Genomic DNA, 72,089 nt, shown 5'->3' with positions numbered 1-72,089 from the left:
CACACACACACACACACACACTTCCCCTCCATCACTCTATCATCTCGTGTGTGTGTGTGTGTGTGTGTGTGTGTGTGTGTGTGTGTGTGTGTAGTTAACAATAGAGAATGATTCACAACCAACACACACAACCATTCTTCAATAAACTACCACGCTTTATGGTCATAGTTTTGTGACGTCATATGGCCATTCGAGAGTTAGAGGTCGTTAGTGATGAACAGCTATTGAACTACTGACCAATAACATGACAGGTGTAGTGTTGGAGGTGATATATGGTATTAGTACAGGTGTGTGAATGACAGATATGTGTTCGGTCAGATGGGATGGGGTGGGGTAGGTGGGTGGTGCAGGGGTGGAGGGTGTGGTGGGTGGGTGGGTGGTATTGGGGCGTCGTGCCAAAAGACGCCAAGTGTTGAATTTCACTTAGATATTAATTGTGTATATTGATATGTGTGTGTGTGTGTATAGGTGTGTGTGTGTGTGTGTATGTGTGTGTGTGTGTGTGTGTGTAGATTACCTGAGACTTACATGTACAAATCTCCCGAGAAGTTATGTGTGACCAGAGGAAGTCAATCACAGAGACCATTCTATCATATATTTCCATCCTGGTATTTAATATAACCAGGACCTAATATACCATACCTGTAATATACCTGAGTACACCAACTTCTATAATGACATATTGGGGATATTATTCATTCCTTCAACATGCACTCACTCCATATCCAAGTTAATTAGACTATTAATGAATAAACAAAATCAGAAATAATAAATTCGGTAAATATAAACAATAAACAATAACTGAAATATTATCAGTTCATATCTATTGTCTTTTTTACATAGGGGAGGGTCTTGACAGCGGGGTACCAGTGAGTGCACGATAAAGCACTCCGGGATATCTCACTTCTTCAGGAGGATCACCAGAGGGGTATCGAACCTGGTGACTGCCTGTACCCACACACACATAGTGCTCTTCAGTGTAGGAAAGGGATCCCCTCACTCTCTTGTTTCATGCGTCTACAGCTCAATGAATGTCTGACTGAATAAATGACTGGCTGACTGACTGACTGTTTATCTGAGGGCTTTAAACAGGCCACCTAAACAGCAAACCAGGTAGAGCAAGTATCGAGAGTATTGTCCAATCACCATCAGACCAACAGCCAATCACCAATATACTATACTATATAGTATATAAAACACACTCACACACACACACACACACAAACACACACACACACACACACACATGTACACCCACACACACACATGTACACCACACACACACACACACACACACACACACACACATGTACACCCACACACACACACACACACACACACACACACACACACATGTACACACACACACACACACACACACACACACACACACACACACACACACACACACACACACACACACACATGTACACCCACACACACACACATGTACACCCACACACACACACACACACACACACACATGTACACCCACACACACACACACACACACACACACACACACCACACCCACACCCACACCCACACCCACACACACACACACACACACACACACACACACACACACACACACACACACACACACACACACACACACACACACACACACAGGTAAATCAAGACTACTGACCCATTCCTTAACATAAATACCACGTTGAACAATCTATGACCTGACCTAAGTAAAGAGGTCACAGACGCCTGGGTCACTAACAGCTGAACTACTGCCTATAATAACCTCACTTAACCTTGATTGTGTAAGTGTTGGGTCAGGGAGTTAGTAAATGTTGGGGTTTCTTTATATATACAAGAGTTTTCATTTGTTTTACCTCTACCTAACTATGTATGTTTCTGAGTCAGTATTTCTCTATGTGTTATGTATCTTGGCTGAGGTGATATATGTATATAATGTACATCAATAAAAGCTCCAAGGTTTCCTCAATATTAAGTCTTTATTAACAATTCCCTGTCGCCATCTTGCATCAGCTGATTTGTGTAAATATTATGAGGAAAATTTGCATTCATAAACAACAAAATCAAAATAATATCCATAACACCGTGAGTTTAACATCCACAATGATGTCTTTATAATGTTTGTGTGTACGGCCGTCAGCTTCAGGTCAAATATGCAACTCGCATGATGACGCTTGAAGGAAACTTACATTTAATCAAAATTCCTTCCTCTTGTACAAGTTATTCCTTTAGAGGTAAAGAGTGGATGGTTAGCTGCTGTTTAAAGCGTAATTCAAGTTAAATTCAACTATTGGGAATGCCGCGGTTTATTGGCTAGCGTGCAGGGGACACCACCAGCCAGCGTGTCTTGCATACTTGTTCCACGTTACTGGTGATGGTATGTTGGGGTGAGCCATCCCTCCCTCCCTCACCCCTCTATCACATCATGTCGGGTCCTGTAGGTGGGTCCTGTGTGTGGGTCCTGTAGGTGGGTACTGTGTGTGGGTCCTGTAGGTGGGTCCTGTGTGTGGGTCCTGTAGGTGGGTCCTGTGGGTGGGTCCTGTAGGTGGGTCCTGTAGGTGGGTCCTGTAGGTGGGTCCTGTGGGTGGATCCTGTAGGTGGGTCCTGTAGGTGGAGTCCTGTGGGTGGGTACTGTGTGTGGGTCCTGTAGGTGGGTCCTGTGGGTGGGTCCTGTGGGGTGGGTCCTGTGGAAGTGGAGTACTGTGTGTGGGTCCTGTAGGTGGTCCTGTGGGGTGGGTCCTGTGGGTGGGTCCTGTGGGTGGGTCCTGTGGAGTGGGTACTGTGTGTGGGTCCTGTGGGGGTGGGGTCCTGTGGGTGGGTCCTGTGGGTGGAGTCCTGTGGGTGGAGTCCTGTGGGTGGGTCCTGTGGGTGGAGTGCTGTGTGGGTCCTGTAGAGTGGGTCCTGTAGGTGGTCCTGTGGGTGGGTCCTGTGGGTGAGTCCTGTGGAAATTGGGTACTGTGTGTGGGTCCTGTAGGTGGGTCCTGTGGGTGGGTCCTGTGATTCTGTAGGTGGGTCCTGTGGGTGGGTCCCCAGGTGGGTCCTGTGGAGGTGGGTCTGGGTGGGTCCTGGAGTAGGTCTGTGGGTGGGTCCCTATGGGTGGAGTCCTGTAGGTGGGTCTGTAAATTGGAGTCCTATGGGGTGGGTCCACTGTGGTGGAGTCTGTGGGTAGGTCCTGTGGGTGAGTTCCTGTGGACGGGTTTGTTGTTGATAGTGGACTGATTTCACCGTCAGAGATATCGTAGATCAAGACCTTCGTGTGGCAACGTCCTGTCTGTCACCACATACCGTGTCACACCATGCCGTGTCACCATATACCGTGTCACACCATATTCCGTGTCACCATACACCGTCACCACACCACATACCGTGTCACACCCGCCATACCGTATCTTTCCCTTTACCACCGTGTCACACCATACACCGTGCCACACCATACACACTACGGTTCACTCACAATACGCCACCTGAAGGTACACACAACACCTTCCATTTCTCCTCGTTGGTCTTGGTAGTCAAGCCGAACAGAAGTCAAGACATAGACGGCAAGTTATGTCCCAAGAGGTGACAGATAACAGACGAGTTGTGACAGTAGGACCCACGAGTCTCAGTCTAACTCTACCGTCACCGATCTTAGACAGGTAAAGAGACGGTAGACAGATATTTATCAAGTCTCTCTCTCTCTCTCTCTCTCTCTCTCTCTCTCTCTCTCTCTCTCTCTCTCTCTCTCTCTCTCTCCCTCTCCCTCTCTCTCTCTCTCTCCTAATGTCCCCCGTGTTTGACCCTGAGCGCAATATTTACCACCAACCAATAGTTCATCACAGTGTTATACCACCAAGGGGCATTAGAGCGAAAATCATATACGTATCATTAGTGAGTGAGCCACTAACAACACACGCGTTAGTTATCCTTAATAATTATAGCTTCGATACTTCATATTTTCAGGACCACCGTGTGACAGAATATGCTAACCCACAATATTCATAAGGTCGACTTTTCTGTACTTATGGCTGCTGTAAATAGCTCTTATGATATACGTAAACTAATATACCTTTCTATATAAATATTCTTCTCATTAGAGCCATATATAGGAGGTTTACAGGTAAGAAACAATTAGGGTTCAAGTTTTGTTGATGTTATTTTAGAAAAACGGCTTTATAGTCGATTGTGGAGTGGTAGTTTCTTGCCCCCGTGAGCCTTAAACTTTAGTTGTTGGTCAATGATTTCCGTTAACACTATCAGGACGATGACAACCCGGCCAGGATAATGAATTAGTCCATTGATTAAGATATTTTAACCCCTTGAATACGAAGACTTAACCCCCAGTGTATGATAATTTAACCCCTCGAGTACGATAACTTAACCTCTTGAGTACGATAACATAATCCCCAATTATACTGAATAACTTGTTGTTCACCTGTATTCAAATTTTTCCCCACTACGGTAAAAAGTTTCCCTCCACCCTAAACTTTCCCTCCACCCTAAACTTTCCCTCCACCCTAAACTTTTCCTCCACCCTAAACTTTCCCTCCACCCTAGACTTTCCCTCCACCCTAGACTTTCCCTCCACCCTAGACTTTCCCTCCACCCTAAACTTTCCCTCCACCCTAGACTTTCCCTCCACCCTAAACTTTCCCTCCACCCTAAACTTTTCCTCCACCCTAAACTTTCCCTCCACCCTAGACTTTCCCTCCACCCTAGACTTTCCCTCCACCCTAGACTTTCCCTCCACCCTAAACTTTCCCTCCACCCTAGACTTTCCCTCCACCCTAAACTTTCCCTCCACCCTAAACTTTCCCTCTAAAACCACAAGTCATGAAACATTCTTGGTCTGATCTCTGCAACATCACCATCAATCAGTAAAAATCTTTGCAATGTTGATCACAGTTCGTTGCATACAAGTTTCTTTGGGTGACGTCATTTGCAACATGCACACACACCCTCAGGATATTGGATTCTCTAAAGATAATCAGTTGCGTCAGGCAGCTATATGAATGCTAATCCTCACCGACTGACTGACAGATATATTCACTGATGATCTGACTTATAGACTGATTCACGGATAGACTAATTGACTGATGTACTGACTAGCCTAATGACTCGCTGATTAACTGACTTGACTGACTCACTCACTCACTGACGGAATATTATCGTTGTCATCACCCTGTATATGGTCATGGCGATAGAGTTCACACGCGAGGACCAGTTAATTATTTTTTGCCTAGTTAAACCACGCATAGTCTCTCTCTCTCTCTCTCTCTCTCTCTCTCTCTCTCTCTCTCTCTCTCTCTCTCTCTCTCTCTCTCTCTCTCTCACACACTTCTCACACTCTTCTCTCTTCTAACTCTCTCTCCAGAATGAGGTTCATTATGTCTTCTTCCACCACATAGATCGTCAGTGTTAAGCAAGGAGAGGTGAGGGAATGGAGGGGAGGTGGAGAGGGGAAGAGGAGAAGGAGTATGTGGAAGGGAGAGAAGGGAAGGGAAGGAGAGAAGGAAGGAAGGGAGGAGGAGGGGAAGGGGAGAGGGAAGGGAGAAGGAGAGGGAAGAAGAGGAGGAGGAAGGAAGGAGAAAGAGGAAGGGAGAGGGGAAGGGAGAAGGAGAGGGAAGGAGAGGAGGAGGGGAAGGAAGAGAGGGAGGGAGGGAAGGAAGGAGGAGGGAAGGGATAGGGAAGGGAGAAGGAGGGAAGGAAGGAGAGAAGGAGGGAAGGGGAGAGGGGAAGGGAGAAACAGGAGGTGAATAAAGTAAGGGGGGGGGAGAAGGGGATAGATAAAGAGAAGGAGAAGGGAAGGGCTGGGAAATAAAGAAAAAGAAGAAGGAAAGGAAAGAGGAAGAAAGGAAGGGGTGGTGTCTTACAGTCTGCGTTTCTGTCTGTTTGTCTTCATGTATGTTTATCTGTCTATGTCCGTCTCTCTGTCCCTCTGCCCTTTCCTGTCTGTCTTTCTGTCTGTTTACCTGTCTAATTATTCCACCTGATAGTCACTGCTTGTCAACACACCAATCGATTCTCGGATAACATGTTCAATAACTGGCTATGAGCAGGAACAGATGCGACTGACAGATATAAACAGAGAGACAGAGAGACAGACAGAGAGAGAGAGAGACAGACAGAGAGAGAAAGACAGAGACAGAGAGAGAGAGAGAAAGACAGAGAGAGACATAGAGACAGAGAGAGAGAGAGAATTATAAATGATAATCCACAAGAAAATCATAAAAAAAAAACCTGAAGAAGTCTTACAACCGCTAACAACTCACTCCGTCTCTGTGGTGTAATCAAACGAGACGTCATAAGGTTAATATATTTGTAGTGAAAGGAACTAAACATGATTCATGGACTTGTCAACATTGCACGAAATATTGCAGCAGTATTTTACGTGACGTCATGCACAGCTGCACCAACAGTTGCCAAGTATGGAAATTTCCCTCCTTCCTCCTCCTCTCCCGCACGCAATGATGAATAGTTCCACTTAACGTAATGTACTGTTTTCAGGTAGTTTTATGCTAAAATATGGACCAAGAAAGTATACGTCTCTCTTCTTTAATTCGTATGTTTATCATCAAGGTAAATTATGATTGATGAATGGTTTATTATTAAGTAATTGTTGACTTACTGGGTATATAACTTATCGTACTCGGCCAAGTTGTGTCGGAGTTGTTGCTGTTTTAGAGTAAGTTATCGTACATGTCGTGACAAAATTGACGTGTTTTGTTTAATCGCGTGTGTTTTGTTATTATCTCTCTCTCTTTATTTCTGTTCTTGTTATTGCTTTATTTATTGTTACTTTTATATGTGCTAAGGTTACAATAGGTAGAATATAAGATCAAAGAAAACGTAGCTACAGTAAGAGTTCTCAGAAGGCTTGGAGAGATTGAGAAGAGATTATACACAATATCTCTCTTTCTTAGAACATGAGAGAGAGAGAGAGATTTTTAAGCACTGTCTCTCTGCTTTATGTGGCTGAGAGATACCTTGACCATATAGAGAGAGACGTAACCTAAGGGAGAGACTTTACTCGAGGGTAAAATAATAACACAAATAAGACGATTGTTGTGTTACAAGAGATGATCGATTTTAGTACTCGTTTGGTGTTACTCAGTCACTCTTAAAGCAACCCAAACAGTCACTCAAAGACATGTTCACTCAAAGTCGCTCTCGTTCTCTCGTCACTCTCGTCACTCACTTTCTTGCCACTCTCACTCTCACAGTCACTCTCACAATAGCCTTTACACAGTCCGGAATAACATAGACTACCTGGCGGGGTGACTCAAGGAACACTCTGACAAATTCATATCAAGAACACGACATCGAATCCCTGCAGCCATGTTGGGTTGAGGATGCAGAGGGTGGGGAGTCGTAGGTAGCTGGTGGAGAGGGGGTGGGGAGGGTAGTGGGGAGGGTGAGTGGGGAGGTAGTGGGAGAAAGTGTGGGAGGAAATGGGGGAGGGTGATGGGGAGTGGTGAAAGTGAGGTGGGAGGGTGATGGTGAGTGAGGGGTGGGAGGGTGATGGGAGTAGTGAGAATTGGGAGGGTGATGGGGTGTGAGTGAGGGGGTGGGAGGGTGATGGGGTGGTGAGGGTGGGAGGGTGATGGGTAGTGAGGGGTTGGGAGGGTGATGGGGTGAGTGAGGGGTGGGAGGGTGATGGGGTGGTGAGGGGGTGGAAGGCTGATGGGGTGGTGAGGGGGTGGGGGAGAGAGATGGTGGGTGGGTGGGGAGATGGGGGAGGGGTAGGGAGGGAGAAGAGGGCAAATGTGGGAGGAGAAGAAGGGGGGGTGAGGGGAGGGATGTGGTAGAATGGAGAGAGAATGGAGAATTAGAAGAAATTGAGGATAAAGGAAGGAAGAAGGACATAGAGAGAAGAGGAGAGGGGTGAGATAGAGATGGGGATGAGGGGCAAGGAATGAGTGAGGAGGGAGGGGAGGGAAACATGCAGTGTTATGATATGGGGAAGAGATGTGGCAACGCTGTAGGGCAGTATATGACATTGTGTGAGGCATGGCATCACCGAATGACACTCACCATAAACCTGACACTCACCATACACCTGACACTCACCATACACCTGACACTCACCTATACATACACCTAACTCTCATACACCTGACACTCAGCTATATATAGAGAAGGTGTGTTGGGCCGCTAGTTAAAGATTTAACGCATCCAGCTTTAAAATCTCGGGAGAATGATGCTGGCCAGAGAGAGCAGAACCAGCAGGTAGGTAGACACACGTGCACGGAAGCAGGGAGGTAGACAAACGTGCACGGGAAGCAGGGAAGTGGTGCACGTGCGGAAGGGAGCAAACGTGCACGGAAGGGGGAGTGAACAAACGTGCACGGAAGGTAGACAAACGTGCACGGAAGAGTGAACAAACGTGCACGGAAGGAGGTGAACACACGTGCACGGAAGCAGGTATGGACAAAAGTGCGGAAGGAGGGAGGTAGACAAACGTGCACGGAAGGAGAGTGAACAAACGTGCGAAGGGGGAGGTAGACAAAGCAGCGGAAGGGAGTAGACAAACGTGCACGGAAGGAGAGGTAGACACGTGCACGAAGCAGGGAAGGTAGACAAACGTGCACGGAAGGAGGGAGGTGAACAAACGTGCACGGAAGGGGAAGTGAACAAACGTGCACGGAAGGGGGGAGGTAGACAAACGTGCACGGAAGGAGGAGGTAGACAAACGTGCACGGAAGGGGGTGAGCCAATGCACGGAAGCAGGGAGGTAGACACATGTGCACGGAAGCAGGGAGGTAGACACATGTGCAGGAAGCAGGGGAGGTGGACACACGTGCACGGAGCAGGGAGGTAGACACATGCAGGCAGGAGGTAGACATGTGCACGGAAGCAGGGAGGTAGACACACGTGCACGGAAGCAGGGAGGTGGACACATGTGCACGGAAGCAGGGGGTGAACACATGTGGAAGCAGGAGGTAGACAAACGTGCACGGAAGCAGGAGTGAACAAACGTGCAGGAAGCAGGAGGTAGACACATGTGCACGGAAGCAGGGAGGTAGACACACGTGCACGGAAGCAGGGAGGTAGACAAACGTGCACGGAAGCAGGGAGGTAGACACATGTGCACGGAAGCAGGGAGGTAGACACACGTGCACGGAAGCAGGCAGGAACACATATGTGCAGGCAGGTAGGCAGGCAGGTAGGTTCTGATGACTGTCAAAACAGTTATTAATATTTCGTAAGAGTCAACCTGAGGACGGAAGAGCAACACACACCAACAAGCTGCACAAGGCTCACTTAGTTTACACATGGAATGAGCTTTTCCTGCATACATGAACTAACTATTCTCTATTTTGTATTCTTTCCCTTACTTGTTTGATTCGGATCTTTTCTTTTTTTAGTTTAGTTTACGGTAGATAGAACTGGGACTATTTTGGGTATGATTCCGGTCGGGTTGTGGAGCTGACCTTTTGGTGTTACCATTCTGGGCAGGTGAGGGAGAGGGGAGGAGGAGAGGAGGGTGGGTGAGGGGGGAGGAAGGGAAGGAGGGTGAGGAGGAGGAGGGAGGAAGGGTGAGGAGGAGGGAGGAGGAGGAGGGAGAGGGAGAGGGAGGGTGGGTGAGGGGGAGGAAGGGAAGGAGGGTGAGGAGGAGGAAGGGAGGTGAGGAGGGGGGAGGAGGAAGAGGGTGAGGAGGAGGAGGAGGAGGAGGGAGAGGGAGGTGGGTGAGGGAGGAAGGGAAGGAGGGTGAGGAGGAGGAAGGGAGGGTGAGGAGGAGGAGGAGGAGGAGGGGGAGTGGAGGAGGCAGAGGGATGGCAAGTGTGATGATTTTATTTTGCTTCAGATAATAAGGAAAGACTTATTAATAATTCCTTATAAAACAAAAAATAAATAGACCAGTTTGATTTTATTTAATCCCACTAACAGTATCAAAAAAAATATATATGAATAGAAATCAGGAAGATCGACTTAATATTGTGCTTTGAATTCTTATTTGTTCACCCCCAGACCAGAGAACAAGAGGGGGGACCCAGTATCACTCATAACAATAACTTCTTAATAATACAACACTAACTTATATTATCCTTCCTGAGATAAATAGTGGCATCGACCCCCACCCCATGGTTCCTTCCTCCCCACATATTATCCCCATCAACCCCCCCACCCCCCACCCATAGTAAAAAATAATGATAATATTGCATTAATCAGTTATAGAAGAATTCACTCACTTGATTTAACACATTACACGGTGGAAAAATTAGAGTACTTACACAACACACACACACACACACACACACACACACATTATTATATAACTCTCACTGAGCATGGTCTCAACTCTGGCCGGATGATGGCACTGGTGGTGGCACTGGTAGTGGCACTGGTGGCACTGGTGGTGGTGCCAAATTCCAGACTTTTCGACTTTAACCTGTAACCTTTGCCTCCAGACCATAACAGCTTTAAGGGATAACATGGTGAATGTAGACCTACATATGCCAAGTAGGGGAGGAGCAACTGTTTCCTTTATAGAGTTAGGTTAGTTAGTCCCTTTAAACCATTCTGTCTCTCTGTTACCTTCTCTACAACACTCACTTCACACACCTGTCAAACACTCACTTCACACACCTGTCAAACACTCACTTCACACACCTGTCAAACACTCACTTCACACACCTGTCAAAACACACACTTCACACACCTGTCAAAACACACACTTCACACACCTGTCAAACACTCACTTCACACACCTGTCAAAACAGCACGTGTCCCAACAGGTAAAATACTAAAGTCGATCCTCTGTTTCTCCCTCTGTCTGCCGTTGACGTAACAGATGTACCACCCAGCTGTAACAGAGGCCCTTGACAACACTACCCTGACACACCGTGGGAGAGAGTGAGATAGAGAGATAGTGAGGGCGTGAGAGTGAACGAGTGGGGGATTAAGAGAGTGAGTGAGATAATGTGAGAGAGAGAGAGAGTGAAAGTGCTAGATGATGAGAGATTGAGAGAGTGAGAAAGTGATATAGTGATAAATTGAAGGAGTGAAGGAATAAAATAAAGAAAGTGAGATAGTGAGAAAATGAGGGCTTGGGAGAGTGAGATAGTAAAAACACCAGAAGCAAAAATATGGAAAAGTGATGAATGGGAAGATGGAGGAAGGAAGAATCATAAGAAGAAGAATTGATGAAATAGAAATATACAAACCCAAGAATAATTATCGAAAGATGAAAAAGGAAAGCCGGATGTCTGAATGTCTGTATGTTGATCAGCCATTAGAGGGAAGAGATTTAACACATACCATTAAGCACATCCTATCCGTCTCTATCACCGTGCACACACACACACACACACACACACACACACTCCCCTCCTTCCCAAGACCTCAGATCCTCTCTCTCTCTCTCTCAGCTCCACCAAGACAAGGGCTCTAGGTCGAGGCAGCCTTTCATCCGCCAGTGTAATTCTACTGAAGATTTTTTTGTTTGAGACAGAGTTTGCCGACCTTTTGGTGTGGTCTGGCGGAAACATTTGGTCAACAGATATGGGAAAAAACTTGTTATCTTTGTCTCTCTGGTCTGGTCTGTCTGTCTGTCTCTGTCTGTCTGTCTGTCTCTGTCTGTCTGTCTTTTTCCCTAGACTTAAGAGGAAAATTGACCTATTTGTCCTAAGCTTTGGGGAATTTACTGCCATTTTTTTCCCTGTTCCCTCGCGTGACCTCAGTACATCTCTCAGTGCTCACTCAAAGCGTAGTTACGAGTCAAACCACGTTGGTGCTTAAGCCTTTGTTGTGTCGCACCTGCCGGCCACTATTGTCCTGATAACAAGGTTGTCTGAGTCTTGTTGTTGTTGCTGTTAGTGTATGACGTCACTTCCTGTTCTTATTTATTGATGTTAGTGGTAGTTATTTAATAATGGTTTGAGGGTCGGGTCGGGTCTGGTCGCGTTGGGTTAAGTCAAGTTGGGTTAAGTCAAGTCAGGTTAGGTTAGGTTAGGTGAGGTTCCGGTGGAGGATTAGTATTCTTTCCCCGCTTTACATCACTCTATTGTCCTCATGTTATTACACAGTATCAACAGCGGTTTTTATCAGTCACCGTGAGAACAGAAGCAGGAGGGGAGGCGGCCTTTCTCTCATCCTGGGCTCTTCTCTGTCAACGACCTGATGAAACGGCTTCCGCACTGAGTAAGAGAGAGAGAGAGAGAGAGAGAGAAGAAGAGAAAGAAGAGAGAGAGAGAGAGAGAGAGAGAGAGAGAGAGAGAGAGAGAGAGAGTTAAGTTTCTCTCATCTCATTTTGCAGTTATAAACAAACCATCTCCCTCGCTGACCCTCTTGACCCGCTAGCAATGCCACTCTTTCTAAAAATGGCACCCACCCACCCCACCCTCCCCATTAAGGCACCACCGAGGCTGTTACTGTCTTTAGTGCCACCATTCTGCTCCTATATCTTGCTTTATGGTGGCATTCATGTCCTAGGTGGGGGTCAATAGTGCCATTTTATTATTATAACTGTGTGGCAATTGGTTGTATTCCTGGTGTATGTGGCACCCTGCTTCTGATCAGGATTCGTGGTGGTGGTGGCACTGGTGAGTATTTGCTGCCGCTCATTCTAACATGTTAAATGGTAACGGAAATATTTATAGAATAGTCACTTTGTCCATTACACCATTATTTGTTATCGTTTGCTACCAAGTGTTACCATTGTTACATAAATATTGGTCAATAATGGTATCAAAATGGTTATTATTATCAAGTTAACTACCACTGTTAATATTTACGGCCATCTCGTCTTTAATGTAAGTAAATAATAATTATATAAAACAGGTTATCAATTATAATCTGATATCAGGGGACGAGTTTGTAGTCCTTCCGGAGTGCCTTTACTCTCACGCCATCTCTTGAGTATAGTGTTCTGAGCTCCTCCTCGCATAACCTAACCTAACCTTACTTAACCTAACCTAACCTAACCTAACCTAACCTAACTTAACTTAACCTAACCTAGCTCTAGGACGTCACAATTCCCCATCTTGTCACTGAAGAAGACAGAAATAAAGTGCCCTGAGCTCCTCCTTGATATATGGCAGCACTATCTAGTTCTGCCGTCACTGAATATAGTTTTGTTTTGTTTATGACGTAAATAAATCTATATTTTGTTCTATCATTCACCCACAAGTCTGCCACCTCCCACCGATGACGTCACGGTGGCCACCAATCGTTGCCTCGGACAAATGGGGCAACTCTATTATTTCGTCGATATATAATAAATCTACTTTCTGTGCTTTTACCTGATGTGAGTTTTCAAGCGATTTTATCATCCAGATCCGATAATAGAGGTGATGACTTATCTTACTACAGTGGGAGTTCCATACGTGGCACTCCTGCTGTCAAAGGGTTAGGCACCATGGCACTGTCAGTTAGCACCATGGCACTCCTGTCAGGGTTAGCACCATGGCACTCCTGTTGTCAAGGGTTAGGCACCATGGCACCTGTTAAGGGTTAGGCACCATGGCACTCCTGCTGTCAGGGTTAGGCACCATGGCACCCCTGCGTCAAGGGTTAGGCACCATGGCACTCCTGTTGTCAGGTTAAGCACATGGGCACTCCTGTTGTCAAGGTTAGGCACCATGGCACTCCTGTTGTCAAGGTTAGGCACCATGGCACTCCTGTTGTCAGGGTTAGGCACCATGGCACTCCTGTTGTCAGGGTTAGGCACCATGGCACCCCTGTCAAGGGTTAGGCACCATGGCACCCTGTTGTCAAAGTGGCACCATGGCACTCCTGCTGTCAAGGGGTTAGCACCATGGCACTCCTGCTGTCAAGGGTTAGGCACCATGGCACTTGCTGTCAAGGTTAGGCACCATGGCACTCCTGTGTCAAAGGTGAGCACCATGGCACTTGTTGTCAGGGTGGCACCATGGCACTTGCTGTCAAAGGGTTAGGCACCATGGCACTCCTGTTGTCAAGGGTTAGGCACCATGGCACTCCTGTTGTCAAGGGTGAAGGCACCATGGCACCCCTGTCGCTGGGTTAGGCACCATGGCACTCCTGTTGTCAAGGGTTAGGCACCATGGCACTCCTGTTGTCAAGGTTAGCACCATGGCACTCCTGTTGTCAAAGGGTTAGGCACCATGGCACTGCTGTCAAATGGTTAGGCACCATGGCACTCCTGTTGTCAAGGTTAGGCACCATGGCACCCTGCTGTCGGTTAGCACCATGGCACCCTGCGTCAAAGGGTTAGGCACCATGGCACTCCCGCGTCAAAGGGTTAGGCACCATGGCACTCCTGCTGTCAAAGGGTTAGGCACCATGGCACCTGCTGTCAAGGGTTAGCACCATGGCACTTCTGCTGTCAAGTTAGGCACCATGGCACTTCTGCGTCAAGGTTAGGCACCATAGCACCTCTGCTGTCAAGGGTTAGGGCACCATGGCACTTGCTGTCAAGGGTTAGGCACCATGGCACTCCTGCTGTCAGCGGTTAGGCACCATGGCACTCCTGCTGTCAGGGTTAGCACCATGGCACTTGCTGTCGAGGTTAGGCACCATGGCACTTGTCAAGGGTTAGGGCACCATGGCACCCTGCTGTCAAGGGTTAGGCACCATGGCACTCCTGGTCAAGGGTTAGGCACCATGGCACCCTGCTGTCAGGGGTTAGCACCATGGCACTCCTGCTGTCAGGGTTAGCACCATGGCACTCCTGTTGTCAAGGGTTAGGCACCATGGCACTTCCGTCAAAGGGTTAGGCACCATGGCACTCCTGTTGTCAAAGGTTAGCAACCATGGCACCCCTGCTGTCAAGGGTTAGCACCATGGCACTCCTGCTGTCAACGGTTAGGCACCATGGCACCCTGTTGTCAAAGGTTAGGCACCATGGCACTCCTGCTGTCAAAGGGTTAGGCACCATGGCACTCCTGCTGTCAACGGTTAGGCACCATGGCACTCCTGTTGTCAAAGTTAGGGCACCATGGCACTCGCTGTCAAGGTTAGGCACCATGGCACTCCTGTCAGGGTTAGCACCATGGCACCCTGTTGTCAAGGGTTAGGCACCATGGCACTCCTGCTTAAAGGTTAGGCACCATAACTCCTCTGTCAAGGGTTAGCACCATGGCACTCCTGCTGTCAAGGGTTAGGCACCATGGCACTCCTGCTGTCAAAGGGTTAGGGCACCATGGCACTCCTGCTGTCAAGGGTTAGCACCATGGCACTCCTGCTGTCAGGGTTAGCACCATGGCACTCCTGTTGTCAAGGGTTAGCACCATGGCACTCCTGCTGTCAAGGGTTAGGCACCATGGCACTCCTGCTGTCAAGCGGTTAGCACCATGGCACTCCTGTTGTCAACGGTTAGCACCATGGCACTTCCGCTGTCAGAGGTTAGGCACCATGGCACTCCTGTTGTCAAGGGTTAGCACCATGGCACTTGTTGTCAAAGGGTTAGGCACCATGGCACTCCTGTTGTCGCGTTAGGCACCATGGCACTCTGCTGTCAAAGGTTAGGCACCATGGCACTCCTGTTGTCAAAGTGGTTAGCACCATGGCACTCCTGTTGTCAAGGGTTAGGCACCATGGCACTCCTGTTGTCAAAGGTTAGGCACCATGGCACCTGTTGTCAACGGTTAGGCACCATGGCACCCTGTTGTCAGGGTTAGGCACCATGCACTCTGCTGTCAAGGGTTAGGCACCATGGCACCCTGTCAAGGGTTAGCACCATGGCACTCCTGTTGTCAAAGGGAGAGCACTGCACTCCTGTTGTCAAGGGTTAGGCACCATGGCACTCCTGTTGTCGGGTTAGGCACCATGGCACTTCTGCTGTCAAGGGTTAGGCACCATGGCACTCCTGTTGTCAAGGGTTAGGCACCATGGCACTCCCGTCAAGGGTTAGGCACCATGGACTCCTGTTGTCAAAGGGGTTGTTAGGCACCATGGCACTCCTGTTGTCAGGTTAGGCACCATAACTCCTGTTGTCAAAGGTTAGAGCACCATGGCACTTCTGCTGTCAAGGGTTAGGCACCATAGCACTCCTGTTGTCAAAAGGTTGAGGCACCATGGCACTCCTGCTGTCAAAGGGTTAGGCACCATGGCACTCCTGTTGTCAAAGGTTAGGCACCATGGCACTCCTGTTGTCAGGTTAGGCACCATGGCACTCTGCTGTCAAGGGTTGAGCACCATGGCACTCCTGCTGTCAAGGGTTGAGCACCATGGCACTCCTGTTGTCAAGGGTTAGGCACCATGGCACTCCTGCTGTCAAGGGTTAGGCACCATGGCACTCCTGCTGTCAAAGGTTAGGCACCATGGCACTCCTGTTGTCAAGGTTAGGCACCATGGCACTCCTGTTGTCAAGGGTTAGGCACCATGGCACTCCCCTGTCATCAAGGGTTAGGCACCATGGCACTCCTGTTGTCAAAGGGTTGGCACCATGGCACTCCTGTTGTCCTTGTCAAAGGGTTAGGCACCATGGCACTCCTGTTGTTGTCAAGGGTTAGGCACCATGGCACTCCTGCTGTCAAAGGGTTAGGCACCATGGCACTCTGTTGTTGTCAAGGTTAGGCACCATGGCACTCCTGTTGTCAAGGTTAGGCACCATGGCACTTCCGCTGTCAAGGGTTGAGCTCCATGGCACTCCTGTTGTCAAAGGGTTAGGCACCATGGCACTTCGCTGTCAAGGGTTAGGCACCATGGCACTCCTGTTGTCAAGGTTAGGCACCATGGCACTCCTGTTGTCAAGGGTTAGGCACCATGGCACTTCCTGTTGTCAAGGGTTAGGCACCATGGCACTCCTGTTGTCAAGGGTTAGGCACCATGGCACTCCTGTTTGTCAAGGGTTGGCACCATGGCACTCCTGCTGTCAAAGGTTGAGCACCATGGCACTTCCGCTGTCAAGGTTAGGCACCATGGCACTCCTGTTGTCAAAGGGTTAGGCACCATGGCACTCCTGTTGTCAAGGTTAGGCACCATGCCCTTCGCTGTCAAGGTTAGGACCATGGCACTCCTGTTGTCAAGGTTAGGCACCATGCACTTCTGCTGTCAGGTTAGGCACCATGGCACTCCTGTTGTCAAAGTTGAGCACCATGGCACTCCTGTTGTCAAGGTTAGGCACCATGGCACTCCTGTTGTCCAAGGTTGAGCACCATGGCACTTCCGCTGTCAAGGGTAAGCACCAGCACTCTTGTTGTCAAAGAGTTAGCATAGCACTCCTGTTGTCAAAGGTTAAGCACCATGGCACTCCTGTTGTCAAGTTAGGCACCATGGCACTTCCTGTGTCAAGGGTTAGGCACCATGGCACTCCTGTTGTCAAAGGTTAGGCACCATGGCACTCCTGTTGTCAAGGTTAGGCACCATGGCACTCCTGTTGTCAAGGGTTGGCACCATGGCCTCCTGTTGTCAAGGTTAGGCTCCATGGCACTCCTGTTGTCAAGAGTTGATCCATAGCACTCCTGTTGTCAAGGTTGAGCACCATGGCACTCCTGTTGTGTCAAGGTTAGGGTCCATGGCACTCCTGTTGTCAAGGTTAGGCTCATGGCCTCCTGTTGTCAGGTTAGGCACCATGGCACTCCTGTTGTCAAGGTTAGGCACCATGGCACTCCTGTTGTCAAAGGAGGTTGGGCACCATGGCACTCCTGTTGTGCAAGTTAGGCTCCATGGCACTCCTGTTGTCAAAGTTAGGCACCATGGCACTCCTGTTGTCAGGTTGGCACCCTCCTGTTGTCAAGGGTTAGGCACCATAGCCTCCTGTTTCAAGGTTAGGCACCATGGCACTCCTGTTGTCAAAGGGTTAGGCACCGTGCCTCCTGTTGTCAAGGTTAGGCACCATGGCCTCCTGTTGTCAGGTTAGGCACCATGGCACTCCTGTTGTCAAGGTTGGCTTCCTTAGCACTCCTGTTGTCAAGGGTTAGGCTCCATGGCACTCCTGTTGTCAAGAGTTAGGCTCCATGGCACTCCTGTTGTCAAGGTTGGTCCATGCTCCTGTGCAAGGGTTAGAGCACCATGGCACTCCTGTTGTCAAGAGTTAAGCACCATGGCACTCCTGCTGTCAAGTTAGCACTCCTGTTGTCAAGGTGGCACCATGGCACTTCCGCTGTCAAAGGTTGGCACCTGCCTCCTGTTGTTCAAGTTAGGCACCATGGCTCCTGCTGTCAAGTTAGGCACCACCTCCTACTATCAGGGTTATCCTGTTGTCAAGGTTAGGCACCATGGCACTTCGCTGTCAAGGTTAGGCACCATGGCACTCCTGTTGTCAAAGTTGGCCCATGGCACTCCTGTTGTCAAGGGTTAGGGTCCATGGCACTCCTGTTCAAGGTTAGGCACCATGGCACTCCTGCTTTTAAAAGGAACAGGAGTGACTGGCTGCCTCGTGTCTCTTGTCAGACAAAGTTTCGTGTGTATGTTGCAGGAACTCGAAAAACACTAATGCAGTTTGATCGTGCAACAGAGAAACAATTGCTAGAGGGACAGGGGACGGTGGATGGAGGTTAGGGAAAGAGAGGTGAGGAGGATGATAGGGGCGTAGGGCAGTAGATGAGGAAGATAGGGCAGTAGATGAGGAAGATAGAGCAGTAGATGAGAGATAGGGTAAGTAAGGCGTAGATGAGGAAGATATGGTGTAGGGCAGTGGATGAAGGAGAATGGGAAGTAGGGCAGGTAGAAAAGTTAAAAGATAGGGAAATGAATTAAATGGATAGAGGGAAGATGAATGACTATTTGTTTTAGAGACAAAATAGTTCAGCGTTCAACACCGCACACTGGCGTTGAACCCACACACTGGCGTTGAACCCACACACTGGCGTTGAACCCACACACTGGCGTTGAATCCACACTGGCGTTGAACCCACACACTGGCGTTGAACCACACACTGGCGTTGAACCCACACACTGGCGTTGAACCCACACTGGCGTTGAACCCACACACTGGCGTTGAACCCACACATTGGCGTTGAACCCACTGGCGTTGAACACGAAGCGAAACAGAGTTGCAAGTGAATGTTACAAACGTTGGTGGTACAGCTTGCATGTTTGTGTGGCGTATCAGCGACTGAGTTAACACAGGCGGAGTTGTTCTGGTGGCAAAGAGGATGGGATAGAGACAGAGAGAGAGAGACAGAGAGGGCAGAGAGAGAGAGAGAGAGAGAGAGAGAGACAGAGGGAGAGAGAGAGAGAGAGACACAGATGGGATGAGAGAGAGAGAGAGACACAGATGGGATAGAGACAGAGAGAGAGAGACAGAGGAGAGAGACACAGATAGGATGAGAGAGAGAGAGAGAGGAGAGAGAGAGAGAGAGAGAGAGAGATCCTTAACTACTCAAAGTTACATAAAATGTCAACACTTAAGCTTCTCTCTTCATGCGTTTATCGATCACTTTCCCGCGTTCACCTGTGTTCACCCTGTTCACCTATGTTCATCTGTGTTTATCTGTTGTGTTCATCGCGTTCAACTGCGTTCACCCCATAACTTTGCCATCATTGATCTTATTGTTCACGTGTTTCCTCCTCATTCTTTGTCACTATGTTTGTTCATTTGTTCAATACGTTACTCTCTTGTGTTCACCATGTTCCCTAGTTCATCATGTTTGTTATCTTCTGTTCCCCTTTAATTCCTGTTCTCCGTATTTCCTCTTTCATTACGCTCTTCACATTTGTTCATCAAAAACCTCGTGTTCACCCCTCCCCATCAGTGAACATAGTAAACATCGTTCGTTTTGTTCTCTTTTGATCACCCGATAAATTTTGTTCATCAAATCGTTCACCTGTTCACCAACCACCACCACAAGTCCCCCTACCCGCCACCACCCACCACCCCATCCCCCCACCACTACCCCCCACCTACCACCTACCATGACCACCACCACCATTATCACCAGCCACCACTACCACCACCCTACCACATCACCCACCACCACCACTACCACCATATCTTACCACGACCACCACCATAACTATCACCACCACCAACACCTCCCCTACCAACACCTCCCCTACCACCAACACCCCCACCCACCACCACCACCCACCACCACACCCACCGTATCACCAACCACCATCACCACCCACCACCACCACAACCACCACCACCTCCCAAGCTACACATCAACATAATCAGTCATTAACACGCTATATAACAGGTCTAATCCTCATTGTTGATATTCTCATTAATCTGGCAACAACTTTTTAACCAACAATAATCTAAAGACCATTATGTACACATATATATCATCCAATGGCAACAGATCTCTACAGGACGAGTCGGCAATAAACGCCAGAAATTATCTATATATTTTATACCGGTGTTTATTGACTTACTTATTGCAGTGTGTGCAATTGATTCTCCATAGCACCAGTTTACGGTAGCCCGACCCCCAAAATGTAAACTGTATATAGTATACGTGTTACCCGGTACAGGCAGTAAACTCCGGCAAAATCCAATCCCAATCAAAATATCTTGCTGGCAATAAACACAACTCGACAATAAAGAGAACAGCGATATCGAGGTTACAACAAACAGATAGCGACACCTGTCGATGATAGCATGGCGGACGTGGAGTAGGGGGTGGTGGTGAAGAGGTGTGTGTGTTAAGCTAGGCTATGTCGAGTGGAGGGAGGGAGGGGCGAGGGAGAGAGAGAGGAGGGAGGTGTGGTGGAAGAGAGAGGAGGGAGGTGTGGTGAGGGAGGAGAGAAGGAGGGAGGTGTGGTGAGGAGAGAGAGAGAGGGAGGGAGGTGTGGTGAGGGGAAGGAGAGAGAGGAGGGAGGTGTGGTGAGGAGGGAGGAGAGAGGGTGGTGAGGAGAAGGGAGGAGGTGTGGTGAGGAGGAGGGAGGGAGGAGGTGTGGTGAGGAGGGAGGGAGGGAGGAGGTGTGGTGAGGGAGGGAGGGAGAGGTAGGCCCTGGGTGAGCTTAGGGAGGGGAGGGGGGAGCGTTGACCTGCCAGGTAGCAAGGCAACGGACGGGTGTCGCCAGTGTTGGGAGAGAGCGGGGACGGACCTGTTGGGTGTGGCGGGCCGGACGGATGGCTGGCAGGGGATAGCCTACCTATCTCCTCCCTTCCTAGTGTTGCTGCAATTGTCGCGTAGTGTTCACTGTGACGACGCACCTGCCTCCCTCCCACCTGCCTCTACTCTCTGCCATCCGGATTTCTAAGTTAACCTCCTTTTCTTGGTAACTTCCATAGCGATTAGTGAACAAGGGATCACTAGAGTGAGGACTGGAGGAGAAGTGATATGGATCTAGAGGAGGTGTGAGTGAGCGTCGCTAGTCCAGGACTCATGGAGGCTGCTGGTAGCCACGAAGGGAGCTGCTGTGTAGGAATTCTCATCGAACAGGTGAGCAGACAGACACACACACACACACACACATGCCTTCACTCAGGACGCCGGACAAGGCCTCCTCAATAATGCCCCGACACAACAAGTACAACAGAGAGGATCCCAGAGCCTTGTGAAGATGAGACTGAGTGAGCGTGTGGTCGGGGTTCCTGCAAGGGTAATTTGGGACAGCAGCAGGTCAGTGGCGGGACTATCACACGGGCCAGAGTTTACACCGTGTACAACTGAGACGCGTAGTGCTTGTGTGAGAGAGAGAGAGGGGGCTGGGAGACGCATAGTGTGTGCGTGTATGTTAGAGAATGGGAGACGCATAGTGTGTGTTATAGAATGGGAGACGCATAGTGTGTGTGATAATAGGAGACGCATAATGTGTGAGAGAATGTTAGAGTGAGCGAGAGTCACACCTCGTATGTGAAATAATAACTTAACGAGACTTCCCAAACATTTTAGTCCTGTGATTTACTTAAACTAAATATAAAACTATGTTATATTCTTCCCTTTAACCCATTGTTGTATAGGATGTTTCAAAGGTCAACAAAAGCAAAATATGTACAAAACAACAGAAACAAAGACGAGTGTAGAAAAATGACATAAAAGTTAAAATTAAAATGAGGTGAATAATGATCAATGGACTAATCTTATTTTTTTGTAATTTTGTTTTCTAATTAGTCTGTTTTTTTGACACTTTGAGCCATTTATTTCCTCTCTATAACTCGGATGGAAGTGAAGGAAATAAGTAAGTAAATATACACTGATATTATTCACTTTTGTGGGGAAATTTAAATCGATTATAGACTCTCCTAACCAACCTAGCCAAACCCTCCTTACTATACTCTACAATGAAGTGACTATCCTAGCTACAGTTATTTATCTCAGCAACTATAACTATTAACTATCCCAACAGCAGCTAACTATCCTGGAAACAATAACTATCGCAGCTACAGCTAACTATCCCAGCAACAATAACTATCCCAGCTACAGCTAACTATCCCAGACGTACTCCCAAACTATCCCTCTTAAGTCCGTGTGTATAGCTCAGTCACTCACTTAACGTGGGGGATAAAAGTTAAAAGGAGTTTCTAAACTTGTGTAAAGTGGTGAGTGTTAAGTGGTGAGTGTTAAGTGGTGAGTGGTGAGTGTTAAGTGGTGAGTGTTAAGTGGTGAGTATTAAGTGCTAAGCGTAAAGTGTTAAGTGGTGAGTGTAAATTGTTAAGTGGTGAGTGTTAAGTGGTAAGTGTAAAGTTTTAAGTGGTGAGTGTAAATTGTTAAGTGGTGAGTATTAAGTGCTAAGCGTAAAGTGTTAAGTGGTGAGTATTAAGTGCTAGGCGTAAAGTGTTAAGTGGTGAGTGTTAAGTGGTAAGTGTAAAGTTTTAAGTGGTAAGTGTTAAGTGTCGAGTGCTAAGTGTAATGTGTTAAAGTGTTAAGTATTTACCCTCAAGTTAAGTGTTCAAGTAAGGCAAGGAATCAAGTGGTCTGGTATTTTTATTTTATTTGGCTGAGTAAGTCAGTCAGTCTGATGACCTCTTATAGCTGACTGACTGAATGAAGGTATATTCTTGACACACACACACACACACACACACACACAGACAACACACACACACACACACACACACACACACCACACACACACACACACACACACACACAGACACACACACACACACACACACACACACACACACACACACACACACACACACACACACACACACACACACACACACACACACACACACACACACACACACACACACACACAATACAGAGTTAGTCAAAAAGAAATAAGTACTTTTAACAATCGTCAAAACCATCCCGTGTACGTATAGCGGACGGAATACAGACTGAACAATAGAGAAACCCGTCAAGTTTTTTAGTATAGAAAAAAAATCCATTTTTATGACAGAGCAACAGACATTCAGTATGGGCGCCAGGAGCCACAAATCCCTTTAGGATATTCCATTTTATCCCAGATATTTACCCCTTCTCAATCCCTTCACTTCTCAATCCCTTCACTTCTCAATCCCTTCACCCCTCAATCCCCTTCACCCTCAATCCTTCACCTCAATCCCTTCACTTCTCAATCCTTCACCCATCAATCCCTTACAATCCCTTCTTCTCAATCCCTTCACTTCTCAATCCCTTCACTTCTCAATCCCTTCACCCCTCAATCCCCTTCACCCCTCAATCCCCTTCACTTCTCAATCCCTTCATCCATCAATCCCTTCACCCATCAATCCCTTCACCCCTCAATCCCCTTCACTTCACAATCCCTCACCATTCCCCAACTCCTCTCTCTCCTTCCTCATCCCCCTGTAGTAGACACGTTTTACCTGTACACCTGTAAATCTTCAACCATTATGCTTGTTAGTGCAAATGCAAGATTTTTACGAGATCAAAATTCCCCATAACCCAAGCTCCCTCTTCCTCGACCCTCTCCTCCTCACCTCTCCCTCACTCACCCCCTCTCCCTCCTCACCCCTCTCCCTCACTCACCCCTCTCCCTCACTCACCCCCTCTCCCTCACTCACCCCCCCTCTCCCTCACTCACCCCCTCTCCCTCGACCCTCTCCCTCACTCACCCCTCTCCCTCCTCACCCCCTCTCCCTCACTCACCCCTCTCCCTCGACCCTCTCCTCCTCACCCCTCTCCCTCCTCACCCCTCTCCTCGACCCTCTCCCTCACTCACCCCTCTCCCTCGACCTCACTCCCTCACTCACCCCTCTCCCTCGACCCTCTCCCTCACTCACCCCCTCTCCCTCACTAGCCCCTCTCCCTCACTCACCCCTCTCCTCGACCCTCTCCCTCACTCACCCCCTCTCTCACTCACCCTCTCACTCACCCCTCTCCCTCACTCACCCCTCTCCCTCGACCCTCTCCCTCCTCACCCCTCTCCCTCGACCCTCTCCCTCACTCACCCCTCTCCCACCCCCTCTCCCTCACTCACCCCCTCTCCCTCCCACTCACCCCTCTCACCCCTCTCCCTCCCACTCACCCCTCTCCCTCACTCACCCTCCCCTCACTCACCCAAATCATCATTATTGACATTCATCTCCAGCTGAGTGTGTGTATTTTCAAATGGACATTTGATAAAATTTGTCCATTTCATCCACAGGATTCAAGAGCTGAACTAACTCAGCCTTCATGATGACATACCACAACTCTCTCTCTCTCTCTCTCTCTCTCTCTCTCTCTCTCTCTCTCTCTCTCTCTCTCCCCATTTGAACCCACGAAACAGACCCATAGTTTCAATAATACAAATATAGTGGGTTAGGTTAGGTTACAGGTCCTTAATGACAAAATGGAATCCGATTGCGTTTAGTTAGGTTTGATAACTTCATGCGTATAACAACCTCATGCGTATAACAACCTCATGCGTTCAACCTCGTCCGTATAACAACCCCACACGTATAACAACCTAGTCCGTATAACAACCCCGCACGTATAACAACCCTCACTTCTTCATGACGACTCACAACCCTTTACTTCACAACAATAACCCATTTATAGCTTAACCTTCCCCCTGTAGTGTGTGGTCCTAAAATACCTCCTCCCCCCCAACAGCCTCCTCCCCCAACAACCTCTCCCCCCAACACAGAAAAAGGAATATCCTACATGTGCGTGTGTGTGTGTGTGTGTGTGTGTGTGTGTGTGTGCGTGTGTGTGTGTGTGTGTGTGTGTGTGTGTGTGTGTGCGTGTGTGTGTGTGTGTGTTTTGTGTGTGTGTGTGTGTGTGTGTGTGTGTGTGTGTGTGCGTGTGTGTGTGTGTGTGTGTGTGTGTGTGTGTGTGTACAATAGACATACTGAATATTATAGACTCATTGCTCTTTCCAAAAACCTGCGGACTGACCAGGAACCATTCGCCAGGCAGGTACCGAGAGAGAGAGAGAGAGAGAGAGAGAAGAGAGAGGAGAGAGAGAGAGAATACTGGTAATACTGGATCGATGGACGCGTCTTACCTTGTATAGAACATTGAAAGTGATCCCAGGGTTAGGTTAGGTTAGGTTAGGTGAGAGAGAGAGAGAGAGACAGACAGTGAGAGATACAAACAGACAAATTGAGAGACGGGCTGTGACAGAGAGAGAAACAGAGAGATAAGAGAGAGAGAGAGAGACAGAGTGAGTCCCACCTATACAGTCGTGTTTTGAGGCGCTGTAACAAAAAAGCATCACATCGGCTCAAGGTTCTGTGTGGTCATTGATGTCTCCCGAAGGTCTATTTGATCGATCAACCCTGTGTAGATAGTACGTGTGTGCGTGTGTGTGTGTGTGTGTGTGTGTGTGTGTGTGTGTGTGTGTGCGTGTGTGTGTGTGTGTGTGTGTGAAGCTCATACATAGGGGGGGGGGAGGAGAGCAGGGGGGATTAAGGGATAGCCATTAAGATAAAAGGGGATTAAGGTGGTTTTGAAGAGGGATTGGATTCCTTACACAGATGAGATTAAAGGGTAAGGGAGACATGAAACCCTTAGATAGAATTATATAAGGGATTAGGTGAACATGAAACCCTTAGAATGTAAAATATGGGGATTAGAGAGAGTTGAAACCCTTTGAAACCCTTACAGAATGATCTAAGGGGATTAGAGAGAGTTGAAACCCTTTGAAACCCTTACAGAATGATCTAAGGGGATTAGAGAGAGTTGAAACCCTTAAATATGGGGGTTTAAGGGGGATAGGGGAGGGAGGTGAAGCCTAGAGGAGGGTTTGAGTCAGAGGTTTGACAGAGACCAGACATTACTGTCCACACGGCATCAAACACTGAGTGAGGTAGCCAGTGTGTGGACCAGGCCAATAACTTACTTAATTGTTTACTTGTCTAATTGTCTTATTTGTTTATTTATTTACTTACTTTTACTTATTTGTTTATTTATTTACTTATTTTCTTGTTTATTTATTTTTGACTATTTACGAAATTATAATATTTTCTGACTTGCTCATTTACTTGCTAAGATCCTACTTTCTTGCTTACTCTCTCACTTAATCAATCACTAGGTGACTTGTTTATTTATTATCGTCAATCAATGAAAAGTTGGTTCTACTAAGCCAAGAGTTGGTAACACTGTACTCAATGGGGTGTTATAGTAGAATCAGTGTTACCAAGATAGCAAGGGGGTGTTATGGTAGTTATGATAGGAACTGTTATCAGACTATTTAAGGTAATAATGGTAAATAAGTGTTACCAGCAAAGTAAGGAGTATTATAGTAAGAGCAGTATTGCCAGAATAGCTAAGGAAATGTTGCAGTGTTACCAGTAGAACAAGGGATGTTATGGTATCAGCAGTGTTGTCAGGTCAGAGCCGCCACCTGGTCGTGTTGGGGGAGTAAACATGTAGATTGTACACGAGCCAACAAGCCAGACAGTCTGAGCCAGGAGATAGTCTATAAAGGAAGGAAGGAACAGAGGGAAGATATGAAGGGAAAAAAGACAAAGGAAAAGAGAATGGTAGCATAAGTAAAGGTGAATAGAATGGAAGAGAGAGAGAGAGAGAGAGAGTTCGTGTCCTCGCAGTAGCACATTTTGTCAGTGGGTTTCTTTGTATCGTTACTAACACCACCCACTGACACTTACCCTGAGGGAGGTGTGCGTGTGTGTGTGTGTGTGTGTGTGTGTGTGTGTGTGTGTGTGGCACCGATCTGACACACTCGATGGCCTCTGGCATTTGCCTCGGGTCCTTCAAGAGAAATGTTGTGCTCCTTCAAAAGAGACCTTGATGTCTTTACACTGTAGGCACCGTCCACCTCACCACTACCCCCTTCCCTCCCTTCCTCAGCAGGCCACCACGTCCCAGGACTTCTTGCACACACACACACACACACACACACACACACACACACTACCACTCTTCAGCCCAACAAACCTCACATTAATACATGCGGTGGAGTGTAATGTTGGCCTCTGGTGTACTATTGTGTGTGTTGTGGGTTGTGGAGGTGTGAGCAGTGTTTTTTTTAGGGGGAAAGGGGGGGTTGATAGCTGCCTTTTTGTTTTGGTACTTTTTATGTTGTTTTCTACACCCGTCTAGTACTTTTCTGTCACTTTATACACCTGTCTAAACTTTTTCTGTCACTTAATACACCTGTCTTAGCTCTATTCTGTCACTTTTTACACCTGTCTCAGCACTATTCTGTCACTTTCAACATCCGTCTTGCACTAAACTCGCCTCTTGTATCTCCCCCTTTCTCTTCTGTTTTTCTGTCCTTTGATCCACCCGTCACAAGAGAGAGGGGGAGAGAGAGAGAGAGAGAGAGAGAGAGAGAGAGAGAGAGAGAGAGAGAGAGAGAGAGAGAGCTTTGTTTATACATCCTCAGAGTATTTACAGCTATATTTTGTCTCTATTTAACCATAAAGAACTAATCTAAGTTAACCTAACCTAAGCCAGTCTAATTTAACCTAACCAAAACCTGTATAGTCTTCTCTAACCTAATCTAACTTCACCTAAACCCGTCTAACGTAATCTAACCTAACTTGATCAAAGAAACTGAATAAATTCACACAAAAAAGATAAACGCAAATAACAAACGGATAACGACGAAAATCTATACTTTAAACACGCAATGAAAACAGAAGAAATAGTATCACTCTTAAATCAATGACTACCAACCGTCAAGGACACTCCACACTCTCACGATTGACTCACTCAAGTGTATAAGACCGAACTAGACAGCTTATGCCGAGCCATGTAGACACACTGACACCAGGAAGCAAACTTGATGGCCTTAAGGTAAACAAACTATGTTCAGGTGTGTGTGAGCTGTTTGAGCCACACGGATGATACACCTTTGGGAATGCGTTCGATCTGCCTGTCAATGTATGTATTAGCCCCTGCCTCATGGATATTAATATTATATAAATTTGAGCTGATATACAGTATGTGTATTATGTAACGAGCAGACGTTGTTTAGAGCTTGTCTAAGATACCTACGTCCGTCTTATTCCAGCACTCACAGCTACAGTGACTAGTACAGTGAATATCCTTTGGGACCGTGTAGATACTCCATTTTTTTAATAAAATAGTCACTGTAACTGTGTGTGTCGTAGCTATCTTAGATAAGCTCTGAAGAACGTCTGACTAGTATGAGATCTGAGTGGAGACTGCTGCCGGGAGCTGCCCAGGATGGCTGACCGAGGACACACCTTGTGAGCGGAATTTACCCATCACGTGCTCTCATCATGTCACCTCACAGCTCCTGAATTTTACATAATGTAAATCAGCCCAAATTTATATAAAATTAATGTCCGCGAGACATTAATACATGTATATACGAGTCTGTACAGTTGGGAACTCTTCCGACTGGTACACTGAGAGTTGTCAGTCCTCTCTCTCCGTGAGGTGTGATCCCCGAGAGGGTCGACTCATGAATCCAACGCATTTATTACACACATATACGAGGAGGCGCAGAGTGAGCACGTCACCTGCAGTGATGTACGAGTTGTAACCCAAACTGAAGGCAACGTTTGCTGTGAGAAAGTATATACACAACAGTGTTCATCTCTCCCTTCAGAAAAATAACTTCCCTTTCCTCCCGGCCTCATTGTGTTTGTTAATGATTAGTATCCCAGCCATACGGCCAGAGTGGTTCACTGGCCAAAGCACCTTACAGCTGCTGGATTGGCCAAGTAAGGAGGCCGATATAAACCCCATTGAATATTTGTGAACTGTTACGGGTTGGGGATTTAGAATATAGTTAAAAGTCTACCCAGATCCCAACAGGCAACAACAAAAAAAAAAACAAAGACAATCGGACTATAAAAGGGTAGACAAAGGATGCGAGTTTTTGTTGTGTATAATAAAGTACCATAAATTCCTTAACAAAATATTCAGCTTTCTATAATTTACCCTTAACCATACTTAACCTAAACATTAACAGTATATACATATTTATACAACATACAATAATTTGAAGCAAGTGGACGTGGGGGAGGCAATATAAGATTACAAATACCTAAGTGCGGAGCTGAGATGGCTGACGAGCAAGGCCGAGTATTGTAGAAGACGGTAGGTAGTCACTGTGCCGTAGGTTTCCAGAATAGGTGATCCTGTGGTCACTTCCCAGAGTGTACTGCCCTCTCATCGAATTGGAGCTGACAAAGAATATTTTGAGGAGGTGACGCAACAACCAGGATATGGAGAAGGGAAACCCGGGAGTGGTAACTAAGACGAGTCATACTCGTGTTTCGTCCCTAGATGGCGTTGCTCGTGGTGCTGGGTAGGTAGATCAGGACAATAGATGGCGTGGTTCGTAGTGCTGGGTAGGTAGATCAGGACAATAGATGGCGTGGTTCGTAACAGAACCAACATCGTGAACACGTGGGAGACAGCCAGGAGAGGACATCGGAGGAATTATTTGCCCACACGGCAGCAAAATAAAAGGTTTTCCAGAACAAGCCTTAATTCCATGTAGCCTCATTAAATATTTGAACTTTTTCTTTCGATTGTGCTGCAATAAGATACACCTCTGTACGTTTCTTCATCCGTAAAGAAAAAAAATCTCTCAGAAATACTTATCTACTCAGTCTTCGCATGAAAAACAAAACTTTACGTTTGTCCTGAACAAAAAGATATACAGGATTCTCTTTCTTCACCTAAAAAAAATAAATGTGCACGTGTTGCAGCAAAATTCATATGCAAATAATTTTCTAGCTGATCCTGAAAATAAATTTACAAAACTGTTGCACTAAAATATAAACATGAACTTTACCTCCATCTAAAATAAACTTTACATTTAACTTAAGCAGAAAAAATTACATGGGTCATTATCTTTCATTAAAAGATAGTGTGTGCATGTATTGCACTAAAATGCAGATGTAATTTATCTGTGCTTGATAAATTAAAGTTGTATTGTACTGAAGTTTATCACAACTTTATAAGATATTGAAGGTTAATTTAACCATTGTCTTTATGTTTATTTCACAGTAACTTTCAATTTTGTCTTTGTGGATAAAAAAAAAATCAACCCGACACAAATCATAAATCAGGTTGTGCATGTTTCAAACTGCACCCCACCCCACCACAGTACAGTGGTTGTACGTCTTGGGCACTGCACCCCACCCCACCACAGTACAGTGGTTGTACGTCTTGGGCACTGCTCCCCAAGTGACACAGTCTATCAGCGTGAACAGATTCAACCAACAACTAGAACACAACATTCCTGAAATTAATCTGACGATTTTTTTTTTTTTATTTAAAGAAATTTCAATTATCACATCACTGGTACCCAAAACGTCATTAGCCACCAATTAGTTATCAGGTGACAAAATATTCTTACAGTCTATAATCTTTCACAACTCACCAAACCTCACCTAATATACTACGATTATGTCCTATTTTAATCACCCATTTCATAAGTCAAAACTGATAGAGCGTAAAAAAAAGTATTCCGCCTCCATTTTATGTCTGTTTCTCGGGGTAATAAAGCTTTTATCTTCTATGGAGAAATGTTGTTGGGTAGCTGCTTGGGCTGGAACAACATCTTGACTACAGTATTACAAAATTAGTACAAAATACTCACTGTTTGGCTTGCTGGTGACGTCATCCCGAGTTCACTTATTTTCACTTAAATGAGATCACTAATAATCAATTAATGGAGGTCAGAGTCACTTGAGCTCACTGACAACAACCCTATTTCACGAGGAACTCACACCAAACCACTGCCAGAATACCCGAACGTGCTTCAGTGTACCGAGGGCAAGCTGCTACAAGGTTGTATTTACTATTTACATGTACTATACTTTGTATTATACAAAAATGCCTGAGGACAATAATGCATTAAAGAAAAAGTATCGGAATTTTCTGGTGAAAAGGGTGGATCCGGACCCCCAGAACCCCACTTTGTTCCGCCCTTGGAAAGTACTGTCAGGACCTCGATCCAGAAAGAATGTTGCTTAGTTACCACGACTTATTTAGGAGGTTAAGGATCCCTCATATAAGGAAAACAGACCGGCAATTCTCTACTTTAACTCGAATTAAACTTATTACCCAACTCATCTTAACTCTCGTAAGGTCATTAATGTTCCTGTCGAGTTTCAAGACAATCAATAAACGCCTTTAGGAAATTATCATCATCACGGGAGAGATTGGCAACACACGCGACGGCCAGAACGACCCGCGCGACGCCCCTAGGGCTGGTGAACGGGATAAAGTAAGAACCCGCACCATGATGTAAGCGACCTGTCTTCATTTATAGATGACATTTACCTTCATGAATACCTAATGGAGGGGAGAGAGAGAAAGACAAAAATAAACAGAGGAAAACAGATAAACCTTGACTAATTAGGGAATAATGAGAACGAACATTATGGGTTAGGAATATAGGTTAATTTAGTTGTAGATTATGTGAGGTGAGGTGATGTGAGGTGAGGTTAGGTGAAGTGAGGTGAGGTGAGGTTAGTCTGCAGTCTGCTTTTGCATTCTTCACCACAACTTATATTTCCTTAAACAAAAATACTTAACAGAAACATCGACAAAACAGACGATGGAGAGAACACATAAATAATATACAACAAAGGTACAGAAAATCGATCGGTTTGTTGGGAAGCTGTAGAAGGGGAGAAGGAGGAGTAGGGAAGAAGGAAGGAGGAGGGTAGGAGGAAGGGAGGAAAGAAGAGAGGGGATAGGTGGGGGGTCAGGATCCAGCCCAGGTCATTCCCTTTAGCACAGAGGTGAGGCTGTGAATTATATCTCCGTGAGGGGGGGAGGAGCGCTGTAGAGGCTTCCGGGATGCTTTGTTACCCTTGGAGGATATTTCTGTAGAGGAAGAGGAGGAGGAGAAGAAAAGGAAAGGAGGAGGAGGAAGAAGGAGGGGGAAGAAAGGGGAGAGAGAGAGGGAGAAGGAGGAGAAGAAGGAGGGGAAGAAAGTGAAGAAAAGGGAAAGAAGAGAGGAGAAGAAGGAGAAGGGAGGAAGAAAAAGAAGGAAGGGGAGAAGGAGGAGGAGGAAGAAAAGAACGAAGATGAGGAGGTTGCTATTGGGATAAGACGTGTGTGTGTGTGTGTGTGTGTGTGTGTGTGTGTATGAACTGAATGGATTAAGTAGTTGATCCAATGGACTTACTAAGGATATGTCTCTCCGTTAATCCAATGGATATTATTATGAGGAGGAGGAGGAAGATGAGACGGAGGAAGAGCAGGAAGAGGGGAGGAGGAGGAGGAAGATGAGACGGAGGAGGAGCAGGAAGAGGGGAGGAGGATGGGGAGGCGAAGGAAAAGGATGAGGAGGCGGTGGAGGAGGATGAAAGCGCGCGTTTTACATACACAGTGGGAGATGAACAGATGGAGAACACGGGCGTTTTCTTGTACGTGGGAGAGGACACGACCCGCCACCTCCCCGGGGACTGATGCTTGACGCGACAGTGTTGGGGGAGACGTCCTGGGTCACACACCTCTCCCCAGATTCTCAATGGGTTTGTTTGTTAAATTATTATCCTCGTAACTGAGGATGAGAGAACACTTCCTCCTGAATCACATGGGCCAAGACACTGAAAATAGCATCCAAAATGGTTCCAAATTTACACCGAGACTCTACCTTAATTAGCTGCATTTGTTTTAGCAACATTTAAGAGGACAAATAAGCGTACAGGTGTTTATGATCTTAGAATAAACTTTTATCTTATGTTTATGACTCACGAACGCATCTAGCAAACACATGTAAGCAAAAACATAAAGTTAACCTAAATAATGGCATCAAAACTACACTTTGACGCTACCTTAACTAAAGACCTTAATACAGCACCAGTTAAGACAAAACAACATTAACTTTTAGAATCTGTATAACTACCTTAACTAGATACATTCACTTAGGACGGGTTAGAGGAATAAGAAAAACAATATTTACAAAATCTTCTGAATCCGGATTTTGAGTCAAGAACCGCGAGGTAAAGTTTCTAGGTCAAGAGAGTTGTTGAAAGGAAGACTGTTAAGGCATAAGGCAGATGGCTGAAAGGGCAAGAGGGAAGAGAGAAAGGAAATAGAGAAAAAAAAGAGGAATTAAAGTGAGAAATAAGTAAAAATGGTAAAGGGAAACGGATGGAAAGTCATGAAGAAAGAGACGATAAGAGGAAATAAAATGGGATTAGAGAAAGAGTATGAGGAGGATGAGAAGAGTAGAGACAGAAGTTAATAGGTGGAAAGGTATACGAAAGAGGGAGAAAGGTTAATAAGAGGTGATAAAGATGGGAAGAAGGGCAGTCGAGGGAACAAAAGTCGAATCTAATGGACAGAAATTAATGATGAGATTAGGGGAGAGATGAGAGTGAAGAGAAAATAAAGATAATTTAAGAAAGGAAGGAGCAAAGAGGGATAAGAAGTCAAGAAGAGGAATAAAGGAAAACAAAGAAAAACGAAAGGAAATTAAAGAAGAAAAAAATTATATAGAAAGGAAATCCTATAAACCAAGAAATTAATCACTTTAAATAATGCATAAAATATCGTCATAATTAATTTTAAATATTGTTACGCCGTCTCTTAATTTACTTAAATATCCAGGTTCTAGGCGTAACCAAACAAAAATGTGAAGTAAATTAAAAGGGAATAAAAATAAATAAAGCAAACCTTTAAGAATTTAATTAATTAAATATTAACACAATAAAGAGCCTCGTAGGCTGTCACAACAAATTGATTCACCATCGAAACTTTTAAGACACAAATGATACTAAACATCGAAACATCAAAAGAATAAAAATAAAGCATTGGATTACGTTAACACTGCATTAACATATAAAAACTAACACTGAAATTAACTAACGTGAAACAACACTGAATTACTTAAATGTAACGAAACAAATACTGATGGACATAAATAGAGACATAAATAGGTACTCACATAGATATACCACATTGGTGACGACAGGAACAACACAAATAAATTAAGTATAAGTAACAAGTGACACTCAAAGGATGTGAACTGTATGACAAGAGGACTGAACTAACTCAAGTCAGTTGGTGGGTCCTATATATAAGGTCGGCTCCCGCCACGCGACCCGCCGGTGGGTCGTTTAACGATGCAGATGGTCGTTAGAGAACAAAGAATGCTGGTTACAATACAAAATGAAGAAACAAGATGGGCTTGAACAAATAATGACAGTTAAAACCTTAACAGCACAGGGTAAGGTGACTAGAATATATAATAGTAAATTTAACACATCATTACAGGAATAATATGGAACATGTTATATATAAAAAAAAATAAAAAAAATACGACACGGTCGTAACAATATCAATTAATGACAAGTAATGTAAAAAAAATAATAAGTCATAATAACAACAACAATAATTCAGGCTACAACACGCACAGTTATCACTTCATCTATAATTCCCTTCAGTGTTAAAATCCTGTTGATTGATGGTGGATTATAGAGATGAATTAATGAATAAACCAGCCGTGAATAACTCGCTACTGATGGCCATTGAAACAGTCAGAATTTCCCTCGATATTATTAATTTCAGATATGTATCAAGTAGGATCTATAAATATCTGTGTAACACTGTTTGTCTCGCATTACCGGGAGTTAAGAGCAACGATAATGATCACTCACTCACTCTTTCCCTCCCCCCCTCCCTCCTTCCCTCCTTCACCCCCTCCCTCCTTCACTCACTCACTCACTCACTCACTCACTCCCTATGTTAATTGTTCTCGTCTTGCAATTAACTCTAAGACGTTACATCGTGGCTGGAAGTCCCCATCAGTAACTCATTAAACTGACTTCACCTGACAAAGGGAATCGCTAATTAAGGTCCGCTGTATCGATCTGGGCGACACTCAAGTGAAGCAGAGATCAATAAATTATATCTTAAGGGTGCGTGTTAATGGGGTGAGTTAATGGTCGTGTTGTTAAGGGGTGAGTTTAAATGGTCTTGTTAAATGGTGTTAGTAAGGGGCGATTGTATAAGTGGTTGTGTTAAATGGAAAATAAAAGTTACACACACGCACACACACACACACACACACACACACACACACACACACGCACACACACACACACACACACACACACACACACACACACACACACACACACACACACACACACACACACACACACACACACACACACACACACACACACACACACACACACACACACACACACACACACACACACACACACACACACACACACACACACACACACACACACACACACACACACACACACACACACACACACACACACACACACACACCTCGTTCCAATTCTACCTTGTATATAATAGAAAAAACACCACACGTGATTATTGATAAACACACAGCCAGAATGATGAATTTAATTCCCAGGATGACGAATTAAAAACATTAGGTAAAACGTGATGTTAGGATGCGAAAAAATAACACATTATATCAGGAAATGTCGACAGTAATTCAGTATAAACTGGTCTATTACGGTGATAATGATCTGAGGTGTGTGTCTTACAACTTACCTAAGCTAACCTAACCTAACATACCCTAACCTAACATACCCTAACCTAACATACCCTAACCTAACATACCCTAACCTAAACCTAACATACCTTAACCTAACATACCCTAACCTAACATACCCCCTAACATACCCTAACCTAACATACCCTAACCTAACATACCTAACCTAACATACCTTAACCCCTAACCCCTAACATACCTAACCTAACATACCCCTAACCTAACATACCTTAGCCCTAACATACCTAACCTGTATACCTAACCTAACATACCTAACCTATATACCTAACTAACATACCTAACCCTATGTAATCTAACACTAACCTGTTAGTATATCCATGTCTTCTGTCAGGGTGTGTGTGCATCTCAGGGTAGTGCCGCCTGCAGAGAGAGAGAGAGAGAGGAGAGAGAAAGGAAGGAAGGGGGAGAGAGGGACGTGAGGGGGAGAGGGCGGCGAGGGAGAGGGAGGGCGTGAGGGAGAGGAGGGCGTGAGGGGAGAGGAGGGCGTGAGGGGGAGAGGGGGGCGTGATGAGGGGGGGAGAGGGGGCGTGAGGGGAGAGGGAGGGCGTGAGGGGGGAGAGGAGGGCGTGAGGGGAACCTGTGTTGTGTATCAATGTAAGACGATGACCAGTTGATTGACCCTAAACATGAAGACGTGACCAAGCTGTCAGTCACGTTACTTCCCTCAGGTATTGTCCCCTCCATAGTGCTGTGGGGAGTTTGGGGGAAGTTTTTAGTGAGTTGGGGATTTGGGGTATTGGGTGAGGTTTTGTGGGGAGTTTTGGGGAAGTTTTGGGGGAGTTAGGGAGTTTAGGAATTGAAAATGACTTTTCTCCCTTCTCTTTCTTCCCTGTTATCAAAAGATTGTTACAAGAGAGAAGACACAGAAAGACAGAGATAAAAAAAGACAATTTACAGACAGACAGACAGACACATAGACCCCTTCCGGAAACAGGTTCAACAGAGCTTTCTTCAATTGTCCCCCAAAAAACAAATGAAATACAAACCAGCTCCCCACTACTCACTTGGGATTCCTGGACGACAGAAACGACGCATCAAACAAATACATTGTTTGAGTTGTTTTGTTTTGTCCGTCGAAGTTTATGTGCATATCAATGAATGTTTAAAGAAGAACTATTGAGATAAACGACATACTAATCCCCACCCTCCCCACCCCTTCTCACTCCTCTACCTTCCTCCCACCCCCCCTCCCCCTCCTTCTCCCCACCCCCTCTACCTTCCCTCCCCATCCCCTTCCACCCCCTTCTCCACCCCTCTACCTTCCCTCCCCACCCCCTCCCCCCTCCTCTCCCTTACATATATGACCCTCCTACTGGTGTCTAGATCCTTTATATGAGTGAGTGAGTGAGTGGTTGACTGAGTGAGTGAGTGAGTGGTTGACTGAGTGAGTGAGGGAGTGAGTGAGTGAGTGAGTGAGTGAGTACTAGCACAGGTAAAAACACTCGTCATTAAGGTAGGCACAACACTTCAGGGTTTAAAACATCTCTCTATATTTTTGCACCTGAGGACAGATCCGCTAAATTGGCAGGGAATCATATGCAAATCTCTGGGAGGAGTTTCACCTGGCTCACCTCCTAACCCAGCCTGGCCTCTATCTTCATACTTGGCTCACATCCTAGCCTGACCCGGCCTCTATCTTCATACCTGGCTCAAATCCTAGCCTGACCCGGCCTCTATCTTCATACCTGGCTCACATCCTAGCCTGACCCGGCCTCTATCTTCATACCTGGCTCACATCCTAGCCTGACCCGGCCTCTATCTTCGTACCTGGCTCACCTTCTAGTCCAGCCTGGCCCAGTGTCCTCTCCTTCCTTCTCCCCCCCACCAGCCCCTAACCTAACCTAACCTCCTAACCCCTAACCTGACCTCCTAACCCCTAACCTAACCTAGCTTAAACCAGATTTTAGATTCGGATAGTGATTCGGATTTAAATTAGTTGATACTCTGGGGATTCGGTATAGGATTCGGAACACAGGCAGAGAGAACGAGGTTAGAATGAGAAATGTTATGGGAGAAAGTGAGAGAACAGGCATACAGGGTGATAAAGAATGAAGACAAGAAGAGACAAAAAGACAAATAGGACGCATAATGGAAGAGACAGAGACAGACACAGAGAAACAGAGAGACAAAAAGAGACAGAGACAGACACAGAGAAACAGAGAGACAAAGACAGATAGGAAGAATAAGACACAAAGAGGCAGACAATGAAGCAGACAGAGACCTACAGAGAGACAGAGAGACATAGAGACAGGAAGAAGAGGAAGGTGCAAGTCTTTGGTCTAATCATCGAGGCGTGTTGTTTGCGTCCCTCTGTTCTCTTATACAACAGGTAAAAACATCAACACAGTTCCCAGAAGAGCAGGATATTACCAAGTCTTCCTCATCCACTTATACAAGCTGCTGAGAGTCCTGCTGACGTCAAGGGTGTGAGACAGAGAGAGGGAGAGAGAAGGCGTGGTCAATAGGCTGGACAGATGATAATGGTGATGATGTTAAGACAATAATAATAATAATAATAATAACAATAACAATAATAACAATAACAGTACACCTCACCTTTAGAGCCCATCTAAGCAAACTAACCTTATTTAACTTACCTTTACCTAAATAAATCGCGTAAGGTAAATCCCATATACACCACATCATTAACTTATTAGTCTTAACATAAAGGGTAAATGATTATCTATTCATTATGATGGACGCAACAGCCGTTCTAACAGATGGTCGAGAATTAAGAGCTGATGTATTGTAATTTCACCTTTATACTTAGACTCTCGGATGCATTATTTACACGCTAAATGGTGTGAAGTTTCCGAGTTAAGAAATTTAGAGCTTGTCCATGATAGATTGTGAGAGGGGGGGAGGGGGGAGGGGGAAGGGGGATGGAAGGGGGATAGGTATTGGAAAGGGGTGAAAAAGGGAGAGAGAAGATAGAAGTGGGAGAGAGTCTAGGGGTAAGAATGAGGGAAGAGGGGGAAGAGAGAGGGAGAGAGAGACGAGGACTGGGAAGAGAAAAAGAGAGTTAAAAAAATAGAACTAGGAAGACAGAGACACACAAACTATCAGACAGAAACTGAAAATGGGAAAATGATTCAGTGAAAGAGACGAAACGGGATGGGTAAATTGTGATCCCGAACACAAAAGTAATCAGATTCATCAATGGGATCAGAATTATAATTGCCAGAAATACAATCAGAATTATACATGCAATCAGAAGAGCTACATTCTCTCACCTGCTGCACCCGTCCTGCTCCTACCCACCCCTCCCTCCTCTTACCACCCCTCCCTCCCTCTACCACCCCTCCCTCTTACCACCCCTCCCTCCTTCTACCACCCCCTCTTACCACCCCCTCCTCCTTCTACCACCACCCTCCTTTCTACCACCTCTTACCACCACCCTCCCTCCTTCTACCAACCCTCCTCTTACCACCCTCCTCCTTCTACCACCCCCTCTACCACACCCTCCTCCTTCTACCACCCTCCTCCTTCTACCACCCCTCCTCCTTCTACCACCCTCCTCCTTCTACCACCTCCTCCTCTTACCGACCCTCCCTCCTTTCTAACACCCTCCTCCTTTCTACAACCCCTCCTCCTTCTACCACCCTCCTCCTTCTACCACCCTCCTCCTTCTACAACCCTCCTCCTTCTACCACCCCTCTTACCACCCTCCTCCCACCACCCTCCCTCCTTACCAATTCTCTCCCCCCACCATCCACCACTTAGTGATGCCTCAAGGTCGAAGCGTTAACGTGCGCGCGCGTGTGTGTGGAGGGGGAGGAGTAGGAAATGAGGGAAGGATGGAGGGAGGGAGGCTACTAGAACGGTGATACCTGACCTTCACATTACGTCCGTAAAGGTCAAGACGACACACACACACACACATACACACACACACACACACACCACACACACACACACGCCACACACACACACACACCACACACACACACACACACCACACACCACACACACCACACACACCACACACACACACACACACAAATAAAAGTGTGGGTGATATCATCATCTCCGTCTATTTGTTTTCTTAGTACTTTAGTGTATTAGTGGGTCTCTCACAGATACAACCATCACAGTAAGATATACCATTTAAATACTTATCGACTTAAAAGCTTTCTCAGTCTCCGTAAAAAAGTTTCAGTTCAGGGCACCTTGATCCCCTGTAAAGACAATCACATCTAAAGACGATCGGATCCTCTGCTGTTTTTCAGAGGGATTGAATCGTCTTTTGTTTACTGAATCCTTTAATCATCTATAATACCACCTTAATAGCCTCTCCCTTCCCTGTATTATATATCAATACATTATAGATGGAATAAATTAATATATTGTATCCCTTGAGTAAAAACAATACGTTCATTGATTAAGAGTCTAATCCACCTTGAGTACGATGACTGATTCCCCTTGAGTACAACGACTGAATCCTTTGAGTACGATGACTGATTCCTCTTGAGTACAACGACTGAATCCTTTGAGTACGATGACTGATTCCCCTTGGGTACAACGACTGAATCCTTTGAATACGATGACTGATTCCCCTTGAGTACAACGACTGAATCCTTTGAGTACGATGACTGATTCCCCTTGAGTACGATGTCTTAATCCTGTGAATATGATGGTTTATGCTCTTGAATATAAGAATAATGTACTTGTGGTTAAGTAATTGTATTAAAAGTTTAATTTATCGTACTCAGGGGTTTAAGTCATCTCACCCGGGGTTTAATTCATCTCACCCGGGGTTTAATTCATCGTACTCAGGGGTTTAATTCATCGTACTCATCGTCAAGATATATGGATTCCGTACTCAGTTTAACACTTACCAAACATTTAAAAAAAGTTAAATCATTTGTATTCTTTTATGCAAATGAATTTAAAGCCGCACATACACACAGATATACACACATAAACATACACAAACAAATACAAGCATGCATACATACACTCACGAGCATAAACATACACGCACATATATACATACAAAAAACAAACATAGAGATACAGAAATACATAAAAACACATGCTCTCTCTCTCTCTCTCTCTCTCTCTCTCTCTCTCTCTATTGTTCTTTTATTCTCCGCCCGTCTGTTTCTCCCTTGCCATTGTCTTCTCAATCTTTTAATCCTAGTTATTGTCGACACCAATTCTGGGATCAGGGAGAGAGTAATGAAGGGAGAGAGAGAGAGAGAGAGAGAGAGAGGCAGGTGGGGGATAAAGAGAGAGTGAAAGGGAGAGAAAGTGAGGTAGAGACAAAAAAATAAATAAAGAGGGAGTTAGAAATTATGATAGATAGATAGAGAGAGGTAGCTGGAAAGAGAAAAAATCGACACAAAAAGAGGCAGGCAAAAATAACGAGAGAGAGAGAGAGAGAATTATCACCAAGGCAGAGTTGTACCCAAGAGAGCACTATTTCTACACCATTACTCAACCCCTTAGTTGTAGCCTTGACCTATTACCTCCTGCAGCCGCTGAGAATGAATGATTTTTGCATCACCCAGACCGCTAAGTTCACACACACACACACCCACACCCACACACACACACACACACACACACACACACACACACACACACACACACACACACACACACACACACACACACACACACACGCACACACACACACACACAGACGTCACAAAAATCGATTCATCAGTCTTTACCGATCGATTACAAGGCCAAGAGGGGGATCTGTCTGTCTGTACTTTTGTTTGTGTCTATATGATTTCTTAGTCATCCACATTATATAATAATCCTGGGAATATATACTGTATATATATATATATATATATATATATATATATATATATATATATATATATATATATATATATATATATATATATATATATATATATATATATATATATATATATATATATTTGTGTAAATATTATTTTATTTTATTTTTCAATATTTAGTTTCGGTGAGTCGACGTCTGTGAATGATGTGAGACTCATGTGAAAGGAATGAGTTTTAGGAATGAGTCAGGTGGAGCAGATGTTTGTCAATGATTTAATTAGATTATATGAGACACGCTTCATGGTCACGGCTCAGTGTCAGAGGTCAGATGTAAAGGACAATTATATATTAACCTGAAAATTAAATATCTAAAACAGTGATTGACATATAGAAGAAATTAATTAGTTGGATATCAAATCAAGACCAGAAAAAAAATATTAATTTAAGTCGTTTAGATCAAAAGTGAAAGTCATAACTCAGGTGTAAATTGTTACGTCTCACTTCAACAAACACAGATGGATTGATGGCTGCAAAAATTGGTAAGAGGACTAAGGATTTTATATCCAATTCACCTGTTCAATTTCATCAAGATTAGCTTACTTGTCTTAGTGCCAGATATGTCCAGTATACTCTGACCTTTAACCTTGCCACACACACACGCACACACACACATCAGAAGACTATCTAAATCTACATCAAATTCAGTCCAAATCAAGTCTCACCGTTATATCTGAGGAAAATATTTCACCAGTTCGTGCTGCCAACATTGACTCGCAGATACACGAGTACGAGATAGAGACGGAACACATAGGGGAACTCCCAACTACTTAAAGGTGAATGGAAAGATCTATACACTGGTCTGAGATATGACACACTCAGATGGGAAACACACATCTGGCAGCAGGGAAAGATGACATATTATATCCAGGTTAGGAAAGAAAGATTATTATTAATATAAACATATTTTTAAGACATATTTTCTTCAGTGATAATCTAAGAATTAGTAAATAGTATTATAACTAAAATTAAGACCTCGTAAATAATGCCTGATAAGCCCTGAGAACTTAATAATTTAAAACTAAAATCAATTAAACATTACTTAATTAAAAAAACAAAACATGGTGATGACACTTCCAGGTGATGAAGTAAGGGACGTCAGGAAGTAATAACACGCCGTCAGTAGTAAGAATACCTTGAGTCTTTTCCCTCGTTGACATCAAACGTCTTGGGTGATCTAGTGACCCCTGCTCCATCAAACTCCCTCGAGACTGTATAAAAAAGACGATAACTTGAATCCACAAAGAAGGTTAATTTAAGTGGCTCTCAGGAAACACGTTATTAATCTTACCTTATCTATCTACTCGGTATAACCTGGCACCTTTTTAATAGACAATACTCTCTCATACTCCTCGCCGATAAGAAGATATTGATCAAAGTCTAGTGCCTATCTTGAATTACCGGGAAATTCTTAGTAAAGTATAGAGTATCTTAATTATATACGGGAAATTATATATCCAATAACTTTGAATTATCGACGGAGCTACTGACATTACTTACGAGAAGGAGGACAAGGTTGAGGATGAGGATAAGGATAAGGAGGAGAAAGATAAGAAATGAGATGGAGGATTAGGAGGAGGAGAGGTAAGAGAAGAAGAAAGATAATGAAAAGAAAATGATAATGACCAAATAAATAATATGAATAATAATAAAACATTACATTCGATTACTTAACAATACAAATGAAAAAGAAAAACAAGAAAATATTAACCAAATGGATTAAGCCAAAGAAAACATAACAAATAATTACTATACAAAAGAGGGAAGTAGTAATAAGAGGTGAAGGGAGAAAGGGGATGAGGAAGAGGGATAAGAGCCGTATAGAGCCTGAGCTAATGGATAATGTTTTATCAGTTAAGTCAGGTAAGGTGGTGTTGGGCAGGTAGAAGCGCAGGTGTGACGGCTATTGATTATTGCTAACAGTGGCACTCCATGGCCCCAGCCTGTGCCACTGGGGGCATTCCTGGCTCTACTGGGGAAGGGAGAGCGCGTGGGGAGAGGAGAAAAGGGAGGGGTTGGTGAGAGAAGGAGCGAGAGAGAGAGAGGGGGTGAGAGAAAAGAACAAGAAAGAAAGAGAGAAGGGGAGTGACTAGAGGGAGAGAAACAGAGAGAGAGGGTGAGAGAAAGAGAGGGAGAGGAAGAGAAAGAGAGAAAGGAAATGATAGAGTCAGAGATAGATCGTGTATGAAAGAGAGTGAAGGACATCATGTACAAAAAAGATGGAAGGAGAGAGAGAGAGCGAGGACAAACGAGGGGTGACACAAACGAACCAATCACGTAGTTCCGGGACTGCCAGAGTAGGTTATAACACTGTGAGGGTCAGGTCAGATAGGTCAGGTCAGGTCACGTCATCTCATCATCACTGAACGAGTCATAACACTGTATTCAGTTATTATGTAGCGAGTCTTGTCCTGTCATCGTGGGGGTGACTCTCTCTCTCTCTCTCTCTTAATAGGAGCGAGTCCGATTACCTTTTCACAATATTGGTCAACGAGACTCCCTTGTCATTGGTCGAGTCAATTAACCTTTTCTAAAATGAGTCAACTTCCCTTTCTTTATTATACAAGAAAACCTATCCTAACCTAACCAAACCTAACATAACCTAACTTAACCTAACCAAACCAAAGTTGAACTAGGTTAGATTAGGTTAGGTTTGAACTGGTCAGCGTTGGATTAGACAAAGTTACGTCAGCTCAACCTTAGTTCCGGGTTCAAAAGTTATCCCATGAGCTGCCTGTGTGTGTGTGTACCTTATGACGACTCTGCCCCCTCCTCACTCTACCACCATCACCATCACTTGCTCAAACTTAACACCAGGAGAAGAAACTGCTTTACGAAGCTACTCGACCCCAGTGAGCACCGATTCAGAACCAGTTTCCCATCTGACTATGAGACAGAGGTATAGAGGCAAGTGTGTCTGCCTGGTAAGCTCAGTCTCTTCTCTGCGGCCCACGGTGTTCCTCTTCTCTCGGGGTGTGGACGACGAATTGTATTAGGACTACTGCTGGTGGTGCTGTGATGATAGTGGACAACGGCGTTAATCCCTGGTTCCTTGTGGTTGGTCATCGCAACCTAGACTTGCTACCTGAGCTGGCAATTCTATCAGGTTTTTGTGTTGTTGTATATAGTATGTGTAGTTAATGTTTTAAGTAAGAATAATTGGGTAATATTCAGGTGTGTTTTGATAAATGCTTAGTTGTTACTTTTGTTTTGATAATTGCATATTTTGTGTTTTACTTGTGTTATGTAATGTACCTAATTAACTATCTTAATCAATACTTAATATAAATGTTGTTAAATGACTCAGTTTACTTGATAATCTTCGTATCTCTTTCATAACTTAAATTAGTCTGTGACGATAAGTGATGTGTGTGCTCCTTACTTGCTGCATCCACGTATTTCAACCCCTAGATTATTCACTCCGTATATTTTCTTGTCAACTGTGCCTCTCCTCAATGTTGTGGGTAGCAATGAGGGCCATCACAACCTCGGTAACAATCCTCGTCAAGACAGAGAGCAAAAAATAGCATACATACTCAGAAGAGGTGTGTCAAGTGTTCAGTATAATACATGTATAATAACAACAGTAACAAAAACAATAACAACAACAACAGCAGCAGCAGCAAAAACAAATAATCAACAAGAAATAATAACAATAACAAACTAACAAGCGGACACAGACGCGTGGTGTACTCCCCCGCCACCGGCCTGCGGACAGTGTATAACTCTCCGGACATTGCTACCCATGTTTCACTTACTATGTCGCCTGAACTATTACATTAATTACTCCTGATCTTTGACCTTTAGTAATGGGGTCACCAAGACATTTCTTTGCTCTAGATTATTTGTTAACAGTTAGAGTAAAAATCTATTGATTAATTTTATTTTATTTATATTTTATTGGTTTATTAAGAAAATATTGTGAAATTAGAAAAATTACAAAAGAATATTAAAGTAAACGGATGACTTTTCGTGTGTGTGTGTGTGTGTGTGTGTGTGTGTGTGTGTGTTATAATAATAATAATAATACTTAATAATTAACGGTTTATTGAAGAAAGCTTGGCAGCCAGAAGGCTGAAAATATACAGTTTCATAAATGGGGAATGGGTTTCGATTTACAAATAATATACAAATAACATAAGTGTGTGTGTGTGTGTGTGTGTGTGTGTCTGTGTCAATAGTAATAAGCTGAAAGTTGTTCCTATCTCTTAATCTTCAGAGATCAGCTAAGATTAATACCATTATTCGCTGTGGTTGAAGAGGCAGCGGGGAATAGTTAATAAAGGACCGGTGAAGGACACACACACACACACACACACACACACACACACACACACACACACACACACACACACACACACACACACACACACACACACACACACACACACACACACACACACACACACACACACACACGTCAACTCGAAATAAATAAAAACTAAAAGGAGGCGGTACAAGGAGGAAGTGGGAGAGGGAAAGGGACGGTGTTAGGGGAAAGTGAGAGACAGGATAAGAGGGAGAGTAGGTAGGTAGTAGGGGTACATATCGGCTTAGGGTGTCTGTGTGTGTGTGTGTGTGTGTGTGTATGTGTGTGTGCGTATGTGTGTGTATGTGTGTGTGTGTGTGTGTGTGTGTGTCCCTGAGATTGTCGGTAATGGATGTGGCTGTAACGATATGCAACTATTCAGATCACTTGTTTATGTTCGTTTATCTTGCCTTACCTCTCTCTCTCTCTCTCTCTCTCTCTCTCTCTCTCTCTCTCTCTCTCTCTCTCCTCTCTCTCTCTCTCTCTCTCTCTCTCTCTCTCTCTGGCTTAACTTGCTGGGAGTCTCTTTCATCAACCCACTCAAACACTCATTAAATCCATGCACTCAATAATCCATTCACTCATTCACCAGCTCACTCACTCACTGACTAACCCACCCACTAACCCACTCACTAAACACTCACTAACCCACTAACTCACTCACCCATCCACTCACTAACCCACTAACCCACTCACTCATTCACTCGTCAACCCACTCACTGACCCACTCACTGCAGGCTTGACATAGGGTCGGTGTATATTGTTAGAAGCCTTAAATATTGTATTATTATTTGGAATGTTTTATATCTATTTATTTTGTTGCTTTATAATTTGTATTTATGGTGAGAGAAAAAATAACAATCCTCTTGTATTTATGTTCACTTTACATTATTTTATTTGTTCGTTGAAAAGTAATATGTCCCTTTTTCTTTGTTATATGTCTCTTCTTTTTAATATTTCTTCTTATTATTCCTTATTTTCCCATTTTCATTATAGATTTCCGTCTCTTCAGTGTGTAGATAACAGCTCGGTCACTCACACTAGACGAGATTAACTTAGCTATCGTGTTCAGTGTATGGATAACTGCACAGTCACTCCCACTTAGCTATCGTCGGGAAACAACGTGAAACACAAAATAATGTTATCGTAATATCACTCACGTAAAATAGTGCATATTAGTTTTTCCCTGAAGTGAATTATGAAAATTTTAAGATCAAAAGAGTTTGTAAATTGAATCGTGAATTATGAAAGCTTAATATTCTTATCTGTTTACTATTACCGACAGCCTTTCTGATCAGGGGTTAAAAACACTTACCTGATATTCATGTACCCGGACAGAAGGTATTTTTTCATATATCCGGACAGAAGGTATTTTTAACCCCCATCCAAACTCTATTATACTTTCATCATTCATCCCAGAAAAACTTTGACTTGTGATATAAATGATAATTTGTACTAGTGAAGGTAAGCAAAAGTTCAGGTAAAAAGCTATATGATATGATGATATTCAGCTCTGTAAAATAGTTATCTACTAATTAATACAGTAATAACCTCAAATAACAAATATCACCTAAGTTATAATATTTCACAACCTGTTATGATTTACAAGTATAATAATAAATTTTAATATGTGAAAAATGTGAAGAAAAAAAATAGGTGGTAGGTTCGTGGCGCGCGGAGGAACACACAAACCAGCGCGTCAAAGGTAAACAGAAATACCTGAGTCGTGACGTCATTGCAGCCCCTCCCCACAGGTGTATGTACAGGTAAATTATTTCTAATCATCGCTGCGTTATGTTACTGTTGCTAATGTATATAACTACTATTTGATTAACGAGTAATTTAGAGATGTTAATGAGTTCGATTCATTAGCTAGATATTTTGCATATTTTAATGAAGGATAAATTGACAAGTATTAACATGTTTAGTTCAGTATTGAGGAGAGAATATCTGAGTTGTAGTGAACCGCTACCGTGTGCTTACTGTGTTGGGTTCACTTTCTTGGGTTCAGTTTATTGTGTTCACTTAACGCGTTCACTCTATCTTGACTACTGTTCATTATATACATACACACATAGATAGATGTAGTGTTAGATAGTAAATAATGAAAAATTAAATAGATAGATGGCAGTTACACACACACACACACACACACACACACACACACACACACACACACAACGAGCCTACAGGAAGCCTCTCAATCAGAGCTGAAAGGCGCCACAACCACAACGAATATTAATGACAAATCTAAATAGGGTTTTTTTATCTGTAATTGAGAGCCATAAATTGGATTACCAACGACCAGACCAGCATAACGAAATGTGTGTTTGGACCAGAGGAGCAAATGGACTCACGACCGGCGATACTGACTGTTGGCTGTGGTGAACGACCGGCGATACTGACTGTTGGCTGTGTCATTGTGTGAAGGTTTGATTATGACGTGAGAAGTGTTATTATTTTTATTATTATAATTATTATTATTAATCATTTAAACGTAGACACGTGAATATATATAAATATATAAATATATATATATATATATATATATATATATATATATATATATATATATATATATATATATATATATATATATATATATATATATATATATATATATATATATATATGTGTGTGTGTGTTCGTCTATCCCAGTAGAACATCAGCAGTTTCCCGCAGACATAAGTAAACCTTGGGATACATAGTTCAACGTTGTCCTCCCTCAGAAGATGAAATTCCAGCCTTACCTCCCACCAACCAGCCGCTTGTTATGGCAGAATTCCTCAAGTTGTCTCTCCATTATATTATATTTGTTAAGTCACAGGCAGCGGGGGTTAAGAGAGAACATAGATATATAAATGATATACAGTGTGTTGCTCTTTATAGTTGAGTGCAGAACGACTCGCAATTCAGCCACGGTTGTCGTTATAGTGAGCTTTGTGTGTGGTGGTGTAGGTTTGGTGGTGCAGTGGTGACAGGTGGTGGTGACATAACTGTGATTCGCTCTTTGGCACAACGATGGAATATTTCTGATTCATAGGATGGATGTACGGATGTTATATGACTGTTATATGTATTTACATACACACACACACACACACACACACACACACACATACACACACATACACACACACACACACACACACACACACACACACACACACACACACACACACACACACACACACATACACACACACACACACACACACACACACACATACACACACACACACACACACGCCATACAAAAGTGATGCGGATATATAAGAAGATAAATGATATAAAACTGTGATACCAATATATACATATATATGTATAAAACAGCAGCAGTAAGCTCACAGAGTACGGTGTTTGATCTTCCACGGTTGTTTGCTCGCATTTCTATGTTATTTGCCAGGCCGTGTTTGCCGTGCCCGTGACCTAAACTGGAACACAGTGGCTGACGAGAGTAAAATATTTTCCGGTTTTTCAGATTTCAATGTATGATTTTTTTTTTTTTTGACAATTTATCTGGTGTTTTTCTTTTGTCAGTGAACGAGTCAGTTGATGAGGCGAGTGAGTGTTTCCATTGATAATTGTGACCAGTGGCAAGTCTATTATTTTGGTGATACAGAGACTTATTTAAGTTGAATCTTGACGGCATGGTTAATAATAATAATAATAATAATAATAATAATAATAATAATAATAATAATAATAATAATAATAATAATAATAATAATAATAATAATAATAATAATAATAACAATAACAACAATAATAATACCCCCAGCTCACACAGTAATCCTGGCATCTATCATCACAATATATTACTATAATGAAACTATCAATACCACTATTCAAACCAATCATGCAAAAACCAATCATGTTAAGAAGAAAAGTTTTATCATGCACATATATCACCATGATACTTAAATAAATGCATCTAACACCACTGAATAAATTTATGCGCATCTCTCACGCTGAAACTTGTCATGCAAAACAATAACATTAGAATGAAAAATAATACCATGCACCACATGTAAGCATTCCTAACCCACCCACCCACCCACCCACCTACTCACTCACTCACTCACACACTCACTCACTCACTCACACACTCACTCACTCACTCACTCGCTATCAACACAATTTGCAATGTCCTCCACTCAACAATCCTTTCCAACACGGTAAAAAATATTCTTGGACAATGTAGTTTAGTTTCATTCTTGTGATGTTATTCTAGAGTCCAGTGTAAATAGAGGAGTTTGACCCGGAAGTAAATAGTGACTTTAGTTTGATAGAGATAAAGGGGAGTATATGAGATTAGGTTAAGTCAGGTTTGTGTTAAGGTTAGATTAAGTTATGTTAGTTTAGGAGTTGATAAGTTAAGTTATATTAAGGTTAGTGAAATCCCTGAACCCTTACTAGCAAATCCCTGAACCCCTATTAGTGAATCCCTGAGCCCTTACTAGCGAATCCCTGAATCCCTACTATTGAATCCCTGAACCATTACCACTCAATCTCTGAACACCTACTAACGAATCCCTGAACCCTTATTAGCGAATCTCTGAGCCCCTCCTACTGAAACCCTGAACCCTTAACAATGAATCCCTGAGCCCCTATTAACGAATCCCTGAGCCCCTACTAGCGAATCCCTGGACCGCTACTAGCGAATCCCTGGACCGCTACTAGCGAATCCCTGGACCGCTACTAGCGAATCCCTGGACCGCTACTAGCGAATCCCTGGATCGCTACTAGCGAATCCCTGGATCGCTACTAGCTATGAATTATTTTTTCAGTGGCAGGTTGTATACAGGTGGATGGCGAGGCTTGTACAGAACAGGACTTACTTGTTATGTCATTACATTATCTTTTTCAACAGTTTTTGGTGATTTCTCTCCCTATTCTTTTTTATCACCCGACCGCTTGTTACGTCTTTGTTCCACTCTTGTTAATACTGGATTTTTGTGTTTTTTGTTATTGTAGTTTTTAACCCTTGGTGGTTTAACTTGTTCCCTTGTTCTCTTGTATTGTGATGTTTGTACCTCTCTCTCTCTCTCTCTCTCTCTCTCTCTCTCTCTCTCTCTCTCTCTCTACTTCACCTCTCTTCCACACTCTTCCTCAACCTCACCCACATCAATCTCTCTCTTCACCCCTCTTCCACACTCTTCCTCCCTTCCACACTCTTCCTCCCCCACCACACTATACCTTCAATAGCCACCAATTCACCCTCTAAGTGCTTGTTAAAAGAATGCCGTCCAATTTTATGAAGCTTCTTGGTGGTGAACGATACATTATGGTGTCTGGCTGGAGCTACCGTCATCATTAGTGTGTGACAGATGACCTCCCCAGGATCCCTACCCCAGGACTCTAACCTCTCCCCCTCCCCCAGGACACCTTCCCTCCCTCCCCAGGACCCTTTCCTCCCTTCCCCAAGACCATTTTCCTTTCCTTCCCCCAGAACCTCTTTCCGCTCTCTCCCCCTCCCCCAGGACTCTCCCCTCCCCAGGACCCACCCTCCCCTTCACCAGCCCCACTTCCCCTCCCCCCCTATGTTCCGAGCACGGGTCATGAAGTTATGAAGTTCACGCTCTTCTGTCTTCTGATTGGTTCAAAATCTATCCCGTCTGTGTACTGATTGGCTCACCACTATTCCATCTGTGCGCTGATTGGGTCACCACTATTTCATCTGTCTGCTGATTGGGTCACCCACTGTCTCGTCTAGTTGCTGATTGGCTCTCCACCTATCCCGTCTGTCTGCTGATTGGCTCACCACCTGTCTCGTCTGTGTGCTGATTGGCTCCTCCGTAGTGTCGACAGGTAATTTTCACCCTCACAACTACCGGATATTACCTTGCGTTCTGACGCGTGCGTGTGACTCTGACTTCGGCTTTATATAGACCTCGTCTCCACCGGTTTATCATCCCGGTCGGAACGCATTCGGAGACGTGCATTAATCTCCACAGTGTCACCGGCGACTGATGATTATTCAGTTTTAGGGAACGACCTGCCAAAGGTATTATGTGTACCTCCATCAGCAGCTCTATGTGTGTATGACCTGTTTCCATCAACTCACACACACTAACTCATTTATCACCTCACTGGTTCATTCAATGACTGACTCACTCATTCATTTAATTACTTAGTCGTTCAGTCATTGATGATTGATTCACTCCCTGACACTAACCACCGCTGCTGTCTCAATCGTCCATGACAGATCCAAATCTCCAGATACCCGAATAGCCTGAGTGTATATATATAACTATGCATACATGTATAGACTGTATCGTTCATATGCAACATTAAAACTTGCCTCCAGTGATGATCTCCGCGGCGACACGGACCACTTAGCGCGTGTAAATGAAAACAACTCTCGTGTACCGCTTCAAGGAGAGAGAGAGAGAGAGAGAGAGAGAGAGAGAGAGAGAGAGACTTGGTACTGTCGATACTTTACACTACTTTAATACTTTTTCTTCAGGACCTTGAAAGTTTCCAAAGTTGTGATACGTATTTCCTTCGACACACATTCTACTTTTAATTTACTCTCAGTACTCTTTAAATATTTTGAAGTGTCAATTAAATATAAATTGTATAAAAAAAATTAATTGGATATAATAATGTATTTGCCTCATTATTTTGCTATATATTATGATAATTAATAGTATATAAAGGATACATACCGGTAGTCGTTACTTCCATAATGTACATTTAATAATATATAAACGAAAGACAACTAAGACATTTTTTTACATGTTATTGTAAGTGTTTACACAGTGTGTGTTAACAGCCTCAACTGCCGGGTCATTACTGCCTCTAATAATATTCTCGGCGGTCAGGTGTTTTAGATGCTTCACATTCTTGGGTCAGTGTAGCTCCTAACAACAGTTTTCGTGTTTCAGGAAACAGCAACGTGAGCGAGGCAGCATCAACGTTGACGATGGGGACCCCGAGGCGTCGTTCAACATGACGGCGCCCTTCGGGGACACACTAGGAGTCGGCGGCGGCAGCACAACTCTTCTGGTGCCCTGGGACGTAGGGCCCACTAGGCTCAACGATCCTTCCATCAGCTACCTGAACGCTTCCTCCGACCTCTGGGGGGACAACGCCACCTGCTGGGGCAACGGCTCCCTTGAGTGCGCCCTGGCTAACATCACAGCCACGGAGGGCGGCACCACCATCCTGCCGCCCTTCGAGCTCTGGCAGACGGTGTTGATCGCCATCTGTCTGGCCTGCTGTATGATCCTAACCGTTGGAGGTAACCTGCTGGTGTTGCTCTCGTTCATCGTGGAGCGCGCCATCCGCCAACCCTCCAACTACTTCATCGCCTCCTTGGCCATGACCGATGTGATCATTGGGTCGGTTTCAATGCCGTTCTACACCGTGTACGTGTTGATGGGGGAGTGGACGCTAGGACCCATCTTGTGTGATCTGTGGCTCTCAGTGGACTACACCGTGTGCCTCGCCTCGCAGTACACAGTGCTACTCATCACCATCGACCGTTTCTGTTCCGTCAAGATCGCTGCTAAATACCGCGGTTGGCGGACGCGGACGAAGGTGATGGTGATGGTAGCGATGGTGTGGATCGTCCCGGCGTTACTCTTCTTCATCAGTATCTTCGGATGGGAACATTTCGTGGGTTATCGCTCACTGTTGCACAACGAGTGCGAGGTGCAGTTCTTACGGGACCCGGTCTTCAACACGGCTCTTATCGTCACCTACTACTGGGTCACTCTTGTCGTCCTGTTCGTCCTCTATGCTGGTATATATAAAACAGCTTATGACATGCAAAAAAAGTCAGAAGCCAAACATCGGAAAATGCAGACGCTGGTGGCTTTGAGCGCCGGTGGTATGGCCGGTATGGCGGGTCGCACCGCCGGCCTAGGCATGAGCAAGACACAGAGCACCTTACTTAGTCAAGACAAGCCGCAGCCTGGCCCTCCCCCTGTCATTAACACAACTACACAGGCGCCGCAGGGAGGATCCGGTGTCAGCGACTCGTCGTCGAGTCAAAAAACTTCCTCTAAAACAACAGAAACGACGAGTTTTTCAGAGCGTCGTGGAGAACAAGCTGAAAAATCAGAACGATCGAGCAGTCCGGCCTTTGACTCTGACGAGGAAAGTAGTCAGGTGCCACTACCACGGAAAGCAGGTCTACCTAATAGCACGGTGCCGCGCCTTGACCCTCCGCCACAGCACCGCAAGACACCAACCACAGACACCCTTCCGAAGATCCCTGAACAGAGTGTCCTGGACACCTCCACCACGTTAGAGGGCAGCTCCTCCTCGGACACCGGCATCGGAGCTCTGGCCGTGTCGCTGGCACGGTCTCTGCCCTTACACGACCACCACCATCACTCACCCAGGAATAAACCCATACTGCCTGATGTGGCTCTGCGCGAGGCCAGTTTGCAGGGCTCAGGGCTGCTGGACATAACGCTTGGGGCGGCCACCACACCGCTGGCCAAGCGAATGTCTGGAGAATTTTCAAAAAATGACGACGACGACAACAGTGGACACTCAGATGAGACCCTGAGCGTGCAGTCTAGCGGAGATCCAACACCACCCACCAAGCCCCAGCAGCCTCTTCATCCTACTTCACTGCCTCTTAGACCCATCAGTACCGTGCCTATCCTACCTCTAGCGGCCTCCACGCCCACCGACCTCTTAGATGAGAGAGTTATAGCTCCACCAGCTATGTTCGCTGACAGTATGAGTGTTAGTAGTATCTGTACCACGCGACCCCCATCATCATTAAACTACGGCCCCATGGCCTACGATGTTCTCACGGGCTTGGACACGGGTGATTTACGTTTCATGGACGAGTCGTCGATCATCCTTCCATCACCAGTCGTGGAGGACCCACCATCCTCGGTGTGGGCGGCCACCCTACACAGCCCCACCTCGTCCACGGTGCGCTCCCTCACCTCCACGCTCACCACACCTCACAGCATACATCGCAAGATCAGCCGTATGCAGTCACGCTCGGACGAGGAGGATCTGGAGATGAGTATTGAAGAAGCTGACGAATCAGCAGATGCTGACGACGAGTGTTGCGACAAGGACGAGTCTTCTGAACACTCCACAAACGTCTTGGTAACTTCCATCATCCACGCCTGTACCGCTGTCACCAGCCTGGCAGGAACTGATAGGCATAACATCCCTGTTAGTCCGAAGAAAGACACCACAGCAACTGCCCCCACCACCACTGCCACCAACAACAGTAACGCACACAATAACATAGCGACGGCGGCAAATAGTTCCAACAACATGACTTCACCAGCAGTAGTGCCCGCCACGCCTCAGGTCCGGCCAAGAGGGAGTGCGAGCCTGACGGAGGCCGGGCGACCAGGCTCCACGGCGGGCCTCACCAACCAACTCATCACCACCCACAACATCAACTCCAACAAGACGGTGACGAGTGTAGCGAGAACCGAGTCTTCATCACTCATAGAGAGGGACAAGGGGAGCTCGGTGGCCGTCGTGTCCGACGCCCAGAGCTCCGTCAAGGGTTCACTGAAGGGTTCCAGGAAGGGCATCGTCAAGTCTTTCCGCAGCTTAAAGAAGAAGAAGAAAAAGAGTGAAGGGGAAAAGCGACATCGTTCTAAATCGGAAAATAGAGCCAATAAAGCCTTAAGAACGATATCCATCATCCTGGGCGCCTTTGTGGCCTGCTGGACGCCCTACCACATCTTGGCCATCGCCGAGGGCTTCTGCCAGTGCACCAACACCCACGTCTACATGTTCGCGTACTTCCTCTGCTACGCCAACAGCCCCATCAACCCCTTCTGTTACGCCCTCGCCAACCAGCAGTTCAAGAAGACTTTCATGCGAATTCTCAAAGGTGATTTACACATAACGTAACGCCATGGTACGATAGACTGTATCGTTGATATTTACTCAATTATCTGTGATATCTGTAGAGACCATCTGAGTGCGGCGTGTGTGGTGGTCAGTGCGTTGTGTACGAGGCGTGAGTGTTGCTACCAGTGTTCGGTACGAGGCGCGCACCAGAACCTCGGGGTGGGTGGGTGCGCTGCTCAGTGCGTCACAGTACAATGTGTATAGTGAGCAGAGTGGTGTGTCCGTGTTCCGGTGTGGTATAAAAGAGCCTCAACATAGTGTAGTTATACCCGTGTAATATGAACACATCCGAGTGCAACGAGTACTGTACATGTTCTAGTACTGTGTGCACACCCTACAACATTGTGCACATATGTCTAGGTACTGTGTACACTACAATAGTGTGCGTACATCTCTAGGTACTGTGTGCACATGTCTGGGTACTGTGTGCACACCTTCCAGTACTGCACAGACATGCCTCAAGAATGTGTACACATCCCATAGCGCTGTGTATTCATGCCTTAGTAGTGTGCGTGTACCAGCATCACGTGTACATGTCCGAGGGCTTGAAGACATCCTCTGTGGCCTGCCACCACCAGTGCAGTAAGACCATCAATTGAGGCGTCTGTCTCTATCGTCATTCCAAAGGTTCATAACCTCGTGTAACGTGTACTACGTCATTACACGCGTACATTAAAGTACAACTGCACATATCTAACTATTAAGTACACCGGTTATAGTGTTCGCACCAGCCTCCTCGATGTCAATTCGTGGCGTAGAGAATGAACATTGTATGTAAAAAAACATCAGTATTTTTCGTCATCGTGGACGGACTCGGGTTATGAGAGTTGGTTCAAAGTTACAGAGGAGACGACGGGAGTGACGGAGGAAATCTAATATAAACAAAAACTGATTCTATTTTGTCCCGTCTGCAGGAGAACGTGTGGTCTGCTTTGTTATGTAAAGGAATTTCAGGGGCAAAAACAAACAAACAAAAAACACACAACATATGATCATACTATTGTCTTAGTGTTTGAATCAAATGTCGACCCGCTTCACTTTGCTTCAGAACCCTGTTTCATTGGGCGCACTTCTTTGCTTTGCTGATCCTCCGACAACTAGACTACAACTTGATGTCTCGAAACCAGAGCAAGAAACTGCTGTTTTATTCTCGTGAAGCTGCTGTGAGCGGCGGGAGACCTTCTACATTTGTAATACTGTGTCAAACTATTTCAAAAGAAGCTCAATTTTTGTGTGGCAGTTGTCAGGAATTGATTGTTATTTTGGTAAGGATTCTTAATGCTAACGAAAACGATGGACGCTCTCCAATAAGGACTTTACTAACTATTGTGTACACTACATTCCTTCCTTATCTTGGTGGCGACGTCTGTTGAGTTGGATAAGCCAGCCAATCAGCAGGCGCCTCTGTCGACCAATCAGCAGTAGGCTGTTGTCGTCATTCATCTCTCTAGTCAGTCAAAAAAATTGTATTCAACAAAGTCCATCTCCATAGTTACGAGACCATGTTTGTGCCACTCTTCAGTTCCTTGTATTAAAAAAAAGAAAGAACTGTAGGACCATGAGTGAATGTCTGTTTGGGTGCTTGTATGCAGGTTGACCAGAATTGTATTGATATATATACTGTATATATATATAAAGGACAAAGTGTATTATAAGATGAGCACCATAAATAGCATAGCGCCTTGGGAAGAACAGTTTTGTCAAAAAAAAAATGTATATTAAATGAGTTCTTCCAAAGCCTTTTTTTTCGTCGTGGAGCGAAAAAAAGGGCAGCTTTGAGATGTTTCTTTTTAAGACAAAGGTTCAGTATTTTTCACTCGATATAACACAACACGCGTACAGTACAGTATAAGAATAACTACATTTTATATTCGCCGAGATACTCTATAATGACTGTATGTTGTATGATGTATTCAAACGTGACGCTAGTTGTAAGGCCTGTCATTATGATCATTATGAATACTCATCACCCAGTTCCACATCACCAGAAGAGAGAGAGAGAGAGAAAGAGAGAGAGAGAGAGAGAAAGAGAGAGAGAGAAAGAGAGAGAGAGAGAAAGAGAGAGAGAGAGAGAGTTGGCTTCTCTCTAACGTTCTCTCATTTTATAAATATATATATAAATACATACATATACATATATTCCCAATTTCGGCGCATTTATTAAAAATCGCCAACTGGGCCGCCATAACTGTGCTGTAGAGAACTGTACTTAGGTCGCCATAACACAGAGGCTCCTCACCATCTTTAAGTCTCACCCTTAGCTTGTACATAGTGTTAGTAAAGACACCATCATATCCCCTTTCTCCTTCACCCACCAGACTATTACTTGATGCTCAGGAACCTCTTCGTGCGGCGACTGTCACTTTTTTCTTTTTTTGGTGCGTGTGGTGATGACGTCACGTTCCCGCCAGCTTGGGAAGATTTGGCGCGCGTTTTGTAGTGATGTGGATTTGGCGCGACGGTTTTTAGGTAAATCCTGACGCCGACTCCACCTCACTCCTTGAGCCCAACAAGATGCGCTACTGACATCTCTCCCGTCTACTCCCGCCGCCTAACATAACCCAAACCTCATCCTTATCTATCCTACTGTGTCCTATCACGTCATATCTCGACCTATCCTATTTTATTCCTTCTATTCATCTGATATTTATTTTTATTCATATTGTAAACATTGTAAAGACATTTCCATTTTCTAATATATCAGTCAAGTCATATCATGTGTCGCGTCTCGAGTCCCCATTTAAGGAGGTAGGAGAGAGAGCGAGAGAAGGGGGGACAAAGAGCGAGAAGGATAGAGAGAGAGAGAGAGAGGGACGGATGAAGGGAGGGAGGGAGGGAGGGAGGGAGAGAGAAACAGACAGAGGGAGGGACGGATGAAGGGAGGGAGGGAGGGAGGGAGAGAGAGAGATCATGACTTTAGGGGATCTGATTGGCTATAATTTCGCCATTCACTTGTTCCCCTTCACTGTGTGTCATGAAGATCCTCAACATATTGGAATAAATGACTAAAAGTGGCGTAGGAATCCCAATATGGCAGAGAGGAGAAAGAAGAAGAATATTTCACATCCTCTCATTTTTTGGACTAAATTCATCTCTCTTTCAGTAGTTACAGGATTATTACACTGGGGATATTAACTCACTCCCTCACCCCTCCCCCATCCTCCCTCACCCGTACCTCACCCCTTATATCCTTCGCCCCTCCCTTCCTCCCTCACCTCCTCCCTCCCCATCCTCCCTCACCCTACCTCACCCCTTATATCCTTCGCCCCTCCCTCCCTCACCCCTCCCCCATCCTCCCTCACCCCTCCCTCACCCTCCCTCACCCCAGATCTTAGTGAGAAGGGAGAGACAGGGTATTACAATAGGTGTGTCAAGGTCAATCATTCTCACGACACATAAGGAAAACTCCACATCTGTTATTTTCTCTTCTTCGTAATGGGGATTTAAGAGGTGTACATTACATATCAACAGTTCATGAATAACACTCAGAGTCATTCATTTATTCATCCTGTGTTTCTCATATCATACCATCTATTTTCTTTAGTCTGTCCTCCCAGATGATTGAAATTCCCAGAGTAAAAATATCAAAAGCGTCCGTGTGTGTGTGTGTGTGTGTGTGTGTGAGTATGTGTGACTGTGTACATGTCTGTGTCTGTTTACGTATGTGTGTGTAAGTATGTGAGTATGTCTGTATGTGTGCGTGTGTGTGTGTATTTCAGGGCAAGTCAGGGAGCCGGAGTAGGAGGAAGGTGGCCGTGACGTCATCACACTGTTGCTAATTACTATTTTTTTTCCCAGGTAGTTTTTAATTCATTTTATTTCCTTCCCTCGCCTCAGACACCTGTGAGTGGGTGAGACGAGGAGAACTATTGTGTATACTTTGTTTGTATGTATATAGATGCCGCCAGCCTCAATCAGTATAAAGACAAAATATATATGTCATTGTTATGCCCAGTCAGTGTTTCTTTTATATCCTTTGTCCATCCTAGAAATAAAAATACAACTGACTATTATCTACGTCATAGCCAGTGTTTCTTTATATCCTTTGTTCATCCTAGTAAAAAAAATATTCAGGACATTTGTAAAAGATCGAATATAAAAAATGTCATTGAATGTTTATATATGTTAAAACCTAAACATTCTTTTTGGATGTTTTTTGTTAAAGAAGAAGAGTAATGTGAAAGTGAAACACAAACGTGAAAAATTAAACCAAACTTCACAAAGATATAAACAAAATTAAAACAAATTAACAAAAATATGAATAATAAAACTAAAATGAAACCAATGAAAAAACTAAACCATTATGTGAAAACTTGAAAATTAAACTGAAATTAGATGTGAAAATAAATTAACATAGACAAAAAAAAGTGAAAAACTAAAATATGGATAAACCAAATGTGAAAAATAAACCCAAACTAAACCAAGACAAAACAGACGTCTTAAACAAAATTAATAAACATAGACTTAACCAATCATACACAAGAAGACTTAAGACTTAACCAATCATACACAAGAAGACTTAAGACTTAACCAATCATACACAAGAAGACTTAAGACTTAACCAATCATACACAAGAAGACTTAAGACTTAACCAATCATACACAAGAAGACTTAAGACTTAACCAATCATACACAAGAAGACTTAAGACTTAACCAATCAAACACAAGAAGACTTAAGACTTAACCAATCATCACAAGAAGACTTAAGACTTAACCAATCATACACAAGAAGACTTAAGACTTAACCAATCATACTACAAAGACTTAAGACTTAACCAATCATACACAAAGACTTAAGACTTAACCAATCATACACAAGACTTAAGACTTAACCAATCATACAAGAAGACTTAAGACTTAACCAATCTACACAAGACTTAAGACTTAACCAATCATACACAAGAGAGACTTAAGAAGACTTAACCAACCAATCATACACAAGAAGACTTAACTTAACCAATCATACACAAGAAGACTTAAGACTTAACCAATCATACACAAGAAGACTTAAGACTTAACCAATCATACACAAGAAGACTTAAGACTTAACCAATCATACACAAGAAGACTTAAGACTTAACCAATCATACACAAGAAGACTTAAGACTTAACCAATCATACACAAGAAGACTTAAGGACTTAACCAATCATACACAAGAAGACTTAAGACTTAACCAATCATACACAAGAAGACTTAAGACTTAACCAATCATACACAAGAAGACTTAAGACTTAACCAATCATACACAAGAAGACTTAAGACTTAACCAATCATACACAAGAAGACTTAAGACTTAACCAAGCAAACACAAGAAGACTTAAGACTTAACCAATCATACACAAGAAGACTTAAAGACTTAACCAATCAAACACAAGAAGACTTAAGACTTAACCAATCAAACAGATCATAATCCATGCTAATCCAAACACAGTGTATGATTATCAGAAAACAAAATAACTCCAAAGATTGATTAGAAAAATATTAGGAAAAAAACACACACACACAAACTACCTGGAGCGAAGTATCCAAACATTATCCTAACATTATCCAAACAGTATCCAAACAGTATCCAAACAGTATCCAAACATTATCCAAACATTATCCAAACAGTATCCAAACATTATCCAAACATTATCCAAACAGTATCCAAACATTATCCAAACAGTATCCAAACAGTATCTATACGTTATCCAAACAGTATCCAAACAGTATCCAAACATTATCCAAACATTATCCAAACAGTATCCAAACATTATCCAAACAGTATCCAAACAGTATCTATACGTTATCCAAACAGTATCCAAACAGTATCCAAACATTATCCAAACATTATCCAAACAGTATCCAAACAGTATCCAAACGCATTATCCAAACACAAACAGAGGGAGAATAAAACCAAAATAACTTGGAGATTGGTAAGGAAATGTAAGAAGGAAAGATAAGTTGAATAAAAGAGAGAAGACGAGCCTCAGCTTCACAAGAATCTCCCTACCACAAAATTAACTTTGATCAAATGGCTCCTGATTGGCCGAGCTTATTAAACCGACCAATCAGGGACCGCTTTTAACGTCAGCGATCACGTGATAACCTATCCATCCGATTAGGCATTCATCTCCCGAACACCGCCTAAGTATAGAGAGGAAGACGGGATATCCCTAGTGAGGAAGAGGCTGTGGAGGTGGGGCGAGGTGAGGAAGAGGCTGTGGAGGTGGGGCGAGGTGAGGAAGAGGTGGAAGGGGAAGAGAGAGAGAGAGAGGAAAGACAGTGGGGCCAAAGAGTGGTAGAGGAGGGAGGAAGAGAGAGAGAGGGTAAGAGATGCTTTATTCTATATACGAGTTACTTGTGTATAAACGTACCATTGAAAGCAAACATTATACAAACACCGTATTTAAGAGATGTGTAAACATCTCTGGGATAAACAAACTTACTAAATAATACAAGTTAAGAAAATACCAAAATATTATTATCAAGATGGATAAAAAGTAAAAATACAAAATACAAAGAGTATAACTAATTGATTTACGATGTTAAAGGTGTATGAACCAGCCCAGAGGTGATTAGCGGGGTAACTGTTGTAGTGCAGACGGTGAGTTGTGAGACAACAGGGTGACGGCGGTGGAGGCCAGTACTGTCAAGAGGCGACGGCTGCTGAGTGATCAAGACCACCAGCAGACTTACTGAGCAGACCACTTACTGAGGAACACAACACTACCAGTATTACTGAGTAGACCACTTACTGACCAGACCACTTACTGAGGAACATACTACCAGCAGACTTACTGAGTAGACCACTTACTGAGGAACACAACACTACCAGCATTACTGAGTAGACCACTTACTGACCAGACCACTTACTGAGGAACACGACACTACCAGCAGACTTACTGAGTAGACCACTTACTGAGGAACACAACACTACCAGCATTACTGAGTAGACCACTTACTGACCAGACCACTTACTGAGAACACACTACCAGAGACTTACTGAGCAGACCACTTACCAGACCACTTACTGACACACTACCAGCAGACTTACTGAGACCACTTACTGAGGAACACGACACTACCAGCATTACTGAGTAGACCACTGCTGAGAAACGCACTACCAGCATTACAAGGTAGACCACTTACTGACCAGACCACTTACTGACACACTACCAGCAGACTTACTGGCAGACCGCCTGAGACACGACACTCCAGCATAGGTAGACCCTTGACCAGACCACTTACTGGGAACACACTACCAGCAGACTTACTGAGTAGACCACTTACTGAGGAACACAAGACTACCAGCATTACTGAGTAGACCACTTACTGACCAGACCACTTACTGAGGAACACGACACTACCAGCAGACTTACTGAGTAGACCACTTACTGAGAAACACAACACTACCAGCATTACTGAGTAGACCACTTACAGAGCAGACCACTTACTGAGGAACACAACACTACCAGCATTACTGAGTAGACCACTTACTGACCAGACCACTTACTGAGGAACACGACACTACCAGCAGACTTACTGAGTAGACCACTTACTGAGGAACACAACACTACCAGCATTACTGAGTAGACCACTTACTGACCAGACCACTTACTGAGGAACATAACATTACCACCTGATTTACACTTATATATTTACCAGTTCTGTAAATATATCGTGTACTACAACATCAACAAGTGTAAATATAAAGCAAACATTGACTGAAGCACACATGGAAGACCCAGACCTGTAGTGAACCTGTATCACACATGGAAGACCGAGACCTGTATTGAACCTGTACCAGAACACAGGACTGAAGCACACATGGAAGACCGAGACCTGTAATGAACCTGTACCGGATCACGTTGAAACATGATCCTCGACAGCCACTTAAGACCCAGCCTGTTCCTCCACTTTCTCCTCTATATTGAAGCTGCTAAGACTCAGGTAAGATAATGTAATGTATTTCATCCCTTTAATAGCCAGGTGTTTAGGTGGAAGGTGGAATAGTTGTTATACATCTGAGTGATTAATGTTTAGTCATTGTTTATGTTGTGTAGTTGACAGGTAGATGTGACACAGGTGAGTGGTTTGTGGAATACTCTACTCCACAACTCTTCCTCTACTCCTCCCTCCTCTTCTCTCACCCTCCTCCCTCCTCTTCTCCCCTCACCAGCTTCCCTCCCTCACCAAAGCTTCTCTCCCCCTCCCTCACCAGCTACCTACCCTCTCCAAGACTCCTCTCCCACTCCCTCCATAAATCCCCTTCCCCCACCCTCCCCTCCTCACTTCCTCCCCTCCTTCTTCCCCTTCCCCCCCACCCCTCCTCCCTCCCCTCCTCCTCCTCCCCCCCAGGTGTACCGCCGTCATGCCCTACTTACCACTATCACCGTAAAGTTATAATGAGCTTAAAACTCCCCCTTGAGGACCCTCCCACCAGACCCCCTTATCTTACTGTCTAATGAGTTACCATCGATAGTCATCCATTACCTAAAAGAATCATAAGTTAATTTTTTCCCTTAACCTCATCAAGAGAGAATATAGATTAACAGACTTACTTGAACTACAATACAACGATAAGAAAAGACATTGGCTTCCTGACTTAACCCACGCATTGTGGTGTGTTTGTTACTGGTCTGTGTGTCTAGCTTTCGTTATGACTCTTTGTGTTTGTCGGTGAGGTAAAGGAGTTTTTTTTTTAACTTATCTGTGAATGCCAGTGGATAAGATGAGTTTTGCTGTGTGTGTGTGTGTGTGTGTGTGTGTGTGTGTGTGTGTGTGTGTGTGTGTGTGTGTACATCATTGTTGACATAAACAACACTATATTTATCTAGAAAAGGACTGAACAATAACCTCTTGTCATCACTTGATCTAAAACATTAAAAAATACAATAATACCAGAATTAAGAACGTATATGACGCATTAAAACAAACATATATACTGTATATACATAAAACTACTAGAGAGGGAGTGTATACATATAATCTTAAAAGTGTATACATAAGCAAGGGCGGACAAGATCATGAATATGTATACATCAGGGATATTTATCGGCTGAGGTCTTTAGGTCATTGTACTCTGAATATTGCTCTCACAACTACGGCCATAACGTACGACATTCTCTACCCCGGCGAGTACAAGATGCATGATACCGCGTCATACTAGAGAGAGAGAGAGAGAGAGAGAGAGAGAGAGAGAGGGAGAGAGAGAGAGAGAGAGAGAGACCTGACCCACAAATCATGCTTCTTTCACACAAGATCAATAAGTAGTATTGTGACGTTGATGCAGGTGTGCTGTACTGTACCGCATAGGTATTGGTCACGTCATGTCTCCAAGCTTCTCACTGAAGCCTAGAGACAGTTTGTAACAAGGCAGCTGATTGGTTGACAGACAGACACTCGAATTATCACTCCAGTATTTCGTTATTTTAGTAATTTTATCTATATTCTGATTATTTTAAGGGTTAATAACTTTCCGGTGTTAGTCTCTGATAATTTTCACACTCGGGGAAGTAAAAATGATCTTGTTCAAGGCTCTGGTAAGAAAAATATAATAAAAACAACACGAACAGTATGATGACATTGTGAGACGTAACCTCCGCCTTGTCTCGTGACCTAACTCAGGAGGTGACTGTGTTGTTGTTGTTGTCATTAAGGTATTTATGTTACCAGAGCGTTTAACATTCACTACCACCACCAACAACAACAACAACTCTTAACCACAACCACCACCACCAACAACAACTTTTAACCACCACCAACAACAACAACTTTTAACCACAACCACCACCACCTATCACTACCAACAACAACTTTTAACCACCACCAACAACAACAACTTTTAACCACAACCACCACCACCTATCACTACCAACAACAACAACTTTTAACCACCACCAACAACAACTCTTAACCACAACCACCACCAACTATCACTACCAACAACAACAACAATTTAACCACCATCACCAACAACAACAACAACATAACAATTACAGTTATAACAAAAGAAACAAGAGACAAAAGCATTAAAGATGAATGACAGCAACAATGACTTTAATAATGACTCAGTATTGGCTACACTGACTGTTTGACTGTTAACATTGTTGGCTACACTGACTGTTTGACTGTTAAGAGGATTGGTTAATAACAACAACAATAACAATGACATAAATAACAAAAACAATATTAATAACAACAACAACAATAATAATAATAATGAACAAAAACAATAACATGAATGATAATGACAATAAGATCAATAATAATAATAATAGTAACAATAACAACAATAATAACAAAAGCGTCAAGTCTCCCTTAATAACACGTAGAGTACAGACGTCACCGAGACACAGAAAACAGTACCAAACAGCAAGAATACTAACCCACACAGTTATACATTATTCTCGGTGTCATAACCCTGCGACACCTTGCATTAGAAAACAGTTTGTGACAGAGAAGAACAAGCTTTTTTCTTTTTAACCTAATTACATGGTGTACCCCAGCGGTTTACAACGAGGAACAGGCCAGTCACGTAAGGGGAGACACGGCATCCTGTAATAGTGTTGTATAATGAACGGTAAGCGAGTGACGGCGCACCTACACCTCATCATTACCTCACACAGTAGCCAGTTGGTGAGGGCAGACTCGGTAATGGTCACTGTCAGTAGCGTATTGTGGAGAAGAAAAAAAAATTATGGTGATTTTTTTTCTTTTTTTTTTCTTTAGTTGATTTTTAAATATTCTCGTGAGGTTGGAGGAGGTGGTGGGCTTCAGAATATATAATATACTTACGTACTTGTATGCGTGCGTCCGTGTTAGCATTCATACAAGCGTCCGTACTAGCGTTCATACATACATCCGTGCTAGCGATCATACTTTTCCTCCGTTCATTATTGTGTTCAACGAATTGTAAAAAAAAACGAATAAATTATAATGAATTTTAACGAAGCTTTAACAAGTCACAACAAGGATCTCTACACGAGGTAAATGATGAATATTTCACGTCTCTCTCGCCCATATCTGTCACGTCTTGGCCTCCCTCCTGCTGTACCCGTCGCAGTCGTCCGTGTTAACCTAGCGTGTTGTAGTCAAGTTATCTGGTGAAACTATATCATCTTATATTCACTCTATGGCCTCGTATATATGTTACGGACTTCTGTTTATTTTTATATTAGTCTAAAAGGTATAGTATGTACTTGTAAACGGAAAACAAAGTGGCACAGTGGGATATTGGTATATTGGTTCCTCGGCTGTGAGGTTGAGAGCCCTGGACCCTCCCCCGACTCCTTGTGGCCGGAGAGGACATATTGGTCAAGCAGTTCTCTTATTAAGACAATGGCCACAAGTTGCATTGATATAAACAACTTTACGCTTCTAGGAGTTAGGACACACTTGTTCTGTGCATTGTATCTGGTTAAGTTTTATTAAATGAATTACCTTATTTAAATAATTCGGATAACTTTAAACTATTATACCTGACTCTTAGCGGAAGTTACCTGTGCGTTGCTGGATATAATCATTTTAACAGTGATGCAAAAATTCTGAAGGTTCAATGTATCACGGAAGGATGTGTGAGTCACTACTGAGTATATGTGTATGTAAATGATATGTATACACACACACACACACACTCACACTCACACACACACACACACACACACACACACACACACACTCACACACACACACCCCTTTGTGCAATACATAACTTTGGCCTGGGATAGTAAAGTAGGTGGGGATGGTTGAGGTGAAAGTGAATAAGAAAACAGAGAGTTATTGGAGAGAAAATTTGTGTTTTCGTCTTCTTTTCTCCCTCGTGTGTGTGTGTGTGTGTGTGTGTGTGTGTGTGTGTGTGTGTGTGTGTGAGTGTGTGTGTGTGTGTGTGTGTGTGTGTGAGTGTGTGTGTGTGTGTGTGTGAGTGTGTGTGTGTGTGTGTGTGTGTGTGTGTGTGTGTGTGTGTGTGTGTGTGTGTGTGTGTGTGTGTGTATTATTATTATTGTGTGTGATATTATATAAATAAAACCTAACCTAACCTAACTAAGCCTAAGAAATAACACTCATAACACAGAAAATAAAAGTAAATAAACACGAAATTAAAAGAAGAAAAAAAATATCTCATAAATTTCATTGTATCAGAGAATCAATCAACATCTGAGTATATATAGAGCTGACTAACGCAACTGATCATGTTCATTAAAAAAAATAGTTCAATCAAAGAGGAAACATAAGTGAGTGGAGAAGCGAAAAGTAACATTAGGAAGAGATCAGAAATTGGTTACAAGAGACGGTGATAGGCTCAGATCAGCTTAGTGGATGTGCTTAAGCTTTTCTCAATTTCGCCACAGCGGGTTACAAATGTTACCTTTTGAGTCATTTCCCCCTCAGGCTGGTGAGTAGAGGTCGCTGTCGGGATGTGTAGAGAGGAAAGAGAGAGATAGTATTAAAAGCAATATAATTCTTCTTCGTCTTCTTCATGTTTTTGTTCTTCTTGTTCTTGTTCTTGTTCTTCTTCTGTGCCGCTGTCATCCCTCCTCCTCCTCCTCGGGTTCTCCACTCTCCCTTACCTCCTTAAACACATGACCTACGCCATTAACATCGTATAAAGCATTGTCTTAAAGCCAACATCAAATTCAAACTGAAAATCCTGGAAATAGAAACAGAAAACGTGAAAAAAATAGTATAATTCTGTTTTGTATTTAATTGTGTATATAATTTCTTAGAAGGAAAAGGATTAATAGTTTAATATAAGGTTATGGAAATATTTATGTTCCAATAACGCAGAACAGTACTGAAAATACGTGAAAAAAAAAAGAATTGGATTATATTTTTCTTCCAACACTAGATCGTCACTGAGGCTCAAACATACATAAAAAGCCTCCTTGTAGGTGAGTAATACATCAAGGTGAGAAAGAGACCAATACTTTTTTCCCGCCCTCACACGACGGAACACAACACGTAAACAAGTGACAAATTCTTACCAGTATCTTTCACTTTTATTTACTAAGATAAATTAAATGATATACTTAAAAACAATATATATATTAAAAGAAAAGAACAAATATTTGAAAGTATAGAAAATAAAACAAAATCGGGAAATATTTAACATCGAGCATTTTCATAAACATAAAACGGAGTCTCATGTAAACCAGAAAATAAAACTATTGTCAGAATTAAAACCTAATCTGCATCACGTTAACAATAAAAAAAACTGACAAACTCCCACAAGGTTATGCCAGATTGTTTTCCTTTGTGACGCTGGAACTGATCAGGCTAATGTTGTCGTCAGAACTGGTCAACGAGGCGTAATGTTCCTTAATTACCTCGCACCAAACAGTCATTATATAACACGAAAATATAAAACAGTCCTTTAAAACAGTCCTATAAAACAGTCTATTATATAATGTACAGTGAAACCTCTATATACCGGACGCCTCTCTATATAATACATTAGATGGGGGTTTCATAGACCTTCATAAACGGCCCTTCATCTCTATATACTTCATTAGATGGAATTACATCCAATCCTCGATATAGGATTTTCTCATATGTCCATTGTTTTTTGGTTGGGTGGTTGGTTTTCCGTGTCTCGTGGTTGGTTCATCGAGGTGCGTGTGTGGTTTAGGTTGAATGTGGGTGCGCCAAGTCCGTAGACTTGCTAGTGATAGATTCGTTGTGGTGGACAAGCGAGCCTCAATCTGTCTGGTAATCTCTCTACTTACTGTACGGACCACAATAAGATACCGACTGCGTATAATAATGCTGTATCCCGCTGCTTACTCCTAGGGAACCTAACCTAATATTCATCCAAGCTTAAATCGACTCCTGTTGACAAGTTGGCAGAATTAGTGACTTCCACGGTAGCTTAATTAGGATTCATGTTATTATTGATCCTTCTCCAAGCTGTCTCACCTGTGTCGCTTCTCTCAAACACACACACACACACACACACACACACACACACACACACACACACACACACACACACACACACACACACACACACACACACACACACACACACACACACACACACACACACACACACACACACACACACACACACACACACACACACACACACACACACACACACACACACACACACACACACACACACACACACACACACACACACACACACACACACACACACACACACACACACACACACACACACACACACACACACACACACACACACACACACACACACACACACACACACACACACACACACACACACACACAACACACACACACACACACACACACACACACACACACACACACACACACACACACACACACACACACACACACACACACACACACACACACACACACACACACACACACACACACACACAAGGTATAAGGTGTTAGGACCCCTCTTCCCCGTCATAACACAGAACGCCAATCTGCACGATGTGAAATTATTTTCCTGCCAGGATAAACCCGTAAAGCTTCTAAAATGACATTTAACGCCACCAACCCACACCCCTGCCCTCCTGCCCTCCGCTCACAGGGTCTAATGCGATTTGGGGAGGTGTTGGAGCTCTTGGCCCCACGTAATTGTAACGGGAATTAATACTTAACGACGAAGGGGACCTGAAATTTACTTCGGATTAGTTCTGAATTTGTTGCTGATTAATGGGTCGTCAAGTATAACAGGGAAGTTTGTGTTCTTTTCATAGGCATGTTTGCGTTGTTTGCGTTGTTTGCGTTGTTTGCGATGTTGTGCTGATGGCCATGTTAGAGGCGAGGAGGGAAGACGTGTTACAGTTTGTGATGAGTGATGGTGACACAGCTCTTACTACCCAGGTCACTCCTCCTCCTTGACCTTACCTCTGAACTAACCTTGGCTCACCTCTGACTTGCCTTGACGATTGTGCCTCCTCCTATCCCTCGACTTGTCCAACCTATTTCTCCTTTTACACATTTAGTTATCAAGTGTTAGCCCTACTCTCTCTCTCTCTCTCTCTCTCTCTCTCTCTCTCTCTTAACCTAGTACCTCTTACCATTAATCACCATCAGCCTGGTTTCTCCCTTCACCTACTACCTAGTTCCCAGTTACTTCTCCCCCCCACCCCGGCCACTTCTCCTCCTCCTCCTCCTCCTCCTTCTTCTCCTTTTCCCCTTCCTCCTCCTCCTTCTCCTTCTCCCCTTTCTCCCATCCTCCCCTTCCTCCTCCTCCTCTTACTCCTCCTCCCCAGGTGTATTGACGAGGTCGTTGCCACCATTATAGGAACATATTTACCTGTAATAACCCTGAGGGGCCCTTAACAGCTTATCACGTCCGCGCTAACTTCCTGATGACTTCCCATCAGCGGCTGTTGCTTGTCCGCCCTCCATCCCCCTCCCTACCCTTCCTACTGCCCTTCCTCCCTACCTTCCACTCTGCCTCCCTCCCTCCCTCCCTCCCTCCCTCCTACTCTCCCTCCCTCCCACCCCTCTCCTCTACCCTCCTTCCCCCTTTCTCCTCCTTTCTCTCCCTTTCTACTCTCCCCCCTTCTCTCCCTTCCCTTCCTACTCTCTCCGCTCTTACTACCACCTCTCCTCCTGCTCTGCCTCCTCTTCCTCCTCCTTCTCATTTTACTTCCCCTCCCCCTCCTCCTCCTCTTCTTCTTTCCTCCCCTTTTCTTCCTCTTATTCTCCCTCCCTCTCCTATTCCTACTCCCTCCTCCTCCCCTGGCCCTTCTACCTCCCAACACTATATTGCTACACAGGGGTTTTAGTGGCAATGATGTTTTCTTGCCGTAGTGACGTGTTGGTGAACGCTGAGGGAGGGGGGGGAGGAGGGGTCGAAGTGGCGGTGAGAATCTTAATTCATTTAATTTTGGTTAAGTGCTCGTTTGTGTCAACCTGTTATGTGTTGAATCTGTTTACTAAGAGAAGATATTGACGGCGGGTTACGATGTCCTCTTGTTTAGTTTAGTTTGCTTCCTACTTGCGTCTGTTTATAGTTGTTTGGTCTTTATGTGAACAATAAGTTTGAGAAGCTGGCCTAGTTCAACCTAAACATAACCTAATGTAACCTGATTTTACTTTTTACCAATATATCCTCAATATATTCGTCTATTCAAGCAAAATATTAAAAAATTAAATGTACATTATTGAAACTGACATTTAAACAAGATGTGAAATTGAAAACAGTACTGGGCTTCAAACTGGCCCAAGACAAGACTATCAAGAACACTGGACGGATCCTGCACAGCTAGGCTACTAACTCCTATCCATCGGTCTGGCCACCTATAGTTTGATGGCCATTAAGTAAAGAGGAGGAACTAATTAAAATATATAGTTGTTTTCGTGAATATTATTTTAGTTTACCATAATTCGTACTCTATGAACGTATTGTAACAGAAAACAAAATGATTTTCTGGTAAACTATATTATTTTAATCTTATGGTCTTGGTGCAAGGGACTGGTGCAATGAGCCCTCACGTAACATAAATACCATTATT

At 44.1% G+C, this 72,089-nt stretch overlaps 1 protein-coding gene across 1 annotated transcript; it reads left to right on the top strand.

The window, feature by feature from the left end:
* Positions 1–20,887: 20,887 nt before the first annotated feature.
* LOC121878426 (muscarinic acetylcholine receptor M3-like) lies at positions 20,888–58,449 on the top strand. Its single transcript, XM_042384658.1, has 2 exons — positions 20,888–21,230; positions 52,675–58,449. The coding sequence occupies exon 2, from the start codon at positions 52,739–52,741 to the stop codon at positions 55,634–55,636; it is 2,898 nt and encodes a 965-aa protein (XP_042240592.1). The 5' UTR covers positions 20,888–21,230; positions 52,675–52,738; the 3' UTR covers positions 55,637–58,449.
* The last annotated feature ends 13,640 nt before the right edge of the window (positions 58,450–72,089 follow it).

The sequence above is a fragment of the Homarus americanus genome, unplaced genomic scaffold, assembly GCF_018991925.1.
Source record: "Homarus americanus isolate GMGI-L3 unplaced genomic scaffold, GMGI_Hamer_2.0 scaffold41027, whole genome shotgun sequence".
In the NCBI taxonomy this organism is placed as follows: Eukaryota; Metazoa; Arthropoda; class Malacostraca; order Decapoda; family Nephropidae; genus Homarus; species Homarus americanus.
This window is presented reverse-complemented; position numbering and strand designations above follow the sequence as displayed.

Excerpts from the sequence above, each read along its gene's own strand:
- LOC121878426 (XM_042384658.1), top strand. The coding sequence starts at position 52,739 with ATGACGGCGCCCTTCGGGGACACACTAGGAGTCGGCGGCGGCAGCACA.